Raw genomic sequence first — 72,089 nt, 5'->3', positions numbered from 1 at the left:
ATCAAAACTTTAGAAACACTAATATAGTGAAAGTCAAAACATGTTCAAGGGTTTAAATTTTTGCTAAAAAATTTTGGGTGTAGGTTGGTGATTTTGAAATCACCAGATGAGGGAGTTGATGGAGCGAGGTTCAGAATAAAATTTTGTTCTGACTCGCAAAGTTAAACTTCCATAATATCATAATCGTATTAATCAGTGTATGTTGAAAAGTACTAATCAACCTAGTTTTAAAATGCATTACACGACACAAGGGACTAATTTATGTGCTCTATGTTGCACTTGCAAGTGTGTTGAAAATAATAAACTAACCTTGTCTATTGTCTTTGTCAGTATTAAATGCGGCTGTTTAACTAATGGCATGTGCTTATTTTGTGTGCTTATGTTATGTCTTTTAGTCTTTATGTGGCATCAGCTCATGGAGGATTCTTTGCGGCCTATATGAAGAAGGTTGTTATAAAACGCAGCTTTGTGTGCACAGCTAGGTAACATAGATTAATGGGTTAATAATTAGTAAAGGGGGTGGGTAACAGAATGGGTCTCAATTCTCTAATTAATTAATGTCTTGTGTTTGTTTGAATACTAGTTACCAAGGGAGAGGCTTAAGGCCTAGCGTTTTAAAGATGGTGTTTAGAATCCTGTCCAGTGTGGAGCCCTGCACGTTCTTGAGAAGTGGAAACTTTTACCACATCGACAGTTGTCAAAGAAATATGATGAATAACTTTTGTGCAGGACGTGCTCTGAGAGTGACAAAATCAAGGACAGGATGCGGCAAGTCTGCCAAGCTAAGGAAGTAACGACTGTTACTTGAAGAATGTTGCATTTCTGAGGAACCCGAATGACATGTATTTTGTCGGACAATGAAGTCAAAGAAAAGGCTCGGTTTTAGGTTGAAAACGTGATGAGCTGACATGGTCTGAAATGTGTCAGCCAATAAGAACCCTGATGGCAAGAGAAAGAATACATTTTAGTGAGATTAGCTAGACAGAAAAGGTATAAAACTTGACCCCTTTGACAGGAGGGCGCTGCTCGCTTTCCGATTCCTGAAGGGTGTGTCGTGCCGTTGGACTCTTTTTGCGCACGTAAGGATAATAGGCCCAAATGATTTTTCCCTTACAGGTGGAGCAAAGAATAGTTAGGGAAATAGCTTGAGGGATTGGAAACAGTTATTTTGCCTTAAACATGCTTAATGATTTGCTTTAAAATGTCAGTCTAATTGATCATTCCTCATTAAATGCTGCTTATTTGCTAATAAAATAATGATTTATTGAATAAAATGCTTTTTCTTGAAGAATAAAATTAATAAATTAGATTTTGATTCGACAAGCTGGTCTTGTTTATTCATGGTCTAGTTATCATTAGCTGATCCATTTACCTTAGTGACTTAATTAAAATGATATTTGCATAAAAACCATGGTAAGAGATCATAAACTGCAGATGTATATAAATGTGTAAATAGTTTGTGAATAGGTTCTGATTAATTAGGTCACATGATTCAGTTGCCCAAAAATTGTCTCGTTGGTTTATGGGCCTTGTGAGTGATTTACGGTTAATGGTGTGTATCATGGTGTTGGGTAGCGTTGTTGAGACAGTTTTTCTATAGGGGCGCTGGATCACTGGCATCCATTCAAAATTAAAAGTTTTCTACGAGAAGTCAATGTGTATCATTTACGTCACATTAACACAGTCCTGATTGTGACTTTTATTCTACACATGCAGGGGAATATATCAGACGTAAATCCAGACTTCAGGGCATCAGTGGGTCGATGAAGTTGTCAGCCAACATGTAATGAGGGTACGTAAACTGACATATGTGAGGCATGCAGCTTCACGTACATGCAAGACATAGGAATATTGGAGGCAATCTTATTTCATAATCTTTACTGATTCCTAGAAGAACGTGCAAGTCAAATGCCAAACCGTACAATTACCTTCAATTTATGGGATTACTAAGAAACTGTCATCTGTATTGACACTTCAACTTCAGGGCAAAACCACCACCCACGCATATTCTTGTGAGGCAAGTGTTTCTCAAGCTACTAACAGTCCTGTTCAAGTTTCAGGGACACAGTGGTCATGGATGCCTCAGGCTTGCCCCCCTGCCGCCTCCCCCTTCCCCCACCAACCCCCTACACTGGCCCTCTCCTTGTCACTCCTTGGCTCAGGCTGCAAAAGGTTGTACCAGGGACAGAGGAAACACAACATTATCCTCTACAAATTAATTTTTTTAAATGTAAACACCCATTGCTCCAGGCTGCTCTTCTTGGGGACAGACCACAGTTGAAGCTGGCAACTGTTACAATGAGTCCCATCAGCTAAGGGTTTGCTAAGGTGTTGTCTAGCAACACACCTTCAAGGCCCCCCAGGCCCAAGACTCCTCCAGGAAGCAACACACTTCACCTGCACGATCAATGGACTGTATGAGAAGGGGCTGGGACTCCTGTCAGTAGCCTGTGCCTGTCTTCCTGTGATGTTGGACCGACCCCATCTGGTCCTTGGAGTTTGTGCAACCAATGATGTCAACAGCTTTATAGACAGTCACAATAAGCGCTTTCATTTTTTCTATTTATGATAGCTAAGTTTTGAACATGTTTTCAGTGAGTTTAGCTGTGTCATTTTATTGCCTTGTTTGTGAAACTTTGAGTGCTATTATATTGCAAGCAAAACTAAACATTTATGCCTTGGTAATAAGGTAAATTGAACCCTCCTCAACTGTTTATGTAATTTGAGGAAGCGTACTGGTTTCTAGTTTCTAGTCTTTTACTTTCACGTTGTTTCACGCTCTTGAATTATTTTCTTTGGAAGAGGTCTACACCTGTCCAGTTTAGAAAGCAGACTTCATGTTAGTCTGTTTATCGATCTGCACTTAGTTCTCTTCTGCCTTGAATGAGCAGTCCTTATGACATGTTGCCCATTATTTATCTTGTACTAGACTGTATTCGGTTCTGGCTGTTGACTAAATCACTGCTTAAATTATGCTGCCAATGATATTCGTATGTATTAGCCTTTTACATTATTTTGATTTGATTAACTGTTGCCTTTTTGCCTTCTGAAATGATTCTTTTTTTTTTATAAATCTTTTTATTATTATAACACAAGAGGAGAAATATACATATCGGGTGTCATAAACGAATACAACACAGCTGTGGACGGGCAAGTGAAGTGAAGAAATACCGTACAGTTAGAATCAGCAAAGAAATCAATACCAGCGGAAAGCAGAAGCAAAACAATTAGATAGCAATGACCGCAGGCACCCCCCCCACAGCACCCGCCCACCAGGAGTACAGGATATACGAGGCAGACATATGACACCCAGATACGTTTAGGCAAAAATCAGGAAAATACACCACATCTCTTGTGAAGAAGGGAAAAGGGAAATAGAATGGTCATAGAAAATAACAAAGGAAAAATAATAAACCCCCCACAACCCCCCACCCTACACCCCTGCAGATGGCTACGACCTAACCCCACTAGCAGCGTGCCTGTCGCCCCCTAAACTACGCCCCAAGGAAGGGAAAAAGTTGGAGGAGGAGAATGTTGCAAAACTATACGAGCTCCCGGACTCCCATCCCCCCGCCAAAAAGCAGACACCCACTACCGTAGTGTTAAGCAAATTTTAGCAAATCAAGAGACAGTCCGAAGGGGAGCCGCAAACAGAAAAAGGACCATCCCGCCCGACCCCCGGCACCACAGAGGCAGCAATCCCGTCCCGAGCATATCAGACTAATAATCAGACAATCAGATTCACATCTGGCCCTCGCTCCCACAGATACCACCCAGCAAAGACAAAAGAAACAGTGCAGCAAAGTCCAATCAAGTTCAGCCCAAACCCTCACGATCCATCACGATGACCCCGTCCAGTACAAAGAGGTCGCTGCGTTTCTCCACGCAGGCTCTGTCCATCCGAACCGCCATCACAACAAGATTAATAGAAAATAGTAGAGTGTCAAGATCAATTCGAAAGGAGGGAAAACAGGATAGACGGCCACAGAGTCCAAAAGTCAAAGCAAGGCCACTGCCCACCAGCGATAAATCAGCAAAGCGGTTTTGATCACTCACAAAAAGAGGCAAAAGTGTAGTCCGACAGACTTTGGAGAAGTCACAATGGCTTACGAAGACAGTCACATCCATCTCGGGCGGGGTCGATATAGGGCTAAATAAACGTCCAGTTCTTTCGGGCTCGATCGCCGCCATCTTAGGGTCACAGTAGATTTCCATGTCGGTATTCTGCACAGGGTCCTCGGAAACAATCAAGGCGGTCTCCGCGGAAGAAGTATCTCGGCTCTCCAGGAACAAAGGGCCGGAATCCGGTCCCAAGCCTATATGATCAACAGTTATGATCATCTCCTGGAAGGTGGCGGTGAATCGCGTGTGGAGCTCCAAAATGGCGGCCATTACAGTGCGTAGCGACGGTGCAGTTTCAGCCCGCTCCATCTTCCCTCAATGAGCGACCGGGCAGGTGTCCGAGCCTCGGAGGTCGACTCCTCCGGGGCACAGAGCAGAAGCAATGTAGAAACCACTGTTAACACGTCCAAAGCACGATAGCAGTACCGTCGCCGCCCACGAGGAACCGAGCCCAGAAAACCCTGGGAGCTCAACGGGGCCTCCGGGCAGCGGAACCCCGAACAAATAGTCGGTACAATAGGCCACCGTAGTTGCTGGGTAGAGCTGTCACCAAATCACCATCCATAACGGGAGATGAAAAACGCCACTTCGGGAGACCGGAACCGCCCACAGTCCGCGGCCGATGTTGTTCAACTCCAACCCGGCCGGGTTAGAACTCGAGGCCCCGGCTTCAAATCTGGGGTAGGCCAAGAATGGCACACGACATATCTTTGTCGTCCGAGCAGCTAGAAATTCCGGGATTGCACCTTTCGGGTCAGGCGCAGTTCACCTGCACGGGAGTCCGGCGGGAAATCAGGATGGGAGTCAGGATTCATGAGCCTCTGGCAGAGGTCGGCGAAGCCGGGATCTTATGCGGCCATCTTGGTTACCAGCGTAGCTCCTCCCTGAAATGATTCTTAACGTTTAAATAAACCAAAACTTCATGGTTTATTAGGTCTCGGCTACGCTGCGCACATGCGCTACATAGGTGGACCATTAGCCATCGCTCTGGTCATTTTCAAGCACACCTTGCGGGAGCAGGCAGGGGCGCACCACAAGCACGAGTGCAGTGCTTGAAAAGTAGCAGACTGCGCGTGCGCGCACGCTGCACTCCCGGGCTCTCTTTCTCTCTCTTGCTCTCTCTCTCCTCTCGCTTTCTCTCTCTCTTTTTCTCTCAGTCTGTCCCGCTTTCTCTTTCTCTCTTTCTCCCTCTCTCGCTCGCCCCCTCTCTCTCTTTCTCACTCTTTCCCTTTCTCTCACTCTCACTCTCCCTCCCGCCCCCTGCTGGCAATTGCTAAACAATTAGAGCTATCACTTCTTAGGCCCAGTTTCTTTCGCTTTGCATGTCCCTTTCTCACACAAATAAATTAACAAGTTTGCCTGAAAGCTCTGGCCTAGGGGAAAAAGGAGGAGATATGGAATAACACGTATTATATGTTTCTCTACTCCAGCAAAAAGACATGTAAGTGCTATGCAAAAATAAGGTTGAATACAGGTGAGTTTTTAGTGTGTGTCCATTTTAGCATCTACATTTTCCCAACTAAGCCAACCTTGATTTACTAGTAAACTTCTTAGCGACTGGCCCATAATAGCACAGTGCAGCAGTCCAGGCCTAACCAAGGTGTCTGAAAAAACATGGAGTAATCTCCCGACATCTGCAGACGCCACCTGACCCTGAATGCTCAGTGTGTGCTTGAAGAGGATTGGCTGAGAATTGTTGCCATTTCCGCAGACAGCGTTCTCCTTATCCGACCCCGGGACCTACGCACCTGAACTGTGGCCTGTGGGCTTCCGTAGCTGGTGTTATAGGGCAGGCTGGCATTAATACTAATCCCAAGCCTGCCAGGGAATTAAGCTGATTTGGTACAGTTTTGCAATAACATGGTGGTATGACGTAATCTGTACGTTACGCCATCTGAAAACAAATGTAAACTGCAATTATTTTTTTAACTGCACAAAAATGTCTCCAATATAAAACAGAATTTTTGCAACTTCATACTTTATTACGGTGTAACTTAGTTCAGCCCTAGCTTATCTGCCCGGGAAGGATGAAATACACAGGCAGTCCCCTGGAAACCACACCTCGACCTGCATGTTCTTAACCTGTATCTGCAACATTCAACCCATGTCACTATTTTACTGGGTTTGAAAAATAAAAACGTGGTTTCTGCCCACACTTTGTACCACAGTTTTGTAGCTTCGGGATTGAGGATTAGAGTCTCAGACAGGATTTGAGTCGGCCAACTGCAGACTTCTGCAACTGACTCAATCATAACGCATAGAGCTATATGGAAAGCCTAAGAGATTAAAAAAAAAAGAAATAATAATAATTTCTCAAATCTTAGTCCTTTAAAAACCCAGGCTGTAGATCTCTATAGGTTGCACTGCATGAATTATTCAGCCAGAATGCCTAAAAAATGTACTTATTCCCAGGCCGCCAAACTGCGCCCCCAACCCCCTCTCCTTTGGATCAGACCACCCTCCCTCAGCTAAAAAGTAAACAAGCACTGGCGTAGCGAAAAGGTCTCGCCTTTAGGACTTTATAAGTGTTTAGCCATGCAACAGTTGATGTTGCACCAATGATATTGTGCTGCATAATTAAATACTTATAAGGTCCCAAAGGCGAGACCTATTCAGTCCAAGCCACCAAAACTGCCTCTACATGCATCGGGCTGATGAAAATGCTTCGTAAGGTGCTCCCTCTGCTCCCATTCCAGGCTAGGAGGATCATGATCCAGGCCCTGATACTCTCCCGCCTGGATTATGGGAATGCTCTATACATAGGAGCCCCGGCAGCAGTGACTCACAGGCTCCAAGTTACACAAAACTGTGCCGCCCGACTTTTGTATAACATTCCCCGCTGGCAGTCAGCCAAGAAAGCTCTGAAGGAACTTCACTGGCTCCCAGTAGCGGCTAGAGTGCAGTTCAAGGCCATGTGCATTGTGTTTAAATCTTTTCATCGCACCGGCCCAGCAATTCTGCACCCCATAGTTTTGCCTTATGCCCCGTCCAGAGCTTTACGCTCTAGTTCTTTACAGCTTGCAACTACTTCTAAAATCAACAAAGCTCGCTGGGGCGGTCGCTCCTTTTCCCATACTGCGGCCAAGCTTTGGAACTCTCTCCCCCTCTCCCTTCGAGAGAACAATAACCGTATGTCTTTTAGAAAGGCTTTAAAAACGCACTTGTTCGCAAAAGCGTGTTGATCCACCCTGACCCCGCCACAAGAAATTAGTCTAAAGCGCTGCGAGGCCTCCGAGTAGTTACGCGCTATACAAGTGCAATTTTTCATTTCATTTAATTTCATTTCATTATTGGCTATGCTAATGCTTGTATTTTGAACCTTGTTGTGAGTGGATTATGCTATCTGGATTTTCCAATGTTTAATCTTATGTTTATTCTGTATGTTGATTCTAAAATTGTGTTTTGGGCTTTCATCTCATAAAGACTCACACATACCTCTGATTCATCAATTGACTCCTTTGATGTAAAAAGCTCCGACATCTGCAACCTTTCAGCAATAGTTTGACCATGAAAAAATTCGCTTTTTTCTACCCTTTCTAATTTGTGAACAGGGGAAGTCACTTGAGTGATCTGGCTTCGCTTCTGCATTGCTTTGATCTTGACTCAGATGACTGTCATGCCCATTCTTTTCCAACTGCCTACAGAGAATACAGAACTTTTGTGGGTCAACAAGTGTGATTCGCAATGCTAAGCCTTCAAATGACACTCCATGACTGATCTTTATCGGTTCGCACGGTTTAATTGAATTCTTTCTGCAGGACACCCGCCTAGCAATAGTGTAGTAGCAGGATGATCTGTACTCTGAAGGCCCTATGGCTTTGAAAAAGGTGCTGAATCCTGAGCTAAATTTTGGGTTAGCTAGGGATTTGCGCAGTAATCTGGCTGTAGATTTGGGTTGTTTGTTTCTTCCTTCAACAGTGAATTTAACTAGATCTGCCTGCCAAGTATGGCAGTCCAACAAGGAAATATGGAAATCAATCAATGACACCACCAGGCAGGGGGACAACTCCCTGTACATTGGGTCACTGATTGATTGTATTTCAAAAACAAATTCCTGCTTGTGGAGTTTGCTTTTGAAAAATAAACTATCTCATTATATCATACCAGGATAAAAACACATGAACATTGGTTGGCATTTCCCTGGATGTAATATGGAGCCACCGCGCAGGTGGCTGCACTGTACACTTAGCTATTCTTGCCAGGGAGCATGGGATTCCTAAATTGGGTGTGCCATCCTATGTCAGCAGAACAGAAACTACAGCTTTCACTGACCACGCAGATCTATAGGCTTTTTTCCTCCCAACTTAAAATGAGTCCCAAAATCTCTTATTAGAGACACAATGAAAAGAAAAGGCCAGACCTAATATACGGATAACATTGCCATACTTCTTCTACGTAGAGTAATGGACAACATTTTGCCAGACGTAATATTTATTATAGAGCCTGTGAGCCACATTGTTTATAAGTTGCCTAGGTTGCTCAATTTATTTTGAACAAATGTAGCCACCTCAGTGCCCTTATCTGTGGCCCCCTCACCCTTACACTTCTGCAGGCGGTACTGCCTTCCTGGGCAACTGATATTCTCATTTTGCCCAGTTTCTCTAGCTTTGGGCCTATGTTGCAGGCGATTCAATTTACCCCCGCCTGTTCCTTTCTTAAAAGAGATGATCACTTCAGTTTCACGCAGCCATATTTAGTCGTGGGAGCATGGGTAACTGCTGGCAAGGCATGGGCCATTGTGATGAGAGCTAAATGGCCCAATAATTTGGAACTTCCCCATTCCCACGCTGCGCTGCCTGACACAAGGCATTGCAGCGCTCAATAAATTCTCCACGAGATGTGGCAGTGAGAGTCAGATGAGCTCAACTAGAGTCCCCAGACGAGCTCACTTTGTCCTGGGGGATGAGTCAAGGGAATATGCAGCTGCACTTATGATTTTTAAGGTCCTACAATTCAAAGAGGGCTTAATTATTGCAGCCTGGGTTCGTGCTGAGGAGTTTTCAGTGGCTGCAGATGCCTCAAGGCTTAGGGCACCTATGGGAAACTGCACAAAACAACATTTAAGAGATGTTCAAAAAGTGCAATGTCTTGGTCCCTGCTAGACGGGTTTGGAGCATTTTGGTCCAGAGGACCTAGCCAAAACACCAGTAGTAGCAACATGGGCCAGCTCTGCCTCTTCCCCTCCGCTCTGCACCTGGCAGTGTTTTATTTTTTATTTTTTGCAAGAGCAGCTTAACTGTAAAAGCTTCAGACTTTCCTTCCTGCCCAGCCCTGGTTCATCCCCTCCCTTAGGGGATGTCAGCTGCACAGCAGTGCTCCACAGGTCCTTAGCAGCAGACTACATTCTGTGCCTGCACTCTTCAGCCAACCAGCCAGACTCTTGTAGAGTGACTGTGCAAACAGAGTCCACAGTGCCCACTGCAGCAAGCCCAGTCACAACAAGAGCCCATAGTACTCCATTTCAGAGAGCTTTACAGCAGGTCTGCTTTCCACTGTGGCCTCGAGGAAACAGGGAAATTTTGCCACCGGCCCTTGAGATAGAGCCCAAGGGAGTCCAGGAAAATGAGTCAGAAGTGCATGCAGGCCCAAGGATCCTGATAGTGATAGACAGCTTCACTGGTCATTCCTCCTTCCAAAGCTCCTTATCAGTTCATCATGCCTAGGAAAGAGTTTCAAAAAGGATGTGTAGAATTTGCAGCTGGTAGGACACCCACCCACAATAGAGTTGCCACATCATTCCTTCACCTGTAGTTGTCACTAACAGAAATAGCCTCCGGCCTGCACAGCATGCTGGGAAAGACCCAAACTGGCGATTCTTACAAAATCTAGAGCTCTCACTGCATATATTCACCTATGCAACTTCCCCATCCCCCAAAACTTCAAAGGGGCGTCCTGCAGGACATTAGAGATCCTCTGCCAATTGTTCATGCTAGGACCTTCCCCTGCCCTAATTAGCAGGGAGTTGATGCTAACATATTTTGAATTTCCCAACCCCACCCCTTCATCTAGTAAATAAAAAGTTGAATCTCCCAGGGAATGGGCCTTGTGATCACCCAGCTAGCTTAACTCCATCAAGTAAGGTAACTCAGAGTTCCCATTTGAATATTGGGAGAGTCAGGAAATTTTGCCTGATCGACAAAAGAATGAAGAAAATCATCTAGGTTATATCTGAAATTTCATATAAATTATAGACTCCGCACTTTGCATACAAGGAACTAGCTGTGGGACTGTACATTTTAAACAAACTTCACAATTATGAAAACTCCACAGATGCATACACTTTACCCAAAAGAAAAGGAGGGTTTTCTTTCCTTATCCAAATAAATTATAAAGGTTTAGACACACGTATGCCCAGACGTGGGTCCCAAGCTCACTGTGCCACTGGATTCAAGCTAACCTGGCTGATGAGGGGTGAAACCCTGAAACCGGTCCTAGGATGCTTGTTTACGGTCCAGGGACGACCTGGCTTGGCAGTTCAGGCTTGACTGTTCTCATGAGGAACATGCGCAAGACTGATTTGCATATCGCTGGGTCTAAACTGGGGTGGCACGGTGAGCAAAAAAACGTTGGATTTAACCCAGATCTCTTGACTGGGAGTGAATGTTTTGAATTTTTCTGCATTCCGCCCATCACTTGTGTGTCTTTTACACTCAACGTAGGTCACATATATTTTCAGCTTGGCCTCATCTTCAACACAAGTCTACTTCTCTCAGCCTACATGTGTTACCATAACTTTATATTGAAAGGTGGGCATTGGTGGTAGTAGCTCAGAGTTAATTTACATGAAGCTTTACCATGAGGGAGCATCCATTTAGAAGTCTGATGCCACAGGAGATGTCAAAAACCAAAGGTCCAACAATGAAAAAAACTGATGGCTTTCACAGGTACAGTGTGCAACATTAGAGGGAGAATCTGCTCACTAAAATCCATCTGAGAGGACGGGATGCAGTACTACTGTCCTGCACTGGCCCTTTTCTAGCACCATGAAGCTCTTCTCTGCTTCCATGCTTCAAAGTGAAGATAAGAGTCTGGAGAACAAGCAAGGATATACTTAGCACAATGCGTATCTCCAAAGCGGCCCTACCAGACACACAGCAGGCACAAGTGTATTGTTCATCAGACATCAATTCCTCTGGTGCTTTCCATTTGTTGAGTATGTGTCACCCCCTCCCCCCGCCAGCATGTAACACGTGTGATTATGCCTCTCAAAACTGTCAAAATTCCCAGTGCCAGGCTTTTGCACCTAAAATAGTTCAATGTATGTTTTGTCAGTGATTGATATTTTTATGACGTCTTCACAGCATTCACCAGTGTGCTTGGCTAAGTTCTTGCCTCCTTCCCTCTTCTGTTAGTACATTTTCATAATGGATAAAAGAAAGACTTCCTTATCCTGGTATACTTAGTTGGCGTACCAAACATAAGCCAAAAAAATGTGTGGGGCACTTCTATTTTTTGTTGGTTGTGTCCATCCATATTGGGTTGGATTCATATTTAATGTAATTTATTTTAGGTTTTATTGCATGTAGGTCTACCAACTAAGTGTCAATGAATTTCCAATGCACAATTGCTTTAGAGGCATAGGCCCACATTATAAGTATTGCGCAATCTAGTGCGGCGATACCAGGGGACTGGTATCTATCATTCCAACGAGGTATCCCTGCACCAAATTCCAGCAATTTTAAGGTTGTTGGGAATGAAAGGTCCCTGCATAGTAACAGACGTACACCCATGCCTTAAAAGCCCCAGCTCCATGGATATCTGGATCCTGGGCCTCATTTTTACCTGTTGACAAATACGGATCATGTGTGTGCGCCATGACTTAGGCCCGTCTCATGGTCATGTGGTCTTGTTAGACTGGGAGGGGCACACCAAGCATTACCCTCATAGTGTTAGTGGGCTACTACCCTTGCCAGGAGCTAGGTGGTATCAGTGCGGTGGTCATAGAGTATCTGTGTTGCATTTAGTATGAGCCACTGGTGTTAATAGGCCTTTGTACCTGTGTCACTGAAGTGATAAAGATCCACTACTGCCTAGTTAACTCACCCTTGTGCTATATCATCACTGTGTCTAGTGACGAGCAGTGTGTGACACTTGCATGTGAGTGCTGGGATGTAAATGTGTTTGTGCATGGTACATACACTGTGGTTACATTTTGGAAGCCCTAGGTCTAGAAAGGCTAGTGGAGGTGAGGGCTGCAACTCCCAGACAGGGTATTCTGATATTCCTGATGTTTAGGGTGGGAGCGCACACAATAGTGGAAAGGGATCAGAGCATCCTCTGTGCACATGAAAGGTTTCTTTGGTTACCAGAAGAGTCACAGGCCAGTGGGGACTGAACTTATTGTAAAGCAAGATGGTGGGTCTGATAAGACTGGAACTATAGGGCCATGGAATCAAGATAGAGGGGAAGACTTGCGGCTTTGAATCTTTGTGAGGCATATTTCAATTGAGGCTGACAGCCAGGTGCAATCCCCAGTTACTCCCTTGACCTGTGTTGTTGGTCAGTCAACATTGCAGACTTTCTCTTTGACAAAGGACAGGACAGGGCAGAGGTCACTTCAATTAAGTCGATATTCATATCAGGAATATCAAAGAACTAGGCTTTCAACAGGTGAGAAGATCACTAGGGCTCCTAGCTGCTGGAACCAGGACTAGGGACCAAGGCCAGCTAGTCGGCCTGCTAGGTGAGGAATCATCACCCAAGATGTTGAGACCACTTGCCCTGAGCCAGGCGCACCAGGAGGAGCAGAGCGCCTGGAGGGAATGAGGCTAGCAGAGATCCTGCCCACTCGATCCTGGTGAGTGAAGTGTGAGATGCCCAATCTGGTTGGAACTGTTGCAGGAGTGAGGGTTGCCTGCCTGTTCTTGTAAAGTCGTCAATCTCCATGTGCCAGGACGGGGGCACCGTGAAGTATTGTCCCACCAAGACTGTGGTGAAGAGCACTTAAAGATTGCCAAAGGTGCCGCAGACAGGATGTCCGACACCGCTGTGGGCCATCCGAAGACTGTTCAAGGCTGTCAGGCCAGCTAAGGACTTGCACAGACTTAGTACGTATGGTTGCTGAAGTTGACTCTTAAGGCCAAACTTAGACTTTGTCATATGGGGACTAGTGTAGGCAACATCTGAAAGTCTGTATTCAGCAAACAAGCTGTGCAGCTCAATGAAAATGGTCCAATTGGCCAAAATGTGGTCAATTGGTTCTTTCAGATCTACAGCAGTATCCTTTTTCTACAGGAGTATCCTTTAGAGTATTCACAAACATGCTCATTGTCTTCAAGCCCAGAATTTTTAGGTTCAGAGTTCGAGGACCTGATCATTTCTGGCAACACTTGTGAGATGTGGAATTTCATCCAGAGTTAACCCTGCCAGGTGGAATATCACACGTTGTAATGAGGGCCATAGATATTCTTTTAGACCCCGGCCAGCAGGCCAACAAGCCAATGGGCTGGAGGGGTTGGGCGTGCGTCAGGTGATGAAGTCCAGGAAGCCAGTATTTTAGTTTTTCAAATGTTTCACAAGGGACTTGATACAATTGAAACTGATGTGAGGTGCAGAAACAACAGTCCGCCGTCAAAGTATCCCTGTAATTTCCAATGGAATGGAGGACCCTGTTTTGGCTCACCCACCATGTTTAACGCTCTACCCTAGGTTGGTGAGGATGTTTGGCCAAATGTGCTTCTGCTGCCATAGCGGGAGCACTTTTAGTCAACGAGAACTAATAATAATTATAATATTAATATTAACAAACATAAGAATTATTATGATTGTTGTTATTACTATTTGTATTATTATTACTATTCTTATTATTACTATCATCATTATTACTAGTGGTAGTAATATATTATATTGTGTTATATATTATATTAATCTAGAATAATACCATTAATTATCATTATTATAATCAGTAATAATAATAATAATAAGGACAAGGACCTGTGTGCATCTAAACCACCCAACTATAAGCAAAATGGTGTGCTTAATTAATAACAGTACAATTAAGTCTCTCTTTCACAATGCTATGACTTATAAACAAGAAGTCTAAAAAGTCTTTAATACCCTACCTTATATTAAGAGAGAAATATGATGATGCATAAGGAACTGGAGTTCTCAATAGGTGATAAATCAGCTGTCAATATAGGAAGCATAGAATATTTATGTCTGTTAATTACTTTTCCAGTGACACAAGGAGCCCATTAGTAACTAAGGGAATCTTCAGCTGAGAGAATACAATTTTGATGCTTGCAGTAGTTATCTCACCAATAGGGGAGAAGTGTATATGAACATATATAATGATACTCATCTATTGTTATGCTTCAGTTTTCGGAATAGCAGGTTTAATACCAGAACATGGAGAGTAGTTTACTTAGAGATACAGCTTAGATATATTGTTTAACTGCTATGCATAGATACTCGACATTAGGGCCGGACTGGGAAACCACAGCAGCCCGTGCATTTTTGAAGGGCCAGCCCTGAGGGAGGGATAGGGGGAGGTGCAAGTGTCAAGCACTGCACCACTGCAAAACCGGCCCCCAGTAACAACAAAACAGCCCCCACTGCTGCAAAACCACCCCCACCCTTCCAGCCTCCCGGGAAAATGCACAATGCCCACTACGGCCAGTCCAGCCCTGCAGGACATCATGGCAGGTTAATAAGATATACCCTATTACTTTAAATTCCCATTTCGACCTGGGCACATCAGTGCCCAGAAGAAGTGACGAGCAAGAATGGTGTGGTCTCTGTTTTCACTCTTATAACTTACACCAGTTGTTCTTAACCTTTTGACTTCTGAGGACCCCCCACTTAACCATTACTGTAACCCGGGAACACTACCAAATCATTATTGGAAACTGGGAACCCCGACTGAGTCATTACTGGAAGCCAGGGACCCCGGCCTAAACATTTTGAGGGGCAAATTAAAGTGATGAGCCATCTGGGCTCACCGCACGAACAGTGACGTACTCACACACGCACTACCTTGTCCGGGCACGGGCGAGTTGATAATAAAGGGGGGATGAGCCATACAGGGCCTAGTCCCGAAGTGCATTCTTGAGGCATGTGTAATTCTGTTCGGCTCCACTTGAAGAGTGTAATAGAGGCCCTGCGGCCTATGTGAACGGCCGCTCTTTCTCGTCCCGAGTAATACAAGAACAAATTAGGACAAGCATTTGTAATGCATTAGGTCTCGCATTTGCAAGAGTTTAAGCTATTGGCATTGTAAATAACAATGTGAAAAAATAAAGGAGGACCCCGCACAGGCTTATAGGGGACTGGGGGGAAGAGAGTTCTTTTAAAGAAACATAAAGGCGTCCCCACTGGGAATGGACAGATATTGGGTGTCCAATTACAAGAGTAATCACTCGAGTGGAAACTATTTATCTACAACACAGCATGCCATCAATTGGGCGGGAAAGGTAAAGGTACAATGCTATATCCTAAATTTCTTGTGGGGGGTTCAGAATTATGCTAGATACCCCTGAACAAATTCACATTTCTTGTAATAGTATGACACAAAATTCAAAATTAAAATTCAAATTTTTAGGAAACTGAAGAGAAATTTTTTGTCAAAAAACATGCATAAATTCAAGAAAGAGAGATGTATTTTCCACACTATATGTTTTGTAAAAATCTGTTACACTTTATTCTATCCCAATAATTTCACATTGTTACAATAATATTAAAAACACATGATCAAACATTTTAAATTTAAAAAAAAAAAAAACAAAGAATCAAAACAGTCGACGCGGCGTTTCGGTATTTTTGATGGTGGACCTTCCTCAGGACTGATTCTAAATGAATTTAAAAACATAGAGTTACCATTCTTTTTTGGTACAGGTTAAACATACATCTCTCTTCTCTCTAAAACATATCATCCTATCTTTTCATCATATTTCATACTATACTTGTATCTTTTGTCATTTGTTCTATACTACTACAACAGGGTACTGTACACTCTATGACAGATTTTTCTAGTATTTTTTCAACATGATATTATTTGAAACAATTCATCATTCTACATCCACATTCCTACACCTGTTACAGAACTAATAGAGTTTACCTTCCCCTTGGACATCTTGTCCACTGCTGTTAACACTTTACTGACACATAGTGCAAGCATATGTGTAAGGTTCTTATACTATTATAAACCTTATTCATTGAAGATGTTATTCCTTCAATAAATGATCATATTTTCTTCCCATGTGCAAATTATGGGTTTCGGGATCATGGACCGCTCAAGACCTGTTAAGGTTATGATGTCACTGTATAGGATAAACATTATTTGATATAATTATTTGTTTATAATTCTCTAAGTTCATAAACTTATTGCCTTTGCATTCTGTGATCTAAAAGGTATACCTTGATAGTTGAAGAGATATACTCAATATTTCATTTGGTTGTTGAGTCTAAACTTCATTCTTCTACCCATCAAGTGTCTTTCTGTTGAGTGGGGCAGAAAAGAATATAGAAAAAACTCATTTTTGTAGCTATTAATTAGTTTATAGTTTAGTAGTTCACATCCTTAGTCTATTAGTGTACCTGGTTATATTGCAAGGTTTGCCGTATATTGGACCACCAGGAGGAGCCACCGTTTTGTGATTCCTGGTTGCCGTCTCTTTCCCCTTTATAATTTGGGTGTTGAGTATGGTATCAAAGAAATGGTCCGTTTTAAATTCGGTCCGTTTTCATGTTCTAAATGGGTGGAAAGCAAATGTACACGATTGGTATTTTTTCAGATGTTGTTCATTTTCATAGTGATTTAACTTCTCCCTTTTTTTTTTTTTTTATTACTACCCAAGAACGAGTTTCTAAGGGTTTGGCTATTTCCTCCCCCCCTTTTTTTTCCCCTTTCCCTTACTGTTATTGGGAAATGGCACCCGGCCAGCATTAGGCTCGGGGAACCGCTCTTCGTAGTATTGCGTGGCCTGGTTTGTCATCTCACTTACCCTGAATCTTGGAATCGGCCTCCCCACTCCTTCTCTCCTGGCAGTCAGTCCGTGTGTTACACAGTCGGTTTATCCCGAACTGAAAAGACACTGGCTTTCTGTTTCCTTGCGTTTTTAAGCAAGCCCCCATCTCGTTGGCTCATCGTGTTCTAGTCACTCATTGGTTGGAATGTAGCCAATCACCCTCCTGTTACTATGGTGATTGCACGCGTTTTGGTGCATTTCCGTGATGTTTTTCTATTCGCTCCTACGCTCTCATTTGACGTTTTTTATTGGTGCCTCACTCGTACGCGTTGTCATGGGGATTTTAGTTGCCATTTTGACCAATGGTTTACCACGCCGGAAAAATCACGGAACAAATTCCGGGGCCCCGTATTTGCCGTGGTTTGCAACTACATAATATCTGCCTATGTTCTGTAGTCTATACTTATTTAGATATTTGTTGGCAATAATCCCCCATCCACGGATATTGATGTGTTCGCTCATTCCCCCCAGTCCCGCCCCGGAATTTGTTCCGTGATTTTTCCGGCGTGGTAAACCATTGGTCAAAATGGCAACTAAAATCCCCATGACAACGCGTACGAGTGAGGCACCAATAAAAAACGTCAAATGAGAGCGTAGGAGCGAATAGAAAAACATCACGGAAATGCACCAAAACGCGTGCAATCACCATAGTAACAGGAGGGTGATTGGCTACATTCCAACCAATGAGTGACTAGAACACGATGAGCCAACGAGATGGGGGCTTGCTTAAAAACGCAAGGAAACAGAAAGCCAGTGTCTTTTCAGTTCGGGATAAACCGACTGTGTAACACACGGACTGACTGCCAGGAGAGAAGGAGCGGGGAGGCCGATTCCAAGATTCAGGGTAAGTGAGATGACAAACCAGGCCACGCAATACTACGAAGAGCGGTTCCCCGAGCCTAATGCTGGCCGGGTGCCATTTCCCAATAACAGTAAGGGAAAGGGGAAAAAAAAGGGGGGGAGGAAATAGCCAAACCCTTAGAAACTCGTTCTTGGGTAGTAATAAAAAAAAAGGGAGAAGTTAAATCACTATGAAAATGAACAACATCTGAAAAAATACCAATCGTGTACATTTGCTTTCCACCCATTTAGAACATGAAAACGGACCGAATTTAAAACGGACCATTTCTTTGATACCATACTCAACACCCAAATTATAAAGGGGAAAGAGACGGCAACCAGGAATCACAAAACGGTGGCTCCTCCTGGTGGTCCAATATACGGCAAACCTTGCAATATAACCAGGTACACTAATAGACTAAGGATGTGAACTACTAAACTATAAACTAATTAATAGCTACAAAAATGAGTTTTTTCTATATTCTTTTCTGCCCCACTCAACAGAAAGACACTTGATGGGTAGAAGAATGAAGTTTAGACTCAACAACCAAATGAAATATTGAGTATATCTCTTCAACTATCAAGGTATACCTTTTAGATCACAGAATGCAAAGGCAATAAGTTTATGAACTTAGAGAATTATAAACAAATAATTATATCAAATAATGTTTATCCTATACAGTGACATCATAACCTTAACAGGTCTTGAGCGGTCCATGATCCCGAAACCCATAATTTGCACATGGGAAGAAAATATGATCATTTATTGAAGGAATAACATCTTCAATGAATAAGGTTTATAATAGTATAAGAACCTTACACATATGCTTGCACTATGTGTCAGTAAAGTGTTAACAGCAGTGGACAAGATGTCCAAGGGGAAGGTAAACTCTATTAGTTCTGTAACAGGTGTAGGAATGTGGATGTAGAATGATGAATTGTTTCAAATAATATCATGTTGAAAAAATACTAGAAAAATCTGTCATAGAGTGTACAGTACCCTGTTGTAGTAGTATAGAACAAATGACAAAAGATACAAGTATAGTATGAAATATGATGAAAAGATAGGATGATATGTTTTAGAGAGAAGAGAGATGTATGTTTAACCTGTACCAAAAAAGAATGGTAACTCTATGTTTTTAAATTCATTTAGAATCAGTCCTGAGGAAGGTCCACCATCAAAAATACCGAAACGCCGCGTCGACTGTTTTGATTCTTTGTTTTTTTTAAAAAAAAAATTAAAATGTTTGATCATGTGTTTTTAATATTATTGTAACAATGTGAAATTATTGGGATAGAATAAAGTGTAACAGATTTTTACAAAACATATAGTGTGGAAAATACATCTCTCTTTCTTGAATTTATGCATGTTTTTTGACAAACATTTTCTCTTCAGTTTCCTAAAAATTTGAATTTGAATTTTGAATTTTGTGTCATACTATTACAAGAAATGTGAATTTGTTCAGGGGTATCTAGCATAATTCTGAACCCCCCACAAGAAATTTAGGATATAGCATTGTACCTTTACCTTTCCCGCCCAATTGATGGCATGCTGTGTTGTAGATAAATAGTTTCCACTCGAGTGATTACTCTTGTAATTGGACACCCAATATCTGTCCATTCCCAGTGGGGACGCCTTTATGTTTCTTTAAAAGAATTGTAAATAACAATGCCTTTTATTTATAATTTTTGATCATTAACACATAAATAAAAGGCATTGTCATTTACAATGCCTATAGCTCAAACTCATGTAAATGCGAGACCTATTTCATTTCAAAGAAGCGGCTGCCATTGTCCCGGGCTGCTTGAAAAGTGAAAGCGTGCATGGCGTGCTGAATGTTGCAGGAAAACATGTCGTGTGACAACAGAAGTAAAAGGGCAGTCCTCATGGAAGGTTTCAAATGAAGTCAAGGCGGTACTAAGGATGGACTAACATGCCTATTAACGAATCAGAAGTCAGCATTTACAAAGTACAATGACACAAGCCAATTAAAAATATGGGCGTAGAGTGGGCGGAGCTTCAAGTCCATACTTTACTACAGCATGCATCGCAGAGCAGCGCATGCGCAGTCCAGTCTGGACCTAAAAAGAACTGGGTTCAGGAAAGGAATCTCGTGTTTGGGGTCTGGCCACACTCAACAGAGACGAGGAACTGCAGGTCTTCAGATCTCTGTGCAGATGTCTGCATGCCTGCTTGTGAATGACTCATTTCAGTTTGTACTATTTGCGCCACTGACAAGCTTGTGCGGTTAAAAAGTAGATAACAACGGCTGGCTTCCTTTTCTGAGTTGTAAACATTCTGTGACCTCATTGATAATTACCTAGGAAATAGGGAAGCACGCATCTAGGCATCTAAGCATCAAAAACAAAAAATGGGGAAGCAGAAATAACTGTGTTCGACAACATGGAAGCAAAAAGTTATTTAAATTGTTGATTCATGTAGAACTGTCATAAATCCTCATAATATATGTGTGTGGTTTAAGCTGTTAAAATCTGAGTTTACATTTTTGTTCTGCTGACTTACTCTGATAGACGATCATGAGAAGAGTATTTACTTATTGTAGTAACAAAAGGATTTCAACAAGAAATGCTCTACATAGCAGCAGTTACACAGTACATAAGCAGTTATCAGATAAAGTGGGAACATATAAAAAAGATTATGGAATTGAGGGTGGTGGATGTTTAATTTAGACATAACAGCACAAACAATAAGTACGCAAACAGTTATCAGGTAGAGTAGTAACATTTAAAAAATATTATGTAATTGAGGTGGTGGATGTTTAACATAGACACAACAGCACAAACAAAATACCTGCATAAACATATATATAGTGAGAAAATGGGGATGGTATAGGTTGGAAACAATTTAGCTGTATGGTCCAGTACGAGAAGGGCCTGATTCTTGGAGTCTTTTATGCACTTGAAACTTGCAGTCTAGAAAAAACATTGGTGAGGGTAATCAGTTTATCCTTGCAAACCAGACTTTGCAAATACAGAAACTCCAACCAGTAACATTGGATGAGGGTACTATAGCAACCACCTACAAAAAAGTGAACTGGTCAAATGAAACACTACCTGAAGTCGCAGGTAAAGCCAAAGCAATACTGGAGTATAGTATAGTGCTACTACCTACCATATCCAAAGCTTGAAGTAAATTTGTGCTCGGAGTAACGAAACAGAATTCAAAATTAACAATGAGAAGGACAACAGTTCATACTCATTCACCAGCACAAAAAATCAAGATGCTAAAAAAAGAATTGAGAAGAGAAATAAGGAAGGTAAAAAAACAAGGTAACAATTCAGATGCTTGTTAAAAATACTGAAAAAGGAGTTCAAGAAACACAAAAAACAACGGATGGGTTTTGGGTAAAGTTGCTACATAACTGCAAGCAATCAAATGCCAAAGCATTTTGGAAAACAATAAATGGCCTAAATAAGACTCTTAACATAACAGTATCATCAAAACGTAACAAAAGAAGTTTGGGCTGCAGATTTAAAAAAACTTTTCTTGTCGAAGACCAATTGAGGGCAGATAAAAGAACAAAATTAATCAAATCAACAAACTATCATCACATCATGCCCTTGTACCCACTCTTGATGATACCTTGTGTACTAGAATCGAAAAAAGTTATATTATAAGTTAAACATATTTACTGACCAGAGAAAGCTATTTTTGGACGAAGAGAAACGATGCAAATGCCACATGAAGAATTATTATCGCTACGGTAGGACTCCAAAGATATACGTTTTAATAGTTACATCAGTCACCTAAAGGCGAAAGTGGGGTAGACGCATGAAGCCTCCGCAGTTCCTTCTTATCACGGACTTTGAGATGATCTGATAGATGCACTTGTACTGCTCCCTACTTGTCCTACAAGTACTAACACATTGATAGATTTGATGCTTCCAATTGATCAGCAACAGAAAGAATAATAGAATGAAAAAACATGCCTTGGCCATGAATAAACTAGTCCTTTCCTGGCGCCTCCTTCTGGCATAACTCTTGAAGATTTGATGAACTGGAAATGTATGCAAGCCTCTTTCATGAGAAGAGAGAGAAAACAACTGAAAACTGCATGTACTGTGGAAAACTCAGCCATTTTGTAAAATACTACCCTCAGTTGCAGGGTAACACACATGCTCAGTCTTAAACCACAGAGCAAGACCAAGCAGGAATGGAATTCAAGTGTGTGCAGAAAGTTATGCCCTTTTCCAGTTGAAGGCGACTTTGGTGACTCCAATAGGGCAATTAGCAAGCTGGCCCTGTTAAATTCAAGAGCAGAGACAGAGACTGCTTCCTGGAAATTAAATTTGATGAATCCCATCATGTTTTTATTTGAAGGAAGCAAAAATCTTAACCCATCAAAGCAATTGTTGATACTCCACTTACCTCAGGAGAGGTGTGCAATGAAACTGAAAACACTAGTGCATGTAGTTACTTTATACCCAAAATTGTTAGAAGAGCGGAAGAACATCTTAAAGCCCATTTTTATTGAATTGGGAGTAAGATCTTGTAGAAACGTAATTATTTTATGTTTAAGTGGAGCCACCACCCGTCTCATTTACCGATTTGTTAAGTTTATTTTTATAGCCGAAAAGAAACTTTGTAATATAGACAATTCAAGTGAAGACATTTCTGCTATGAAAATTATAAGCTGCAATGATTTTCTTGGGTTATGTATTATCCTGAAACAATGGTTGTTAGGGTTTGATGACCCAAGTGCGTTTTTTTATATCGGTCTTAAATGTTTTTTAGGGAGAGTGTGGGCATTTTGAAGCCTGGTTAAAGTCCATTACTATAAATGCACTTTATTGCAATTACCGTATCTTCCGCAATTTTATAATGGTGGGTTGTCTTTCATGAACCTTTTTATTCTAAAAATTTACTTGACAACTTTAGCTGCTAGCACAAGGCACTTTAATTTTTGCTGCTAAACGTTTATTAGCTTAATTGTATTTAATGGCCACATTTGTCCTAAATGTTATTCCTTTGTGCTTTTTATTTTTTTGTGTCTTTGTTTTACAGTACTGTATTTTGTGAATTATTGCTGTAGGCACAATGCACTTTCTTCTAGTAAACTGATTATTTGTAGTCAAACAAACTATGTCAGGGCTACTGTATCTGTATATTTTTAATCTGATTCTGTTTTGGATATGTACTTTTCTGATTGGAATGATTTTAAGTAATCAACAAATACATATTTCTACTACTGAAAGCGAAAACGTATTTATTAGGAGCATTCTGGGTGTGACAGCACAACCTGCAAGTCGACTAGAAAATGTCACCGGTTTACCTTACATCTGAATGTTGTAAAGAAAGATGTTTTCCTAAAGGTATAACTATTCAAACGCATCCTTTGTTGGGTGGCACACTTTCAAATTCTCCAGAGAAGAACTTAAATATTCCTGAAACTTACATTGAATTTGCCAATCTGTTTAATGAATAAGGTGAAGATAAGCTGCCACCTGATAGAGAATATGATTGCTCCATAGACCTGATACCAGATGCCACAATACCACATTGTCAAATGTATTCTTTAACAAGGAAAAAGGATGAAGACCTGAAATAATAAATTGATGAGAGCCTGGAGAAATATTTTATTCATCATTCTCTGTCCTCTGATGGAGAACCTATCTGTTGTGCTCCCAAAACAAATGGAGATGTAAGATTTTGTGTTGACTACAGAGAATTAAATGCCATCGCATTGAATAATTGGTATACATTACCTTTATTTCTGTATTTTTGGCCTGTCTGCTTAGGGAAATCTTTACTATATTAAATATCATGGAGGATCATGTAAACTTGTCTGAATTAGAGCAGGAGAAGATTGGAGAAGAATTTGAGTATCTAGTGATGTCTTTAAGCTTCTGCAATGCTTCTCCTTCTTTCCAACACCTGTTCAATGTGTAGACACCCTCACATTAATTTACTTGAATGATGTACTCATTTCCTCACGGACCTTGGAGGAACACAGACATGTGAGAGAAGTTTTGGTTAGACTTTGTGAACATTCCATATATGCTATATTTTAAAACTAAATCAATATACTTTTTAGGACTTATCTTGTCTGACCAGTGCATCAGAATGTACCATCAAAAGGTATTAGCCATTGCTGAGGAATGTATGACGGAACCACACATTCCTTTATAATGCATGCTGTTACAACAAGAAAGTCGTTTCCACACATTACTTTTACCACTTAAAGTCTTACCACGATATGCCTTTACCATGCATGCCTTTACCGTATAAACCCTTTTTATGTATATACAAAGGCATTATACTTACCTGTATAATACTTACATTTCTGTGGTCAGGGCATGCATGGTAAGGGCATATGCCTGGTAAACATTTTACAAGTAGCTACACTCCCTATTTTTGGGCATATATTTATATATTCCAAACCAAATTTCTTTCTTCAACCGTGATCGATCAAGCCAAAAGGTGAAACAAGTTGGTAGAGGAACCTTTCTGCGAATAAATTAATTAAGCATCCTGGGGAGTCCTGGTATTTTCTTGAATAAAGGAAAGTTGGTGTGAAATTCAGTGGATTACCGGAGTCCATTCAGGACATGCCCCAAACTTCCAGACCTTTGTGTGGTAAATATATATATGTGAACAAGGCTCCTGTGAGCCGAAACGTCATGAGACTACCCTGCACTAGGAAATAAAAAACGCAAGCACTTAACTGGTCCGTGTCCGTGTACTTCGTATCCTGGCTGGTGTGACTCCAGAACGTGAGAGAAGTGGCGGAGCATTTGATATATATATATATATATATATATATATATATATATATATATATATATATATATATTCCAGCTCCTGTCTTCAAAACAAAACACAGCACTCACGGGGTAGGTTCCACTCTTTAATAAGCGAGGACGCGTTTCGGCGTTCTGCCTTCTTCTGCTCGCTTTTAATCAAACATTAAACAGCTTCTGCATGTTTGTGCTTTAAAACTGATAGATGGATTCCCATTGGCGCAGCAGGTAAAAAGATTGAAGGGATAGGTCTAATCTGCACCAATCACATTCCCCTCCGATGTAATTGCGGGAAACCTCCTGTGAGGGGCTCTGGGAGATGGAGTGTCAGAAATCCAATAGTCGAAATGACCAGTGCGTGCTATGAGCGCTTAGGTGGACTTTGGAGCTGAGTATTGTACGTGCCTTGCACCGCCGCTAAAGTTATTGTGGTGTTAACGTCGACACTGTCGCCAGCCATACAGGCTGGGGGGACGCGGATATTTACCGACCCCTGCGCTGTACACCACGCTACTATGCGGCTGACGAGGGGCTCCCAGATGCCATCATCTTGGCAGCAGCAGGAGGTACTTTGAACTGATTGGGCGGCAGTTGACAGAGAATTGGAATGTTTGCTCTGGGAATGCTCATGTCGTGGTGCAGTCCGGAAGGGCGGCACTGGTCATTTCGACTATTGGATTTCTGACACCCCATCTCCCAGAGCCCCTCACAGGAGGTTTCCCGCAATAACATCGGAGGGGAATGTGATTGGTGCAAATTAGACCTATCCCTTCAATCTTTTTACCTGCTGCGTCCAATGGGAATCCATCTATCAGTTTTAAAGCACAAACATGCAGAAGCTGTTTAATGTTTGATTAAAAGCGAGCAGAAGAAGGCAGAACGCCAAAACGCGTCCTCGCTTATTAAAGAGTGGAACCTACCCCGTGAGTGCTGTGTTTTCTTTTGAAGACAGGAGCTTGAACTTGGATTAATGGACCCACCTCCATTTGAATTGCACCCGTCGCAAGTGTGCTATGAGCGCTTAGGTGGACTTTGGAGCTGAGTATTGTACGCGCCTTGCACCGCCGCTGAAGTTATTGTGGTGTTAACGTCGACACTGTCGCCAGCCATACAGGCTGGGGGGACCTGGATATTTACCGACCCCTGCGCTGTACACCACGCTACTATGCGGCTGACGAGGGGCTCCCAGATACCATCATCTTGGCAGCAGCAGGAGGTACTTTGAACTGATTGGGCGGCAGTTGACAGAGAATTGGAATGTTTGCTCTGGGAATGCTCATGTCGTGGTGCAGTCGGGAAGGGCGGCACTTGTCATTTCGACTATTGGATTTCTGACACTCCATCTCCCAGAGTCCCTCACAGGAGGTTTCCCGCAATAACATCGGAGGGGAATGTGATTGGTGCAAATTAGACCTATCCCTTCAATCTTTTTACCTGCTGCGTCCAATGGGAATCCATCTATCAGTTTTAAAGCACAAACATGCAGAAGCTGTTTAATGTTTGATTAAAAGCTAGCAGAAGAAGGCAGAAAGCCGAAACGCGTCCTCGCTTATTAAAGAGTGGAACCTACCCCGTGAGTGTAGTGTTTTCTTTTGAAGACAGGAGCTTGAACTTGAATTAATGGACCCACCTCCATTTGAATTGCACCCGTCGCAAGTGTGCTATGAGCGCTTAGGTGGACTTTGGAGCTGAGTATTGTACGCTCCTTGCACCGCCGCTGAAGTTATTGTGGTGTTAACATCGACACTGTCGCCAGCCATACAGGCTGGGGGGACGCGGAAATTTACCGACCCCTGCGCTGTACACCACGCTACTATGCGGCTGACGAGGGGCTCCCAGATACCATCATCTTGGCAGCAGCAGGAGGTACTTTGAGCTGATTGGGTGGCAGTTGACAGAGAATTGGAATGTTTGCTCTGGGAATGCTCATGTCGTGGTGCAGTCGGGAAGGGCGGCACTGGTCATTTCGACTATTGAATTTCTGACACTCCATCTCCCAGAGCCCCTCACAGGAGGTTTCCCGCAATGACATCGGAGGGGAATGTGATTTGTGCAGATTAGACCTATCCCTTCAATCTTTTTACCTGCTGTGTCCAATGGGAATCCATCTATCAATTTTAAAGCACAAACATGCAGAAGCTATTTAATGCTTGATTAAAAGCGAGCAGAAGAAGGCAGAATGCCGAAACGCGTCCTCGCTTATTAAAGAGTGGAACCTACCCCGTGAGGGCTGTGTTTTCTTTTGAAGACAGGAGCTTGAATTTGAATTAATGGACCCACCTCCATTTGAATTGCACCCGTCGCAAGTGTGCTATGAGCGCTTAGGTGGACTTTGGAGCTGAGTATTGTACGCGCCTTGCACCGCCGCTGAAGTTATTGTGGTGTTAACGTCGACACTGTCGCCAGCCATACAGGCTGGGGGGACGCGGATATTTACAGACCCCTGCGCTGTACACCACGCTACTATGCGGCTGACGAGGGGCTCCCAGATACCATCATCTTGGCAGGAGCAGGAGGTACTTTGAACTGATTGGGCGGCAGTTGACAGAGAATTGGAATGTTTGCTCTGGGAATGCTCATGTCGTGGTGCAGTCGGGAAAGGCGGCACTGGTCATTTCGACTATTGGATTTCTGACACTCCATCTCCCAGAGCCCCTCACAGGAGGTTTCCCGCAATGACATCGGAGGGGAATTTGATTGGTGCAGATTAGACCTATCCCTTCAATCTTTTTACCTGCTGCGTCCAATGGGAATCCATCTATCAGTTTTAAAGCACAAACATGCAGAAGCTGTTTAATGTTTGATTAAAAGCGAGTAGAAGAAGGCAGAACGCCGAAACGCGTCCTTGCTTATTCGCTTATTAAAGAGTGGAACCTACCCCGTGAGTGCTGTGTTTTCTTTTGAAGACAGGAGCTTGAATTTGAATTAATGGACCCACCTCCATTTGAATTGCACCCAGCGCAAGTGTGCTATGAGCGCTTAGGTGGACTTTGGAGCTGAGTATTGTACGCGCCTTGCACCGCCGCTGAAGTTATTGTGGTGTTAACGTCGACACTGTCGCCAGCCATACAGGCTGGGGGGACGCGGATATTTACAGACCCCTGCGCTGTACACCGCGCTACTATGCGGCTGACGAGGGGCTCCCAGATACCATCATCTTGGCAGCAGCAGGAGGTACTTTGAACTGATTGGGCGGCAGTTGACAGAGAATTGGAATGTTTGCTCTGGGAATGCTCATGTCGTGGTGCAGTCGGGAAGGGCGGCACTGGTCATTTCGACTATTGGATTTCTGACACTCCATCTCCCAGAGCCCCTCACAGGAGGTTTCCCGCAATGACATCGGAGGGGAATGTGATTGGTGCAGATTAGACCTATCCCCTCAATCTTTTTACCTGCTGCGTCCAATGGGAATCCATCTATCAGTTTTAAAGCACAAACATGCAGAAGCTGTTTAATGTTTGATTAAAAGCGAGTAGAAGAAGGCAGAACGCCGAAACGCGTCCTCGCTTATTAAAGAGTGGGACCTACCCCGTGAGTGCTGTGTTTTCTTTTGAAGACAGGAGCTTGAATTTGAATTAATGGACCCACCTCCATTTGAATTGCACCCAGCGCAAGTGTGCTATGAGCGCTTAGGTGGACTTTGGAGCTGAGTATTGTACGCGCCTTGCACCGCCGCTGAAGTTATTGTGGTGTTAACGTCGACACTGTCGCCAGCCATACAGGCTGGGGGGACGCGGATATTTACCGACCCCTGCGCTGTACACCACGCTACTATGCGGCTGACGAGGGGCTCCCAGATACCATCATCTTGGCAGCAGCAGGAGGTACTTTGAACTGATTGGGCGGCAGTTGACAGAGAATTGGAATGTTTGCTCTGGGAATGCTCATGTCGTGGTGCAGTCGGGAAGGGCGGCACTTGTCATTTCGACTATTGGATTTCTGACACTCCATCTCCCAGAGCCCCTCACAGGAGGTTTCCCGCAATGACATCGGAGGGGAATGTGATTGGTGCAGATTAGACCTATCCCTTCAATCTTTTTACCTGCTGCGTCCAATGGGAATCCATCTATCAGTTTTAAAGCACAAACATGCAGAAGCTGTTTAATGTTTGATTAAAAGCTAGCAGAAGAAGGCAGAAAGCCGAAACGCGTCCTCGCTTATTAAAGAGTGGAACCTACCCCGTGAGTGCTGTGTTTTCTTTTGAAGACAGGAGCTTGAACTTGAATTAATGGACCCACCTCCATTTGAATTGCACCCGTCGCAAGTGTGCTATGAGCACTTAGGTGGACTTTGGAGCTGAGTATTGTACGCTCCTTGCACCGCCGCTGAAGTTATGATGGTGTTAACATCGACACTGTCGCCAGCCATACAGGCTGGGGGGACGCGGAAATTTACCGACCCCTGCGCTGTACACCACGCTACTATGCGGCTGACGAGGGGCTCCCAGATACCATCATCTTGGCAGCAGCAGGAGGTACTTTGAGCTGATTGGGTGGCAGTTGACAGAGAATTGGAATGTTTGCTCTGGGAATGCTCATGTCGTGGTGCAGTCGGGAAGGGCGGCACTGGTCATTTCGACTATTACATTTCTGACACTCCATCTCCCAGAGCCCCTCACAGGAGGTTTCCCGCAATGACATCGGAGGGGAATGTGATTTGTGCAGATTAGACCTATCCCTTCAATCTTTTTACCTGCTGTGTCCAATGGGAATCCATCTATCAATTTTAAAGCACAAACATGCAGAAGCTATTTAATGCTTGATTAAAAGCGAGCAGAAGAAGGCAGAATGCCGAAACGCGTCCTCGCTTATTAAAGAGTGGAACCTACCCCGTGAGGGCTGTGTTTTCTTTTGAAGACAGGAGCTTGAATTTGAATTAATGGACCCACCTCCATTTGAATTGCACCCGTCGCAAGTGTGCTATGAGCGCTTAGGTGGACTTTGGAGCTGAGTATTGTACGCGCCTTGCACCGCCGCTGAAGTTATTGTGGTGTTAACGTCGACACTGTCGCCAGCCATACAGGCTGGGGGGACGCGGATATTTACAGACCCCTGCGCTGTACAGCACGCTACTATGCGGCTGACGAGGGGCTCCCAGATACCATCATCTTGGCAGGAGCAGGAGGTACTTTGAACTGATTAGGCGGCAGTTGACAGAGAATTGGAATGTTTGCTCTGGGAATGCTCATGTCGTGGTGCAGTCGGGAAGGGCGGCACTGGTCATTTCGACTATTGGATTTCTGACACTCCATCTCCCAGAGCCCCTCACAGGAGGTTTCCCGCAGTGACATCGGAGGGGAATGTGATTGGTGCAGATTAGACCTATCCCTTCAATCTTTTTACCTGCTGCGTCCAATGGGAATCCATCTATCAGTTTTAAAGCACAAACATGCAGAAGCTGTTTAATGTTTGATTAAAAGCGAGTAGAAGAAGGCAGAACGCCGAAACGCGTCCTCGCTTATTAAAGAGTGGAACCTACCCCATGAGTGCTGTGTTTTCTTTTGAAGACAGGAGCTTGAATTTGAATTAATGGACCCACCTCCATTTGAATTGCACCCAGCGCAAGTGTGCTATGAGCGCTTAGGTGGACTTTGGAGCTGAGTATTGTACGCGCCTTGCACCGCCGCTGAAGTTATTGTGGTGTTAACGTCGACACTGTCGCCAGCCATACAGGCTGGGGGGACGCGGATATTTACCGACCCCTGCGCTGTACACCACGCTACTATGCGGCTGACAAGGGGCTCCCAGATACCATCATCTTGGCAGCAGCAGGAGGTAGTTTGAACTGATTGGGCGGCAGTTGACAGAGAATTGGAATGTTTGCTCTGGGAATGCTCATGTCGTGGTGCAGTCGGGAAGGGCGGCACTGGTCATTTCGACTATTGGATTTCTGACACTCCATCTCCCAGAGCCCCTCACAGGAGGTTTCCCGCAATGACATCGGAGGGGAATGTGATTGGTGCAGATTAGACCTATCCCTTCAATCTTTTTACCTGCTGCGTCCAATGGGAATCCATCTATCAGTTTTAAAGCACAAACATGCAGAAGCTGTTTAATGTTTGATTAAAAGCGAGCAGAAGAAGGCAGAAAGCCGAAACGCGTCCTCGCTTATTAAAGAGTGGAACCTACCCCGTGAGTGCTGTGTTTTCTTTTGAAGACAGGAGCTTGAATTTGAATTAATGGACCCACCTCCATTTGAATTGCACCCGTCGCAAGTGTGCTATGAGCGCTTAGGTGGACTTTGGAGCTGAATATATATATATATACCCCTTAAGTGCTGCTGTGGGCCGTTGGACCTTCGTAGTGCTGCGCACGTCCTACGGCCGACGCGGCCCCGCCCGTTTTTGAGGAAAGTGCTGCACTGCCGCGAAATCGTGGCCGCGGCCAACGGGTTGATCTTGACAAGTCTTGCAGCATAACTCATTTGGACTCCTTGAGAGTCTTAATCATATGTGACATGCGAGAGTGAGCAGCCATCTGATCCTATTTAAGCTTAGTTTCAAAAACAGTGATGAAGGACTACAAAGTATAAGCATTTCAAACCGAATTTTAAAGTGGCCGTGGTTAAGTCACTCAGATATTAAACATTACTTCACGCATGAAATAGTGCACACTTTTAAAATTCAATCCAGTGGTCAATCCATTATAAATATATTATTTTGCATGTACAGATCTTATACAGATCTCATTTATTGATTTCACTCTACGTTTTTAGAAGAACTTGAAGACCACAACTACCACAATGCTTTGTGCTTTCTTTACTTGATGTCCCAATCCTTCAATGTCTTTCATTTAGTTACTCAATCACCTTTGAATATATGTACTAAAAGCCCACACTGCGCCTTCAAAGGATCAAATTCCATATATGGCAGAGTCATTTGGAATTACTGTTCTAACAAAAGTAATGTCACCCTTATTTCAAACCATGCCTCTGTTACCATTTTTTGACTTGCCTTCTTCAAGTTTTCATCTGCATGCCGTGCACGGGTCAACTGTCCCCACAAACCCAGGCTGTTTCAAAAGGGGATTTCCAAGCAGGGCAGGCCTCTCAACAGTGGCCCTGCCAAACGCACTTTGTCCACATCCAGATGTACAGCCAACGGGCATCCCTTTGAGATACTGATCCAAAAGCGTGTGGCGCTAAGGATGCCCAGTCCCTCAGGTCGGGGCCTGTCAAAACATTCTAAAACATGTACTCTTTAGTACCATGAAACAGGCTCACCATATAGATATATATTTATATATATATATATATATGTGCTATCCTGAACTGAAATAAATACTTGCACGAAATGGTCCGTGTCTGCGTCTCCTTACCTGGGGAAAAGCCTGAGTGATTGGAACAAAGACGTGGTATTTTGGATATATATATATATATATATATATATATATATATATATATATATGTATATACACGCAAAAAAAAACATATATATATGTTATAACCTACAGGCGGTTGTCAGTAGGTAGTTATAGTTAGAACCTAGTTTCCATAGGAAAAGCATTTCGGACTTGGCTATAACTTGGGTGTCGTTTGACCAATCTTCATAAAATTTTCCCAAAAAAGTGTCAAGGTAGGGTCTGTGTCATGGAAAGTTTGCGGGTGATCTGTGCAGTGGGGACTGTGAAATTGGGGCACGAAAGAAGGGTGCACTTGTAATGTTAATTCAAATAGGAATATTTAGCTGCAGCTACAGTCTGAACTGCTGGACAGACTTGAACCAAATTTGGCATGGAGGTAGATGTTGGCTCAAAGAAGTGTCTGCTGCTTATTTGGTGTAAATCCGTTCAGAAGTTGTTGAGAAATGTAAGATCAAAATGATAGATATATCTCTGGCCGTAAAGCCTTCGCGAACAAAGATGAGCTTGCGCAGGGAAACGCTTCACCGAGTTCCAAAACAAATAAGTGAAAATGAAGAAAAGGGGACATGGTCTTAGGGTAGCCCTGGGACCCCAACACAGCATAAAAGCATTTTTTTTAAAAGAATTGCAGCAAAATTGCGATATTCGTGTAAAAAAAAAAAGAAAACTTGGACTCCCGTGCTTGCTTTTAATTAACTCAGAGATGGGCCAGGTCTTCAGGGCATGTGGGGCATGTAATAACTATAGGATGCGGCACCATGTATCAAAGCCCTGGGGTCCTCACATCCCTGGGGCACTTTTCATTATTAATGTGGGTGGGCGCACTGGGCGGGTGGGCGCACTGCAGGCAGGGAAATAGCCACCTCCCTGGGGCTATTCCCAATTATGTTGGGGGGGCTGCCAGACTCCACCTGCCCTGAGGGCAGCCACCTCCTGGGGCTAATTTAAACAATATTGGGGGACTCATGGACCCCCGCCTGGGGACTACCACCTCCCTGGGGCTAAAATAAATTCCAAAGCATGGGGAGCTCCAGGCCCCACACGCAGCCCCCTGGGCCACAGCTCCCTGGGGCAAATTTGAATAAAGGAGCACGCCCCCCCCCTCCAGGAACCTTACCTGTCCCTGGGGACCGCCCCCCCCCACACCCCAGGGCCAGCTCCAGCAATATCACTGTGCGCCCACCCCCGGGACATTGCAGTATGTTATGGCATTGCGGGAGCTCCGCCACCACATAGCAAACAGTGTGCTATGCTAAGAGCAAGCGAGAGCATTTTGCTCTCACTTGCTCAAAGCGGAGCACACTTTGCTTTTCATACACAGCTCCCTGGGAGTAAAAAGCAATGCTGGCTCCCGCAGGAGGTGGTAGTCGGCCGGGACTGCGGGGGCCCTTCAGGCTCCCCTTGCGGTCCCCAACGAGGTGGCCATTCCCCAAGGGATGGGGTGTCCGGGGCTTAAAATGGTCAGGAAGGGAGAGCCACTCAGCCCCCTCCATTTAAGGATTCTTTTTTTTTTTAAGTGAAGGTCTTGCCCTGGGAGATGGGGACCAAAGCAGCTCCTTCCCTTTATAAAAAAAAGGGGCAGGTCCCGGGAGATGGGGTCCCTGGTCCCTGGGCCCAAAATGGTCCAGTGAAGGGGGGCCACGCCCAAAAAAAATCTACGACAAAAATGCTGGCAACTCACCGGAGGGCCCCCCTTTCTCCACTACTCTACAAACACAGCTAGTGGCACACTCCTGTTTGGGGGATGAAGTTCCCTTGACTGTTCTGAGGGCCCTTAGGGGTCAAGAAGGCATCCTAATACCCCCAGTAAGCCCACACAGTGGGATTGCTGAGAGATGGTCGGGGGCCATGCCCCCTTATCGCCACCACCCTGCAAACACCCCTCTTGGCGCACGGCTGGTGGGGGATGAGGTCCTGAGGGCCTCAGGACTAAAGTGAACTGCCTCCCCGAAGCAGTAAGGTGCCATTAGCTGCGTTTGCCAAGTGATGGAGAATGGAAGACCTCTCAGCAATGCAGCTGTGTGTGTCTTGCTGGAGGTAACAGGAGGGCTAGTTGGCACAAAGGTCTCTGAAGAGCCAAGGGAACTTCATCCCCGAACTAGTAGTGCGCCAGGAGGCGCATTTCCAGAGTGGTGAAGAAAGGGGGCGTGGGCATCGAAAACCTCTCAGCAAACCCACTGTGTGGGACACACTGGCGGTAACAGGAGGACGTATTGGCATCAAGGCCCCTCTGGAGCCAAGGGGGCTTCATCCTCCAATTAGTAGTGCACCAGGAGGTGCGTTTGCAGAGTGGTGGAGAAAGGGGGCCTGACCTCTGACAAGTTCTCAGCAATGCTGCTGTGTGGGACTTACTGGAGGTGACAGGAGGAGTAGTTAGCCCCCAAGGACATCGTTGGGTGCCAACTACTCCTCCTGTTACCTCTAGTATGTCCCATACAGCGGGATCGCTAAGAGGTCTTTGGAGGCCACACTCCCTTCCTCCACCACTCTGCAAACACAGCTCCTGGCGCGCTACTGGTTGGGACATGAAGTTCACTTTACTCCTGAGGGATCTTGTCACTGACCATGTCATGAGTGATGTAATATGTGAGGTCATAAGCAGTGCATTGTGGGGGCGCAAATGATAGTTAGCTCAGCTAGCTATAACTGCTGAATTTCTCTGGTTTTGTACAAGTGAAATACCAGCCTAACTATAACCTCCCTGTAACATTTGAGTTTTTCAGTCAATGAATATATATATATATATATATATATATATATCCAAAACTGTGCAGAACCCACATTGGAAATAAAGCCTCACGAAGGTAGGTGAAACGCCCTCTTTATTGGTAAAACAGCCTGCCAGCAGGAGTGTTCAACAGAGGCTGTAATGTTCAAAATGCACGCCAGACGCGTTTCAGGAGGTGATCCTTTCTTCAGTGGCGTTTTCAGCAAATGTCAGCTGCAGGCGCTTGATGAAGAGCACTAGGTATAACATCCTCAGCTCAGGTGGGCGTGGCCTCTCGCAGCCTTCTGGGTGATGCAGTCCTCTTCCAATATTCCACAGTGGGCGCGCCTGCACGCCAGCAAACAATGTTAGCCTTGATAAAATGAAGTCTCTGCGGCACCCCCTGCCTTGCTTTGTTGCCGTCAACCAGGGCTTGAGACTGGAGTCCTTCTGCATAACCCCAGCTCGTCCTTCGCTCCATAACTGGCTGCACCCAGAAGGACTCCAGTCTCAAGCCCTGGTTGACGGCAACAAAGCAAGGCAGGGGGTGCCGCAGAGACTTCATTTTATCAAGGCTAACATTGTTTGCTGGCGTGCAGGCGCGCCCACTGTGGAATATTGGAAGAGGACTGCATCACCCAGAAGGCTGCGAGAGGCCACGCCCACCTGAGCTGAGGATGTTATACCTAGTGCTCTTCATCAAGCGCCTGCAGCTGACATTTGCTGAAAACGCCACTGAAGAAAGGATCACCTCCTGAAACGCGTCTGGCGTGCATTTTGAACATTACAGCCTCTGTTGAACACTCCTGCTGGCAGGCTGTTTTACCAATAAAGAGGGCGTTTCACCTACCTTCGTGAGGCTTTATTTCCAATGTGGGTTCTGCACAGTTTTGGATATATATATATATATATATATATATATATATTCACTGAAAAAACCATAGGTTTCACACCAGTTATAGTTAGGTGGAAATTTTACTCGCATAAAACCATTGAAATTCCCACGTTATAGTTAGTTGGACTCACTATAACTTGCGCGTGCAATGCACTGCTGATGACGTCACATATTACATCACTCATGACATGGTCAGTGACATCACTCATGACATCACTGATGACATCTCAAATGACATCACTGATGACAACATCCTTGTGACAAAGTGGCAGACCTCCTATCAGCATAAAATAACCTTTGACACATACATTCAAAAATAGAAACTAATATTTTCTTAAAAAAGGAGAAACCAATACCAATTACAACAACTTATTAGGTAATTCCAACATCTACATACACATCCACTCATTCACCAACAGTTCTATATAGTCACTCATGCATGTACTTACTCATCATATGTACTCATACACCTATACATCCTGTTACACACTAATACTCATCCATATAGTTACTCACACACAAATTCACACATGCAAATAAACTATCAGAAAACAATTTACTTGATTATACTGCTATATACACACCACTACACATACTTCTACAGAAACGGAAACATATTTACTCTCTTAAACAATCAATTATAAAAACACATACTCACTAACCCACCCATACACACAATCATCCACCCATACAGTCTTGCACACATGCTGTCTTCAAAATACATACAAATAGTGAGTCACTCATTCATGCATCTGTGCTCTAAGTAATATCCCCCACCGAACCATACAGACACTGATACTGATACTCAAAAAAACAACTAATATAACCCATATACACACTCATGTAGCTACTCACCAACCCATGCAGCCACTTACACACAAAGTGAGACACAGATACAGATATTTACATATTTAAACATTACTCGCTAATATATGTATTCACTAAGATACATTTAATAAGTCAGTTAACCAATCAATTTTACACAAAAAAAATCCATTTAGACATTTATTTACCCATGTATTCTTCCATCAACCTTTAGATATACATATATAAAAAATATTTATTTTTCAGAAAGATACACATTCACTGGATGATGTCATCAGTGATGTCATTTGAGATGTCATCAGTGATGTCATGAGTGATGTCACTGACCATGTCATGAGTGATGTAATATGTGACGTCATCAGCAGTGCATTGCACACGCAAGTTATAGTGAGTCCAACTAACTATAACGTGGGAATTTCAATGGTTTTATGCGAGTAAAATTTCCACCTAACTATAACTGGTGTGAAACATATGGTTTTTTCAGTGAATTTAATAATTTTTAAATGCTAATTCCTAACTATAACTGGTGTGAAACCTATGGTTTTTTCAGTGAATATATTTATATATCATGTGTGATGATATATATATATATATATCATCACACATCACACATTTGATCAAATGCTTTCTTTTTGCCTTAATAACTTAAAATAAATGAAATTGTGGAAGTTCAAAGGGAGTGCGCCCATTTATCCTTTCTAATCGAAGGAAAAGTGTGATGATGTTGAACGGCGTGGTTCCGCCGTAGGTGCACGCACCCGCGAAGAGCGCTCAATGGCCGGGGACTAGCGAACCAACGTGTGGAGATATATATATATAGAGAGAATTTCTATGGCAAAGTGAAACCCCTCATTTTGTTCCTTTTCAAATTAAATGTATTAAGTGTTACCACTTTATTCCAATCAAGATGACTTCAGGTGTGCCATACTTTTGTCATAAGTAAGACTGTTAGCGTTCTAGTTGTTCTTTAGAACACTCTGGGACATTCTGTCATTGGGCTATAGTTGGGCTACATCTGGCTGATATTTGGGCTACATTTGGGCTCTTTTGTCTCTGGTGGCCATCTTGGGAGACTGCATATCAGAATTTTTTTAATGAAATATAAGAGGATTTGAGAAGTCACTCAAAATGTGCCCTAATTTTTCTTTCTTCAGCACTAATCATAATTTCTATGGCAAAATGAACACCCTCATTTTGTTCCTTTGCAAATTAAATGTTTTAAGTGTTAACACTTTATTCCAATCAAGATGACTTCAGGTGTGCCATACTTTTGTCATAAGTAAGACTGTTAGCGCTCTAGTTGTTGTTTAGAACACTCTGGGACATTCTGTCATTGGGCTATAGTTGGGCTACATCTGGCTGATATTTGGGCTACATTTGTTTTTTTTTGTCTCTGGTGGCCATCTTTGGGCTACATTGGGCTACATTGGGCTACATTTGGGCTCTAACATATATATAGCCCAATGTAGCCCAATATATATTTTTCAAAGTTAATTTTCGTAAAAACCACTGGAGCATATATCTTGAGACATAGCAAAGGCACATCGGGGTACCAGTCCCTACAATTTTGCCAAGTTTGGTGGAAATACATTCAGCCGTTCGGGCTAAAAGTGAGTCCAACCGCCCTATGGAAATTAACATGGGGAAAACACGTTTTGGGACCCCCCTTTTATCTCGGCCCCCGCTTGACGGATCCCCCCGAAACTTTCAGGGAAGGAGCGGAACGCAGCGAGGCAAAGTTAAGGAAAATTACAGGCAGATCCCTCATTCGGCGCCAAAGTTATTCCCAATAGAATGTTGCGGATTTCCTATGGAAAACGATCCTAACTATAACTACCTACTGGCGACCGCCAGTAGGTAATATATATATATATATATATATATATATATATATATATATATATATATATATATATATATATATATATGTATATATGTATATATATATATATTATATTGTCTATATATATACCCACCGAGCTGACCTATTCAGATTTGTCAGAAAATTAAAATTGCAAAAATTCCATCAAACCAAGGCAAGTACATCAATCATGCCACAATTACCGGAAACTGAGGAGGCAGTTGGCCTCCAAGCAGTCGACCTTAGGTTCCTCAAGGACCTGTACAATCTGGGACAGGAAGGTGGAAATTCTAATGAATGGGATCCAGGGGTGAATATTGTTGCACATGAGGACCTGGCAACACAGGATTTACTCACTCCGGGCTTTGAAGCATGTGCCAAACCAGACACAATGTTCAAGGAAAAGTCCACATTCATGCCGATGATGCCTCGTGATGCCATTGATCTATTTAACGAGCAAGTAGTGAATGAGATCAAACTGCTCTACAAGGAGACCAATACAAACAAAACACAAATTGATAATGAACAGCGTAAATATCAAATATCAATGAGAATAAAAATGTGGTAGTGACACAAGCAGATAAAGGGGGGAATGTGGTGCTTTGGTCACTTGAAGATTATTCAGAAGAGGCCACAAAACAGTTAAGTGATACAAACTGCTACCGGAAAAGTTCCATGCAAAAATTCACAGGTTCAGGACAATTTATTTAGCAAGTTGTTAGCATGGAAAAGTACATGCCTTCTAAATCTTCAAGAATTTAAGTACCTTAAAAAAGAGAACCCTACAATCCCCCTATTGTATTTTTTGCCAAAGGTCCATAAATCAATAACAAAGCCACCGGGAAGACCGATAATATCTGCTTGTGACGGCCTTTTGGAAAATATGTCAGTGTACATTGACTTGTTTTTGCAACTCCACATGAAATCTTTGAAATCATATGTGCAAGACACAAGCAACTTCATCTGTAAATTGGAGGAAATCAAATGGCATAAGGATTACTGTTTGATGGCTCTAGATGTCTTAGCCTTGTATACTTGCATTCGTAACCATGATGGAGTCAAAGCAGTGGAATACTTCTTAGCCAATCGACCCATACATTTTGCCAAGCATAATCAAATGTTAATAGATTTATTGGCATTCTGTTCAGAAAATAACATCTTTTTATACAAAAATCAGGTCTACCAGCAGATACAAGGTGTGGCAATGGGGGCCAGCTTCTCCCCTAGTTATGCCTGTCTCTTTATGGGATGGTGGGAGGAGCTGGTCCTCATGAAGAGACACATCCACACCTTTACTAACAACGTTATATGCTGGTTGCGATTTATTGACGACCTTTGTGTAGTGTGGAACGGGTGAATTGAAAGTGCACAGGAGTTTGTTTCAGAAATAAATGACAACAATGTAAACTTGAAATTTACATGTGACATTAGCCGTGACAGCATCAAATTTTTAGATACACGGGTATATGCATCTGATACAGGTCTGTCAACCACCCTGTTTAGAAAGCCCACAGCGGGCAATTCGTATTGCATGCGAAAAGTGCCCACCCCCCTCACTTGATTAATAGCATCCCCTACGGGGAGATGCTGAGAATTAAGAGAATATGCAGTGAGCAAAATGATATGAGGCAAAAGCAGGAGAAATGTAAGAACAGATTCTTGCAACGTTGGTATAGGAAACAAACCATAGAAGCTGCAATATCGAAAACTAGGGCTAAGACTAGACAGGAACTTTTGAAATACAAAGCTACATCTGACACAGTGACCACTATAAAAGAACCTGTAAGAATGATACTGGGATACAACAGACAGGAGGGACGGATTAGGGCCATAATTAGACGTAATTTGCCCATTCTCAAGGGGGACCCCGTTATTGGGAGAGCATTGCCCAGGAAACCATCTATAACTTTCAGGAAAAGTATGTCAATGGGTAATACACTCATTAAAAATAACCCTGAGGATATACAACCTGTTTCATGGTTGACGTCCAGACTAGGCTTTTACAAGTGCCCCAGTTGCAAGGCCTGTCAACATGGTGTGAATACTAAATATTATCAAACTGCATTTAGTTCAAAACAACATACCATTGCTAAATACTTGTCTTGCTAAACGGAATATGCGGTTTATGCATTAGTATGTAGTTGCAATCTTACATAAATTGGCAGCACGAAATTGCCTGTCCATAAGAGAATCCTGCAACACACCAGGGCCATTGTAAACAAAGATCCCAGCTATCCGGTCGTGAGACATTTTAAAGATCAGCATCAAAGTAGCCTCGAGCATTTTAAATATTATGTGTTAGATGGAGTACCTATCAATAAAAGAGGTGGTAACAGGGAGAAAAAGTTACGACGTTTAGAGACCAGATATATATTAGAATTGGACACTAAACATCCTAAGGTTTCCAACACCTGTGAAGATTTGCACACATACATAATATAATTGATTAGGGCATCTACTGTTTACATCCATGCTATCTATTGCACATATTTGGCCGTCTGATTTTTATCCAATATTTAGCCACGTATTTGTTTATTTATTTATTTTATCTATATAGTTGCGTGTTTGATGGTTGGGCATTGATCGGCGGGTTCACTATGTTGGTCCATTGATTTGTGAATATGTTATATTTGGATCTACAAATGTCTCACGGATGCCGGGATACAACTGTAATAAGAACTGAACAACCGACATCTGAGATACTAAATAAGTAATATGTCATAACCTGTATGTAGTCCACTATTTGATATCATGTGTAGTTAATAGGATGATTTTAGGTAATTTATTGGAATTTTAGGTTGGAATGATTTTATATCAATAATTTTTTATATGGTATATATCATTTAGTGGGAACCAATCTATTGACCTTTTCTTTATGATTACTGAGTTATTCTTTCCTATAATCTTCTTTGACCGTGTGGCAACCAGCACATAAGTCAATTATTAGAATGAGATCTTGTCTATATTTATATTATATTTCTCTAACCAATAGCTGTCTGCACTGACTATAATTATAATATATAAGATTTATCTTTGCACTTTTTTGCACTTTTTGCACATTAGATTGTTACATAGGGGTCTTGATTGTTTATAACAATGGGGGCATGTTTTCCTTTTTGCACTTAGTCACTTTATTATAGTATCAGCAAGAAATAGTTGGTGGAGCAGGGGTATTGTTTTCCTATGTGATGTATAGTAGGATAGACATATCTAACTATCCCCTAACAGGAAGTTTAATAACATTTCTAAACAAAGAAAGTAAACAATATGTGTATTATACAGAAATATAGGTGCTGTTTAGGAGGATATTTGTTATTAACTGTTTGACCCACCATGTAATAATTGATTTTACATGCATTTATGCTGTTATATATGAAGTTTTTTTAAAGAATTTATGCTGCTATTCAGTATTGTTTTTGAAAACATTCTAAGAGACTTTAAAGTATGGTCGTGAATTTTAAAGCTTTTATGCTGTCATTGGGTGCCATGTATATAGTATGTTTTCTATTTCTATGCAGAAATATGTATCACCTTGCACTTTAAAAAGGAGACACTGCCGCCCATGCGCTGTTGAGTGAACAAGGCCGGGTGTCTCCGGCCGAAACGCGTCATGGCGACAGGGTGGTAGCACAATAAAAAACACTTTATCAATTTGGGTCTGTACTTGCCTTCTTCGTGCGATAGGAGGATTGAGGCAAGCGTGCTGCAATATATATATATATATATATGTGACCAAGAGCCCGTGTGCTCGAAACGCGTCTTCTTTGTGCCCAATAAAGAAAACTTGTAAGCATACCCGGCTGGTGTGGCTTGTCATTCCTTCGCTTTGTGGGAAGTTCGAGTGAATATATATATATATATATATATATATATATATATATATATATATATATATATATCAAACTCATGCTCCACCACTGGTAGTGACAAGAAAAGGAGATACACTCTCATTGCAAATGTCCTTCAGTGTTATATTGTAACTCTCACCAGCAGTAGTAAACCCTATGTGTTTCGGTCCCTATTGGACCTGGGTCACGGGTGCAAAACGAGTCCTTCTTTCTTTTTTAGTGACCACTTATATATCTGCATTTGTCCATTCAATCGTTGCTCAAACCAATGCCCACAATTCATGTTTACATCACTCCAATGTGTAAACCTTTCCAATTTGTTTCTGTGAGTCAAGCCGTTTTTAAAATGGTCACTATTATTCAGTGCAATTATGAGGCCATTCAAGCAGCCAATGTTACTGAGTTGGAGAAGTTTTGGCGTTCACTAAAATATGAAACCAAGATGATAGATGCGGATTAATGGATTCATAAATATCCTAAGGAGCAAATTATGTTTGAAGGAATGTTCAATCAGGGGAATCTGTTTCTTCCCAATACAGAGTCTCAGACCAACGTTTTGTTTTTGTGCTACAACTCAACTAAAACTTTAGATCTATTTAAGAGACATTTTTGGTGGCCCTCAGTGAGATGAGACATTCAATAATATATTCAACAGTGTTCCATTTGTGCTCAGTAATAAATCGCATCAAAAGACCCCTGGATTGTTTCTCTGTGTGCCACATCAAACCTGGAGGAAGATTTCATTGAACTTTATAACTTATTTACTATCATCACAAAAGTACACTGGTTGTTGCAGAATTCTTTTCCAAGCTACCTGCTGCTTCACAGCTGGGTATGGTTTTTCTGAAAGAGCTTGTCCGATTCCGACTGATAGATGTTCCCAGCTAATTTCCAAATTTTAGAAAATGCTAATCCAGCATCTCGGCACAGTATTTTAATCCAACCAGCCATCATTACCAAACAGATGGCCAGACTGAGGGAATTAACCAGTCATATGAGCAATACATGTGCTACTATGCTATGAACCAATTAAAGCAGTGGATCTCTAATTTGCCCATGATTTAGCTGGCATATAATTTACTCATTACATTCTTCTGTTGGTCAATCCCCATCCTATTGTTATTTTGGCTTTCACCTGCAACTTTTTCCGAACATTCCACTACAAACCTCAATTCCCTCAATTATATCTCTACTAAAAGCAATCTCTACTACACATTCAGACTCGGCCCTTCTTTTATAGCAGGCTAAGGCAGATTACAAACGTTTTGCAGATCGCCACAGGCGATGGATATCCATATTCAAAGCAGGGGATTTAGTTTGGTGATCACCTTGTTTTTTGTCTTAGCCTGTTTTACATTCCGAAGTCATACCTCTATGTGTAGGCTCATTTATTATAGCCTGATTGCTAGGACAGGGAATGGTAGCCTTAGCAATCCCTGTTTTGCGAAAACAGAACTCCAAACCAGTAGCATCCCCTCCACTAGTTATTAAAGATGGGTCCCAACTGTTTGAGTTAGAGTGTAAGTGTATAGTAGACTGAAAGAAGGCAAAGAGTCAGTTGCAATAACTGATAGTGTGGAAGGGCGTTGACCTGCCAAACGTTCTTAGGAACCACCAATGTTTGTCCACACCCCTAGATTAATGACTGTTTTCCATCAGAAATTCCCAGAGCAACCAGAACCAGGAAGGAGGGATACTGAAAGGAATTAGAATGGTATCTGAGATTTGTGGATTACTAAAAGAACACCTGTGAGGTGCATCCCTTTAAGGATGTGGTGGAGCGGCCTCTGGGGTGCCATGAGTACCAAGCCAGCCTGAGTCAAGGGTAGAGGAATTCTGGGTCACCACAGTTAGCAACAGTATTAAAACATCCTAAAGACAATAGGAAGCTGCCTGGCAACTTTTGTGTTGTATTGGCTATTTGCCTGTAGTTTGTTTCGCTCACCAATCCCATCCCTCGCCTTTGGTATTTTCCTACTTTATGGTTCCTCAGTATTCTGACCTCTTTTGCCCACTCCTCTGACCTTCCTCTTGGATCCTGTTTTGGTTCTGGCATACCTCTGTGTTGTGTTTTCCCTATATGGTTTCTTGACCTCCTTGCTGTTATGCTGACCTTACTCCCTGCACTTATTTGGCTTTGTGGTATTGCTCTGTTTTCCTCTTTCCTTTTCCCTACTCATGCGAGCCCTGATCACTTTCCTGATGTTGGGGCTTACTAGCTTCATTTCCGCTCGGCTTAGGTTCGCCGTAGCCCGTTTTATGGAAGCCGGTGCGTATACTTGCTTGCTATATGTTTATTCTCAATATCATGTGCCTTTCATTAATATTAACACATTGCATGTAACTCATCTGATTAATAGATTGTTCTTACAACTGTAAACACCTATATAGAAACCAGAGACACAACACCAGAATGAGCTGTGCTAAAGAAGAACTGGGTGTACTGTTTGTCTACCTCTAACTCTCAACTCCATTCCCCAACCCCTCTGGCGTTTGACCCTGATCTGACACATCCTCCTTGGTACAGACAGGGACACCCTCTGGGGAGTGAGGCGGATTGTTGTCAGAACTCATCAGATAACATTGTCAAAGCCTGACACCATTCACAAACACTTGGTTCTAACCATGTACTCAGATCTCTGCTAGAGATTATTAGAGGCACTCACTGCATCCCTTCTCAGGTCACTTAGTGAACAGCGGTTCAGAAAGCCCTGATTCTTGGAAGGAATGTATATCTCAGGCAATTATCTCACTCCAGCACAAACAACATTTTATTTATGTAGTGTTCACAACCACATATTTTATTTTTAGTAGCTTTTCAAATAGTAGGTGTCATTATTAAAAAAGTGAATCGCTTTCTGTTTACTGGCCTCAGAAGGATAAAAGATTTCAACAGCCCTATCGGGATTCTAATATGGTGCAACCCCAACGTAAAATCTTAGTAAATCTGGACCTCAGTAGCCCATATAAATTATATATACCAAATAATTTAGGGGGGGTATATAATTGTATCTTATATTTAGACTATAGATTAATACATATAATGATTCGCCAGAAAATGCATTCTAGATTATGACAATAAGCGGCCAATATTGCATGTCCGTCTGTAAAAGAGGAAAAAGCTATTATATACCATGTTTTTCCATTTCAAATACATCCCTCATCCATTAGCCTCTCAAGTAAAAACAGCAGTCCAGCAATAGTCCTTTTTGAACAACAGCCAGATCTGAATATTGTCAACAATAATAATCCACATTTGTAAAGCGCACAATCACCCGTAGCAGCCAGATCTGAATATTGTCAACAATAATAATCCACGCTGGGGGCCGTCGGGAAGATTAAGCAAGCTATTGCCCAGAGTCACATGGTGCTGGGCTAACCTGCCGCCGGAGCCGGGGATCGAACCGTGATCCCCAAATTCCAGCGTCAGTTGCCCTGGCCGCGGCGCCACACCTCTTCCGAAGAACAAGAAACAACAGCCTCTAGAAGGTTGAACTGGATATGCCTAAGAGTTGCAACTAGCAAAGTGCCATTTTAGGAGGGGTCACTTGACGTGTCCATGCAACCACCTTTGGCCTACATTGCCCTGGTGGCCATGTTGAAAACCTCATCACACCCTACTTTCAAAATATGATCTCACGTATTTAAAATAACAAACCTTCCACCTTTATCGGAGGGCTTATTCGTAATACACATACCCTCTGTGGATTTTTTTGTTTTAAAACCCTAGTATTTATATAATTGCAAGGCCTAACTATAACATATCTTTAATTTTTGTTATTTTCAGTCAATTTTTGGAGTTTTGTTAAACATAAAATAAGGCATTATTAACATACGTAATTATAAAAGTCACTTTAAACTTTGTGTTTTCTGTGAATATTTGAGTTTTTGGGATTGTACTGTTAACATTTATATAGTGTTTACTACCCCTATGTAGGGCGCTGAAGCACTTGTCTACATGGGTAGCACTCTACACCATGTATTTTGTTTAGTTGGAAGAGTGGTGTCATTGTTTTGAATCTGTATGGGAAAGTGTTTCCATGTTGTGTGTGAGGACCACCATGGTCCTGTTATCGTATTGTGGGACACAGCGCTTAGCAGTGTGAGAGATAGGCATGCAGTTTATGGTTTTCAGTAAGCTGCAGCTTTGAGTAGCTCTGCACGTCCCTTTTTGGCATTTCTTACGTTCATAGTCCACTAAGTTAATTACTGTACTGGGTTGTCCATTCTGAGATATTTTGTTTAAAGTTTATTGTCCTGAGCAGGCATAGGTTAAAGGAAGAAGTGGTGGAGTGATCTGCTGGAATGGGCTTTGTTAATATCAATTCAAATGTAATTTTCACTGTGAAATGGCAAGAAGGAGCTGTAGTATGTTGCTAGTCGGGTCAGTTATTCTGTGCCTGTTCAGTTGGTGAAGGGTGGTTTGTATCTGTGGACTGGTATAGTACCGCGTGATGGATATGACCTTTAGCAGTGTTGTCGTATGTGAGTATAAGAGTGTCAAGCTGTGAAAGGGAAAGCTTAAGCAGCCTGTATGAACTACAATCAACTGTCTGACTGCCAAGTGTTATAGAATTCGTTTTAGTGTGACTGATATATTGTAATGTAATTACATTATATAGCACTTATTACCTCTGACAAGGCATTAGTGTGCATTTACGCTGCACACTACTCCAGGTCTCAGGGTTAGTGCATTTTCTTGGTAGGTATTGTTGATTATTGGATTAGTCTTCTGTTCTACAGGAACCATCCCATGCCTTTACTTCATTTTCAATGTGGTAGATTACATTAGAAGGAATTAGAGGTGATCTTTAGTGGGAGAGGGCGACATGGGAATTTTATGTATTGTTTGGCGGTATTATTAGATGAGCCATGGAGATTAGGTTTTGTTGGGGTGCACGGTATGATTTTGAAAGGAGAGGTTGTGATAATAAAACAGAAAGTGGAAAATTTGCAGAGATACAATAGTAATTTAGTGTAGGCTGTACTCAGAGAACGGAGACACGCAGAAGGTGGAAATTAAGTAGAAATTCACTTGAAAGAAAAAGGAGAGTGTTTGGTCATAGTCACCCAGATGGTAAACAACGTTTACCCCGAAACTATCTCCCCGCATGGAATCACAACGCAGTCATTACCACGACCGCGTTGTGATTCCGCATACCATTACTCCACAAGTCGGAACAACGACTTGTGGAGGTGGGGAGGTGTTCGATTTAAAATCCAACACCTTCCCTAGTGTCTGCACTGACTGGAGTTGGAATAGTAAATGATACTATTCCAACATCCAGCGCCTCCCCTCCGCAAGTCGTTGTTCCGACTTGCGGAGTAATGGTATGCGAAATCACAACGCGGTCATGGTAACGACCGCGTTGTGATTCCCTGCGGGAAGAAAGACTGCGGGGTAAAGAGACATATTCCACCCAGCCCCATCATTGAGCATAGTTTTTGACTGTGTGCAGGTGGGGATTGGATGCAGGGACTACTCATAACCCTCTGTGGGCAGCTAGTGCCCTGTTGACAACCACCCTACATTTTAAAATTAAAAAAAAATGTGTTTCAAGGCACCATGGTCTTCCAAGGTACATCAGCAGAGAACAAGCTTCACTTTGTATAGCTTGCACACTTCCCCAGGACCACACAGTTGTGCCATGGTGGGTCTGGTGGGAGTACTGTGGGACCTCATGGATGCATTACTGCCACTGCCTCCCTATACTATATTATTTACAAAAGACAGCGCAAGGAGACGAGTCTCTAAATCCTAAAATGGCAACCCCAACATTTCTGTTCATGTTGTGGTCAGCCAACCAGGTTGCTCGGTACCACAGGACCAGTACTAGTACCGCAGTACAGAGGGGCAGATGGAAAAAAGCCTACTGCCAATCGGAATGTTCTATTTTTTTAATTCACTTTACTACTGCAGTACTGTGGTACGCTTGAGGGGCCAACTGTCCAGACAGCACTATATTTTTAAGCTTAATTTCTCAAAAACGGCTTAACAGGTTTACAACAAAACGTCAAAAAAACACCATTTCTGAGTAAAGACCTAAGCTTATATGTTTGAAACATTTTTGCATTCACAAAAGGTGGGAACCACAAAATTCAGCCATTTGCAAATGTAAAATAGCCTTTCAGGATTAATGGAAGGCCTATTAGTCACAGCTATGGGTTATCGCAATTTTTTGCGATTACCTGAAATTGCAAACGCAAATAGGTATTCGCAATTTGTGATTCTGTGAGCACATGTAACAAGCATTTTCTAAATGCAAACTGTGCATTTAGGAAATGCTATAACCAGCAACTTGAAGACGATGGTAACCATATGCAAAATAAAATAATGCACAGAAATGCGGTTTTCAAAGTGCCATGTAGTGCAAACAGGCCCCTTGGGCATGTGTGTGCTTTACATGTCCAATTTTTTTTTTTTTTTGGGGGGGTGCTTCATGGGGTCTCTAGGCCGCCCGGCACCCTTGGCTTTGCGTACTGTCATTTGTGATTGCCAATTAGGTAATCACAAATTAGCTAATGGAAAACCATTTGCACCTATCGGCCTTTTGGCCCTTAGGAACGAATGGAGTAATATTACCTAATAGTGATTCGCTATTTACCGAATCGCTATTAGGTAATATTAAGGAATCGCTAAATCTTTGGCAATTCCTTACATACATAGCACTTTGCGATTACCAAAAAGTGATTCAGTAAAAATCGCTATTTGGTAATCGCAAAATGTTGTTTTGATTCATGTAACCCTTCGTTTTATGCAAATTTTCAGTTTTTCGGTAACGCTTCCTGAAATTCTGATGGAAGCATGCACAGGAAAAACGCATGTTTGTACCCTTCCTTTTTCACAGCACCCACCTAATGGGTCCCCCCGAACCTTTTCAGGTAAGCTGAGATTGAAGAACTTTTTGGGAAACGTTTGTGAAAATTCTTCAAACTATGCCAAAGTTATTAACAATATAAGAGATATTCTTCTTATAGAAACCCTGAGCCTACTATAACCACACAGTAGTGACTATATATATATATATATATATATATATATATATATATATATATATATATATATATATATATATATATATCAATCAATGCTCGAAGGTGTCCACCTTTGAGTAGCACGCGAACAGCAGCTTGGTTTATGTATAGGTGAGGACGGGGATCCACTCGTAGACGCCGCTCCGTACGGGATCTGCCCGACGCGTTTCGAAGCTCCATATGCTTCTCTTCAGGGGCTTTAACGGAAGCGGTGTGCGCAACCGCCGACCCACTTCCCCATTTTATATATAACACACCCACCGATGGGAGGCTCAAATGAGACTGTGTATTCTGGGAAGTGTGGTCCTGGAAGCACACAATCAAGTCCTGTATGGACTCCACAAGTGGGCCCGTCCTCGATTCCAAGTACAACTGCTGCTTCACTTTCGTGACCCCCAGGGTACCGGGGTGGTGCATACTCCGCGGCTGGACGGCCGCGTATAAATCGATGCTCGAAGGTGTCCACCTTTGAGTAGCACGTGAACAGCAGCTTGGTTTATGTATAGGTGAGGACGGGGATCCACTCGTAGACGCCGCTCCGTACGGGATCTGCCCGACGCGTTTCGAAGCTCCATATGCTTCTCTTCAGGGGCTTTAACGGAAGCGGTGTGCGCAACCGCCGACCCACTTCCCCATTTTATATATAACACACCCACCGATGGGAGGCTCAAATGAGACTGTGTATTCTGGGAAGTGTGGTCCGGGAAGCACACAATCAAGTCCTGTATGGACCACACTTCCCAGAATGCACAGTCTCATTTGAGCCTCCCATCGGTGGGTGTGTTATAAATAAAATGGGGAAGTGGGTCGGCGGTTGCGCACACCGCTTCCGTTAAAGCCCCTGAAGAGAAGCAAATGGAGCTTCGAAACGCGTCGGGCAGATCCCGTACGGAGCGGCGTCTACGAGTGGATCCCCGTCCTCACCTATACATAAACCAAGCTGCTGTTCGCGTGCTACTCAAAGGTGGACACCTTCGAGCATTGATTTATACGCGGCCGTCCAGCCGCGGAGTATGCACCACCCCGGTACCCTGGGGGTCACTAAAGTGAAGCAGCAGTCGTACTTGGAATCGAGGACGGGCCCACTTGTGGAGTCCATACAGGACTTGATTGTGTGCTTCCCGGACCACACTTCCCAGAATGCACAGTCTCATTTGAGCCTCCCATCGGTGGGTGTGTTATATATAAAATGGGGAAGTGGGTCGGCGGTTGCGCACACCGCTTCCGTTAAAGCCCCTGAAGAGAAGCAAATGGAGCTTCGAAACGCGTCGGGCAGATCCCGTACGGAGCGGCGTCTACGAGTGGATCCCCGTCCTCACCTATACATAAACCAAGCTGCTGTTCGCGTGCTACTCAAAGGTGGACACCTTCGAGCATTGATATATATATATATATATATATATATATATAATTATTATTTATTTATTTTTCAAAATGTGTTTGCTGCTTGCTGCACCGGAGGGAACAAATGACAAACACTTCCCTAAAGCTTTGCTTTCATCAATGGTCAGAGACCTATTGGAAAGTTTACAGATATTTATTTTAACGTCTCTTCTACTGTTTCCAATTTGTTGGTTTATTTGTCTTCATGTACTCTTGCGGTTTATACCAGACAACCAAATCAAGAGGTAGAGCATCTGAGGCACTAGAGTTGCAGGTGTGGGGGTTCGGAATTCCTGGTGGATCATGTCCTGTGTTGTCATCAGGTTTACTGAACATAATGTACCACGGTGAACATGAAAATAGTAAAAAAATACTGCAAGGAATCTACATCTTCCTACTTGGTTCCTGACGCTTTTCATTCCCCTTTGGCAGATTCTTCGGACAGCTGTTTATTTTCCAGATAGTTGGTAGGATTCCTAAGGGAATGAGTTATTTGTTGCTGCCATTTCACAGCGCTCCCTCAGCAGGTGTCAGATACGTGACACATTCAGGTTAATGTTGGTGTCATCACTACAGGAGTAAAAGCAAGCGAAATGTTCTGAAATAAGTCCCCAGAGAGGTAGGTGAAGCAGAGCCACACTGGAATCGAGGGAGACACCCTCAAGTGGATTCCCTCATACCTCATCAGAAGAACCCAGAGAATCTGTCTCCCTCCCTTCACCTAGGAACCCAAGAAGATCATCTGTGGAGTCCGCCAAGGATTGTTCCTCAGCCCCACCCTCTCCAACACGTACATGACCCCCTGGCCAAGACCGTCGTATCGCATGGACTCAACATAATCTCTTACACCAACGACACTTAGCTCATCCTCTCGCCGTCAGAAGACACCTCCATAACCAGACCCAACTTCCACAGATGCATGATGAACATTGCCAACTGAATAAATGACACCTGTCTCAAGCTCAACACTGAGAAAACAGAGGTCCTCCTCTCTGGAAACAACACCTCACCATTGAACGATGCATGGTGGCCAGCTAAATTCGGTCATCCCAGCCCCAACAGACCATACCCGCAATCTCGGCATCATCTTGGACAGCAAGCTATGTGTGAAGAAACAAGTAAACTCAGTCTCATTTACCTGCTTCCACACCCTATGCATGCTCCATACGATCTTCGGGTGGCTCCCAGTAAACACCAAAAGGAACTTCATGCAGGCCCCCATCACCAGCAGGCTGGACTACAGGAATATACTCTAAGTGGGAATCACTGCAGGGCTCCTGAAGAGACTACAGACAATACAAATCTCAGTGGCAAGACTCATCCTCGACCTTCCCAGATGGACCCACATCACACCACACCTCAAGAAACAACACTGGCTTCTGATCCAGAAGAGATGCCAGTTCAAGATGTTGACTCATGCACACAAAACCCTGCACAACGAAGGACTAGCATTCATAAACAACAAACGCTAAAACTTCTACCAACCAACCAGACACCTGTGACCTGCCTCCCTGTTCCTTGCAGACGCCCACTGGATCCGCCGAAGCAACAGTGGAGGATGGTCCTTCTCACACCTGGTGGCCAAAGCTTGGAAAAACCTTTCCCTGCAACTCAGGATCCCCTCACCGCTCCGGGAATTCAGGAAAGGACTCAAGACCTGGCTGTTCGAACGAACAGATCACCACAAAGCAATTAGTAACTTCAGCCCCTCAAGACCCTCATGGATGATTTGTTGCACTTTGTAAATTCCTAATTGATTAATTGATTGTAGGATGTATATGTCGAACAGGTAAAGTGAAAGATGGGAGCGTTGATGAATTTGTCAAGTGATGGTAACTGATTCTGAGATGAACTGTGTGAAACCAGATAGAAACAGAAGTGGTTTCCATGCCATGCTTGAATGCGAAGCTAGAATACCTGGTGGGTGGGCACTTCCTGAAGTTGTAAAGATGTAAGTGATGGAGCAAGAATTCGCACGTTACGCGGTTTGCTCGTACTCATGAACCTCGAATAATATGTAATAACGTAATTCAACCTGTTCGCCTTACTAATTTCCCTTTATTCTGACATTTTGGGTGTCCTAGTGATGATTGCATATGTGTTTACTAACTCAATAACGTTTGTATCTAAAATGGCCGCTGCTTGGCGGGTTTCTTTCTGCGCATGCGTTAGTCACACTCACGTGACGTGACGTACTTGCAGTTTTGGTGGGAATCTTTGCGCTTGCGCACTTGCTTTTAAAATGGCTGTCTCTGTCCTAACGTGGAAAAGCTTGCATTGATGTTTTTATGTTATTGTCTGTTTGCACTAATCACTCACGCTATAGATATTATAAAGTAAGGGGGATAGAGTAGCTATTCATGGTATACAGTGAATTCATTTATTTCTACGTTTTAATTTGTTTTCGCTTACTTTTCATGTACCGCGAAATTGGGGGTCTGAGGGATGCTGGAGCTATCTTGTAAATCTCTACTGCGCATGTCACCCTGGCAGAGAGAAGACAACCTTGAACAGTGGAACTCAGCCAGCTGGCAGCCACAGTCAAGAGGCTCCTGAGAAAATGACCTGCGACCCAGCAGGATAGAATCGTACTGTACTAAATTTGTTACAAATGTATTTCGTCCATTGTATTCTGTAGAATCTCTCATGGGAACCCCAAATTTGCTAGGCGGTCCCAGAAAATGTTAATTTAGGCTTGTAGAAGTTTGTTCTGATTGGTGTGCTGACCTATCCTACTTGGGGACCAATCGAAATTGGGAATTCTGACACTTGCAACATTTGGGGGGGTGGTACACTGACCCGAAAACAATATAACTAGCCTAGGTTTAGCTAGAGAAATTGTCCAACTTGTCCGAATAGCTGACCTGTCACTGACCCAACGCACTCAATAGGTGACTGAATACAGAGCGCTGCGGAGCACTCTGTCCGAAATATACCATAGACTCGAGAGGTTTTACTAAACCTTAAGTGCTGGCGGAGCACTTTGCTGGGGAGTTCGCTAACCCAATCGGGGTTCTGGCCGATAGCTGCAGAGAGGGTGGAGCGCAGGCGTTGCTTCCAAACTGCAGGTGCTGGTCGTGCCTTGGTGGTCCTGTCCTGATCCTAATCTGGTTTTCCTGTCCTGTCCTGGGGTGTCCATTCTGCACCTGCTGTCCCATTGATGACTGTCCTTCCTTGGGGTATTTCCTGTCCTTGACTGATCCGTGGCCAGGGTTGGTCTTCACACCATTCTAGGTAAATATATAGTGCTGGAACTCTATACTGCACTTTCTATTTTCTGTCTTTTGCTTTAATAAAGACATACTTTTGCGCATAAATTTCCATGCTTTTGCAAAGCTACTGAATGAAAGCTCACACGTTATTGCTGTTTTCTAGCATGTTCCTATGTTACCCTTCCTTTAAGCACAATTCTTCATACCGTTTATGAAATCTAGATGTGGTTTATAATTTTCCCTTTCTAAGTTGATTGAAGTAAGGTGTCTAGAACTATAGCGTGTTCCATTTTTACCCTTCCTATAGATGTATAGTATTTCAAAATTCTCACCCAAACTTTTGAAGTATTTCCCAGTAGTGAAATTCTAGTTTGTGCATAAATTTGCCCATTCATAGTTATCCATTCTTTAGTTCCATTCCTGAAAATCTGCTTAGCATATTTTATTCGTTCTTATCTTCCTTTAGACTCATAAATGATTGCCCTGATTTATTTTCTCTATGGTTATGTGCTTTTCGTTATCTTGACTATTGATTGCCTTTTGGTCGTAAACTGTATGCTTTCCGAATCTGAATTCTAGATAAATCTTTTAAAACTTCCCAGTAGTCTGTGGTCATTTAATGCAGAAGTATATAAAATTGGTATTTGTGTTACCTGCCTTTCTTTCACAGCTAGCTCTCTGATCCATTGTGGTCATAGGTACCCGTAACGGTGGATTGGTAAGTCGGGTACACTAGAAATAAATAGGAAAGGAATCAGGGTTACTGGTAGTAGAGTGTAAGGTCACCCGATTAATGTATATGATAAATTGAAATGTATATGGGCCCGGTACGTGTATGGTGAAATTATTGGCCGGGTGACCTGCGATCTCTATCAGTAATTTTCTGGTAGCAGAGCTATGGTTAGGGACTAGTTAAAGTTAGGTAGGACTAGTTAAAATAGGTAGGTCGGATGCTGCTAAAAATTTTATTGCTGCTAAAACAATACAATTATTGCTGCTAAAACGGTGAACATTTTTTGTGAATTGATCAATCACGTGAAATGTTTTGCTTTGAAAAATTATGAAATGTTTTAAATTGTTTTTCTTATTGTTATATTGACAAATGTACTAATCCATTTGTTAGTAATTGTTTAATGTTTGTCTGGAATCCCCGGGGAATTGAATAGCGAGTGGTGAAGAGAATCCACTGCGCTTTGAGGTCACTGGCTCAAGGAAAATTGGTGCAGGTTAGGCAGAACTGGAAGCACTAATTAGGGTTTTCTGAATATATGCTTGAATAAATGATAGCAACGAGTTCGCTGGCAAAACTTCTATTGTGATATAACCTAGTAAGGCAAATGATAAGAATTGAGGTGCACTCAACAATGTCAACCAAAGTTATCTATACTTAAATCCACGGGTGCTACTCTACATGTTGTGTTTGGCTAACACAAACTGTGACTATCCTAATTGGAGGGAAGCAGGGGGAACCTACTAGTAGAGTGCACTGTTCCTAGAAGGAAAAGAGACCCTTTTCCAATGTTACATCAAGAAATTCAGAGTAATCAATCTTCTATAATTGTGTTAACTTGCATGTTTAGTATTTTTATTTTTCTACATATATTTTTTACAGAAAAAACATCTCACAACTATAAGTCCTTTTATACATAAAAGTGACTTTGAAGCATATATAAATTAATACATTCTTTCACAGTAAATGAGTTGAAAACATATATGTTGTCTTTGTCAGCTGTAGAAACATGATTCATAGTCACTCATAGAACTGTTGATTCAATTTTCTGACGGCATGGTGCCCAATGCATTTCGGGACCTAAAGGTACCCTTCGTCAGGGGCCAATCCTATCAAATATATACAAACATCTGATCAGTGAAAAATTATGGTACAGAATGATGTTAGAACATATTTTCAATGAAAACCATTATAATCAGACACTAAAGGGGGAACAACGAAAAACATTTCATTCATCAGTACATGTCGTATTTCCAACATTGCTAAATCATACACAGAATGGAAATGGTCATACGTCACCGATCCTCATCAATATACGCTAACTAACAGTGCATTGTAATAAGTGCATAAACTGAAACAATGAAATAAATAACCTAAACATACGATTAAATGAATGCTGGTCAGACAAAAAGTAAATGCCTAAATACTAAACAGGTTACAGGTATTATCGCTGTCCTATTCACTATTCATCATAGTAGTACCATCACGTACCTCTGCAGTGTTGTATGGTTGGAGAAGAATTCCTATGCTCTGATGTATACACCTAAGCTGTCCTAGACGCATAGTGACTGTAAAGCTGGAAATGCAATATATATAGTACAATTGTAGTTGGGATGTTTATCTTAAAAACGATAAACCATATAATCGTGCATAGTGTCTATAATTCTTTACTTATCTGTTTCGTTTATCAATGGCAGATCAATAGATCAACATGTACAAAAAATATATGAAACATAACTGGGTGACTCTCCCTAAAGCATTTAGCCATAAAAGAAACAATAAAAATTAGAAAAATAGGGGAGGAGCCAAGATGGCGATCGGAACAGTCGCATAAACGCCTCGCTCCGAGATCCCTTCCTCCCCGCCGCCTATCCTGTCTTTCATCCTGATCGGGGTGTTCCGAATTTGGTTACCTGGGAAGAGCCTTCACTTACCGTCTTTTTCCGGGGCTCTGGCGTGCAGTGGTTTCCTCGTTCTGCCCTTGTAACCTTGCTGGCCTTCCCGGCCCTGACGCCGGGGCCTCGAGTGCTGTGTCTGCCCGGAGGTGTTCGGAGTGCCGGCGGCCCGGAACCGCTGAAGAGACCCGATGGTGGGAGCCTGAGAGCCGCGAGCCGGAAGCACCGGAGCGGGCCCACCCCCGATGGTGGGCCACCCCGCATGCCTGATTGTCTGCCGACCCGAAGAAGAGAAGCCGCGTTGTCCGGCACCCCTCGGGTGAGGAGCCCACTCCTGTTGATTGTCCCGCCTGGAATACGGTGCAGGGCTCCCCCGAGTGTGGTGGGGAGCACGCCCGTTCTTCTGGTGACTCTCCTTTCTCCGCCGAGCGCCATCCGCCGCGGATCGGCTGTGTGTCCTGGGGCCTCCGGCACTCCTGGTGGGCTTGGCGGCGGATGCGACAATGGCGGCGGGCGATATGCACAAGATGGCGGATGGCCCCTCGGAGTGTCTTCCTCCTGGAGACAGGGACGTTGCTGCATTTGCTCTCCCCAGACCTCGTTTGATTCGGGCGGCCCCTACACGGACTGCTGTCTTGTTCGCCCTGGGTGCTCTGCGGATCGACCTGTCCTTGCACTGCCGGGACCTGGAGTTGCGGATCGCCGCCATGGTTGTTCAGCCATTTTGTGACGCGGTGTCGTCTCCCCGAGTTGGTCTTGTTGAGACTTCTCCAGCTGCTGTGCTGGGCTATCCGGCTGGGTGTTCGATTCCATGGGATCAAGTGGACCCGGTGCCGATGCAGCAGTATTTCCTACATCCTGATTTCTTTGCTTTGTGCTGGACAGCCCGGACTTTGTGCTTGGCCACGTGGATCTTTGGGTTACTTTTGCATTCTGACTGCTGCCGAGTTTTCCTGGCTGCTTTTTGTTCGCCTAGACGGTGTTCTGTGAAGATCCCACTTGCTTTCCCTGTCTGGTATGGACCCACTGTATCATGCTGTTTCCTGGCCGTGGCGGGGTCTGGCTGCTCTGCTTTTCATAGAAGTGGCCAGGGGTGATCGTGCCTGGGTGCCTGCGGGACTTTTGTTTTGTTAACTGCCATCTCCGTGCCTCATCATTTGGACAGTTCCTGTCTTCATCCTTTATGTAGGCTTTTCTCAGTATCCCTTTTTTGACCTCGACTAGTGATCCGTTATTGCGGGTGGGGTGGTGTTCTGTATTTCGATCGCTGGCTCCCCTCCTCTCTTCTCTTCTCTCCTCTCCTTCTCTTCCCTCTTTTTCCTCCTTTTATCCCTTTCTCTTTTTTCCCTTCGTTATTATTCCCTTTCTCTTTCTTCTATATTTCGGGTGACTCTGGGCGACAGGCACGCTGTTTAGTGGGATAGGCCATAGCCATTACAGTGATGTAGGGTGGGGGGGGTGTTTGTTATTTTAGTTTGTTTTCTTCTATGGTCCCTTTTTTGCTTTTTTTCTAGGGGGTGGGCTATGTCCCTTTGTTCTTTCTCCTTCGTTTCGTAAGTGTCTGCACTTTCTCCTTTTTCGGGGCGGGAGGGCGGTCTATGCGGTGACCCATTTACTTGTTTGCTACGATTTGTCCTTTATTTTTGAACCTTTGATGGGCATTGGATGTATCTGGGCTTTGCTCTACTGTGGTTATTTGATTGCGTAGGGGGCTGCATCCCTCTCGTCCCCCCCCTCTTTTTCTGAGTATGTTGCATGACACACGGGTAGATATGGCTTCTGCCTCCTCTATACATCATAAAATGAAACCTTTCTTATCCTGGCGCTTACTGTGTAACGATTTCATTACTCGTCTATCCTGTATTCATCCTACCGTACACATTGATGTTGTTCTCTTTTGACTCTCCTGATTTTGCGGCCGGCCCTTGTGGTTGTAGGCCTGCGCTTGTACTTATACCTGTTTCTCAATAAAGGTTTAAAAAAAAAAAAAAAAAAAATTTGAAAAATAAACGCCAAAAAAACATATGCACAATATATACCACTATTGCATGGAAATATGAAGAGGATGGACTACATATGACTGTATATGTCGTCTGTACAATCAGGCTAAACATCATGTTTATAAAAAGCATCCCAAATCTAGCCTATCATTCACACCATTGGGGATACCTGTGCATATGAAATCTATCCAGTGAGTTTCGCGCTGCAATAATCTGGCTGAGTTATCTTGCCCTTCTTTCTTGGGTACTATTTCTAGAATCTGTGCACGTAGTTGTGATATGTTATGTTGGTTCTCTTCCCAATGGGTCGTTAGTGGGGAACTTTTCTGCTTGGTCCTAATGTTACTTTTGTGCTCCGTGAGTCTAATTTTTAGTTTGCGTTCTGTTTTTCCCACATACAGTTTGCCACAAGGGCATTTCAAGCAGTAAACTAAATTTGTGCTATTACAATCTGATGTATGCTTGAGGTTGATTTTTTTGCCAGTCATTGGGTGAGTAATGCTGTTGCCTATAACAATGTTATTACAATGTACGCAGTTTTTACATTTCATGGTGCCTTTATATTCAAGTAAGATCTGCGGACCTTGAGATGAACGCAATATATCCATTAAGTTGCGTCCCCTGGTGTAGGCAAATATAGGTTTCTCCTGGAATATCCCATTAAATTCACTCTCATTTTGGAGTTGTTCCCATCGTCTTAAAATGCTCTTTTTAATTTGACCGGTAGCTGTTGAATATTTCGACACAAATGTAAATGTGTTTTTGGTAGATTTAATTTTGGGGATCAACAGTGTTTGTCGGTCAATTATAGCAAGTCTGTCTATGCTTTGATTCAGGATTTCGGTGGGGTATCCTCGTTGTTCAAATTTCTTGCGTTGCATCTGTATCTGATTCTCAAATAATGACTGAGCTGCACAGATCCTCTTAATTCTCAGTAGATGAGAGTATGGCAGATTTGTGATAAGACTTCTAGGATGAAAGCTAGTGAACATCAGGGTATTATTCCTGTCAGTGGGTTTCGTGTAGATGTTAGTCATGAGTTTTTTGTTGATGTGATCATTGGTAACAAGGACATCCAAGTAATGTACAGATATCGAACTGATGGAATAGGTAAACTGAATTCTTGGATTCTTCGTGATAAGATAAAAAATAATACTACTATGATGAATAGTGAATAGGACAGCGATAATACCTGTAACCTGTTTAGTATTTAGGCATTTACTTTTTGTCTGACCAGCATTCATTTAATCGTATGTTTTGGTTATTTATTTCATTGTTTCAGTTTATGCACTTATTACAATGCACTGTTAGTTAGCGTATATTGATGAGGATCGGTGACGTATGACCATTTCCCTTCTGTGTATGATTTAGCAATGTTGGAAATACGACATGTACTGATGAATGAAATGTTTTTCGTTGTTCCCCCTTTAGTGTCTGATTATAATGGTTTTCATTGAAAATATGTTCTAACATCATTCTGTACCATAATTTTTCACTGATCAGATGTTTGTATATATTTTATAGGATTGGCCCCTGACGAAGGGTACCTTTAGGTCCCGAAATGCATTGGGCACCATGCCGTCAGAAAATTGAATCAACAGTTCTATGAGTGACTATGAATCATGTTTCTACAGCTGACAAAGAGAGATGTGTTAGCAACATATATGTTTTCAACTCATTTACTGTGAAAGAATTTATTAATTTATATATGCTTCAAAGTCACTTTTATGTATAAAAGGACTTATAGTTGTGAGATGTTTTTTCTGTAAAAAATATATGTAGAAAAATAAAAATACTAAACATGCAAGTTAACACAGTTATAGAAGATTGATTACTCTGAATTTCTTGATGTAACATTGGAAAAGGGTCTCTTTTCCTTCTAGGAACAGTGTACTCTACTAGTAGGTTCCCCCTGCTTCCCTCCAATTAGGATAACCTAGTAAGGGTCACACCGGAAGGAGTAGCGGGTTCGTCGGAGCTTGGGTGACAGCAAAGGGTTTCGCTGGTGAAACTTTGGACTTAGTATATATCCCGGAAAGAAGTGGATGAGTCAAAGAAGTAGCAGGTTCCCTAATGCTTGAGTGAAGGGTAGGCAGAAGAGATCTATCCGTAGTGTGTGAAAAGTAGACAGAAGAGGTTTACTTGCAGTAAAACGTATCTTTTCTTTCTAGACACTCGAGTACAGTGGCGAATGTGTTTTCGTTGTTAAATAACTAAAAGCACTTGCACTTTAAGAGAGAAATTAAGCTTCCGTTACCTTGTGAGGGAGGGAGTCAGTTGCGGAGCTGCTCTGACGTCACTCCGTGCCGCGCTGGTATTGGTCGAAACAGCGAGTGTGTAGCGGAGCTGGAATTGTAAAGGAGGGGTGAGTGCCGAAGCGTGAGAACCATCTCGCGAAAAGGCCGCGCACCCATTGGTCGAGAGTATTTGAAACCGTGCACTTCATTGGTCGCGCGAAAATAAAAGACGCACTTGGATTGAAAGTGATTTTGTAAACAAAGTCGCTTGTAGGAAGTTATATGTGGCATTCGTATAGACCTGCGACTAGACCTGATCCAAGACTGTTAGGGTTTGAAAACGATCAGTGGAAAGGTCATAAAACCGACATAATGTACGGAAATAAGAGAAAATTGTCCCTTGTAAATAAAGTGAAGAATTACTTCAAAAAGGACAAACCTATTAAAACCAGAGAAGGTGTTGTCATTCCGCCACCTAATACTCCCGCATCTTTCATGATGTTTGATAAAGGGTACCATTTGTGTGTATGGTTGGAAAATTGGGCGGAATACACAAAGGATGACGGAATTTTGGCTTTTCCTTTAGAGGGTACATTTAATGGTAGGATTTTATTTCATTTGAGAACGCGAATGAATGATTTACATCCCAGACCTAGATTAACGCAGTACAAAGCATTAGAGGAATGGGAGATTGAGGCTTTTGAGAGAGACAAGCCCCGCATGGATAAAGGGTTAACAAAATGGTATCCGAAACTGAAACAAGAGACCCGTGATAAAAAGATGAAACAGTGGAGGCAGAATATGATTGTGGAAGGATTGTTTCCAATGATGCCAATGGGTGGTCCTGCGGGAGAGAAAAGGACAGAAAAATGCAAGCATTGGGTGCCCCTTGGGGAGTCGGATGATGAGTTATTAGAGGACATGTTTATGAAAAGTCCGCCTCCTTATAATGAAGGACCCAGATCATCTAGTATAGGGGATACCTCCCAACGTCCCCCGTGTCACGAAGGGAGTGGATCTGGAAACCCAAGAGATAGCTGTCAAATACCTCCCTCTAACGAGAGCCTAGGACTTATAGGTGCTGGAGACACCTGTCTAAGACCACCATTTAGTGGAGAATCAAGATATTCAGGTGAAAGAGATTTTGGTTCAAGACCTCCTTATGAGGGAGGACCGAGAGCCTTAAACACAGGAAGCTGTTTCCCAAAGCCTAATTATGGTGAAGGACCTAGTATGACGCATCCAACTGCCCCAACATTAAGTCCGCAAATAGTACCTGAAATAAGCTTGGAAAGAATGGTGCAGGAAAAAGAGCGAGAGGCTCTAGCCAAACAGAGAACCAAAATAATTCAGAAACTCTCCTAGTTAAATACAAGCCCCGAAGCCTTGACTATTCCCGTAACTATTGGACCTGTTGTTCCTTTGTATGGGGATAGACAAGGGAGTCCACAAGCCCCAATTATTACCCCGACTGTAGTACAGCCCCGAAGAGAGCCCTTAATTGTAGATGATCAGACGAGTGAATGTGAATCTGAAGCTTCTTTAATGGATTTACCAATTAGGAACTGCGGGAGGAGTCTGCAGAAGAGACATAGGGCCAGATGTAGGTAGGACTTATTTACCGATTTATAATTACCGAATTTTACAGATTCGGTAATTAAAAATCGGTAAATAAGAATGGGGGACATGTAGGAACATCCAGATGTTCCTTTTACCGAATCGGTAAAAATCTGCATTTACCGATTCGGTAAATACCGACCGGTAATGGCCATTAATTCCTATGGGCTTTGCAGCCCATAGGAATGAATGGGCATTACCGATTCGGTATTTACCGAATCGGTAAATACAGATTTCCACAAGGGTGCAGGGGGTGTCACTTTGACACCCTCTGGCACCCCCAAAAGAGGCTCGGGTGCCATGTGGCAGGCATACCTGCCCTAAGGGCAGGTCTGCCTGTCATATGGCACAGGTGTGCATGCGCACATGTGCATGCACACCGAATTCGGTATTTTACCATCAAATATATTTGATGGTGGGGAGGAGCCAAGATGGCGATGCGGACGGACGTGTAGGCTCCCAGCTCCGTGACCCTCCGAGCCCCGCACGACTCTCCTGTCATTATCCTGCTTTTGCGCTTTAATTTGGCGTTTGGGAATGAGCGCTGACACTGATAGCGTGTTCCCGAGCCCCCTGCTGGCCCCATAACCGGAGATATTTGCGATGGCAGTCGGCGGCCCTGTGAGACTCTGGAGCCGGGGCATCTGCTCCTAAACATGGCCGGGTGCTGATGCAACAACAGCGGCCATCTGCACTGGGGCGGAGTCGGTCCACAGGAGCGCAGGGTCCAACGATCGGATTCTTATCACAGGCGTCCTGCTTGACAAGCGAAGTGGCCGTGGTGCACCCCCTAAGCGACGACCTGGTGGGAACTTAATATAAATGTGGAGCGCAGATGGTAACTAATCCGACGCTGTTTGAGACTCGGCCCGGTTTTCGCGGGCTACTCCCGAATTTTCGGCTGGCGCCGAACTGGAGAGCAGATGATCGCTGCAGGAGACCGTTGCTTGGGGTTCTGCCCTCCATGTCTCTGCGAACCGGAATGTGGTCGCATCGAGCTGCCCTCGCCTCTGACTACCTCCCAGTCCCCACTTACGATGGATGCACCGGAATGCTGCCTGGATGAGGTGGAGAATGTTATCCTGGCTCCCGGGGTGCAGCAAGAGGTGGAGTGGGTGCAATCAAGAGGCGCTGTGGTATGTGCAAACAGGGCTTTGTTACTCTGCGGTGACATACTTGCTGCTATTGATGACTTTCGATTTGCCTGGGAACACTGTTCCCGTGAGCTGGGGAGGAAGCTGGATGGTGTCCTGCTTGCACTGGGGCACTCACGGTCGGACGACTTCTTGGCGCATGAAGATCGACCCCGAACTGTCTTCGAGGCGAGTACCGAGACCACCCGTGTACGCGGAGGAGTGTGGGTGCTAATGGACAATGCGTTGAAATGTGGACAATTATCCGTGGCTTTTGACTATTCTGATGGTCCCATTTCACTACAGCTGTTGGCGGATCCGTACGTTGCTCCGCTACCGACGTCCTATGCTTTGTCGCAGCGACGGCTGGTGCCCGTGTCTGTTTCCTCCGTCTTTGTCCTCGCATCCCTGCTGTGGAATACAGGTCCTGGGACTGCCTTGGGGAAGATGGCCGTTTGGGCCGAAGACTCTGCTGGTGGCCAGCGACGTCCATCTTGTATGCTCGTGTTGCTCTCCGGCCTTGCTTGGCCTCTTTGTTTCCTTGTGTTGGCGGATGCTGGAATCGATCGGCGGCTGTGCCTTCGGGGACTCGTAAGGACAGGCCAAGGATGAGATGTATCCCGTAAAGTGTTGACAATTGGGCGGTTGGCAGGGATGGGGGGCGCGTATTATTCTGCTGTGCCTTCTAGTGCAAACTGTTGATGATTCTCCCCATTACTGATTGACTGATTGTTTACTGCTGTGGATTATGTCTCTTGGGGGGGAGTATATTTTGCGGGAAGGGGTGGCTGGGAGCCCGTAAGGAGGGCCCTCCCCCAGTCTTTATAAATCTACTCTTTTTCTCTCTCTTTCTGTGGGGCAATTCCTGGGCGATAGGCACGCTGTTAGTGGGGTAGGCCGTAGCCATTACAGTGGTGTGGGGTGGCGGGTGTGGGGGGGGTTTGTTATTTTAGTTTGTTTTGTTCTATGGTCCCTTTCTTCTTTCTTCTTCCCTCTCTTGGGCCCTTCCTAATTTAGTTGGGCGATGGGTCCCCTTCCTCTCTTTTCTACATTTCGGGTCTATACACCGGGATCCTTTATTTTCCTTCTTTGGGGTAATTCCGGGGCGATAGGCACGCTGTTAGTGGGATAGGCCATAGCCATTACGGTGATGTAGGGTGGCGGGTGTTGGGGGGGTTTTGTTATGTTAGTTTGTTTTGTTCTATGGTCCCTTTCTCTTTTTCCTTCTTAGTAGGGTTGGCTGTATCTTTTCCTTTCATCCTTCTCTCTGTCGGGCATCTGCACTTGCCTCTATTTAATGGTTTCGGAAGGCTTGGTTTTTCGGATGATGCTTTCGATATATTGCTTGCTATTGTTTGACCTTTCCTCCTGGCCTGCCGTCAGCGGGCGTAGTGTGTCTTATGCCGTATTGCTTATCACCGATTCCCGATTGCGTGGGGGGATATGCCCCTCCCGCCTCTTCTTGTTTATCGTGCAGTGTGATGCCTTCGATGATATAGCCACAGTTACTTCTTCAAAACTATAAAAATGAAACCTCTTTTATCCTGGTGCTTTGTGGAGCCTACAACCACGTATTATGATTCCACCGCGATAGCTCCTTGTGCCGTAAACATATGCAATGCTCCTGTTTATATTTCCTGAGTTTGCGGCCAGCCCCTGTGGTTGTAGGCCTGCGCTTGTACTGCTTTGATTGACTCAATAAAGGTTTTCCAAAAAAAAAAATATATATATATATATATTTGATGGTAAAATACAGATTCGGTAAGGGTTGTGGGACTCAGAAGAGTCCCACCTACATATCAAAATTATCGAATAGGTAAAAATACCGATTCGGTATTTTACAGATTCGGTAAATTTACCGATCGGTAAATTTACCGAATCTGTAAAATATGTGGCCCTACATACCATTTTGTTAATACCGGTCGGTAACGGCCGAAAATACCGATTTTCGGCCGTTACCGACCGACCTACATCCGGCCCATAATCCTTTCAATACGAGAGAGATTCAAATGGAATCGACTTCAGGGACAAAGAGTGTCACCTTAGTGACTCCTGAAGAGATTGAGAGATGAAGTCGAGAATTAGAGAGACAAACTCCTCAGACCAAACCATTAGACATTTATAAATTAAGAATTGAAATGGAAGAACTGACAGCTGGAAATGTGGGGTTAGACAGATTAAATACCTTTTCAGAGGAAGAACTGTTGTTTATCTGCAAGAGTCTTACCCGTAATACCAAAGTGCTCCATGAGAGATTAACAGACACTGCAGCTAGTATGGGAATAGATATTTCAAAATCAAAGCCATTACAAAAACCCTACTGAGCAGATTTCTCAGACAAGGATCTAGAGAATATGAATGTGTCAGGAAAAAAGGTCCAGATCAAAGAATTATTGACCGTATTGCAAAAATGGGGAGATGTAGACAAGTGGAAAGCCAGATGGGCAAAGAAAAAGGAAGAGGTTAGGTCCAAACAGACGACTTCTGAGTTTGCTTTAAGGGAAGCAGACAAGCCAGAACAGTTATACCCTATGCGAGAAGTGCCAAGTGGAAAGTACGTGCACGTTCCATGGTCCAGACAGGATATTGTGTCCTTTACTAATGACTTCCCAAAATTACGAGAAAAACCCGTGGAATGGTACAGACAAGTAGAAAGGTTTGTAAAAGTGCAGAAATGCCTGTGGAAAGACCTGGATGGGTTTTTCGACATAGTTGTTCCCGTAGATTTATGGACAGATTGTAAAATTGCCATTGGTTGGCCTAGTGAGGAATACCTGAGGGATCCTGTTTCAGGAGTCCCTTCTGATGAGGTAATGAAAAAATACCAGCAAGTAATGTTACACTTGAAGGGAAAGGTGCCTGCAAAAGAAACTGATTGGACCAGAATAGATAGAACTACACAGGAAAGAGATGAGACTGTGCATTCATTTTATGAAAGACTGTTACAGGTGTTTAAAACGTACAGCGGTATAGATAACATCGAGATGAAGGATATGACCCATTTCATTTACAGGTTTGTAAACGGTTTAAGACCTGAAATTTGTCAGTGGATCAAAGACAAGAAAATCTGTTGGCAGTCTAAGAAAATAGATGAAGTCTTGCGATACGCAAAGTATTGCGAGGACGAGATGGCAGACAAACGAAAGGCTCTGAAGGAAAAGGTTATGTGGGCACAAGTAAAACTAGCTGAACAACAAGAAAAGCAATTAGGTAAAATAAATAAGAATTCCCAAAATCAAAGTTCTGGGGGAGGAGGGAAGCCCAGAGTGAAAATGAGTCGAGAAGAAGCTAAAAAGAAATTTCCCTGTCACCAGTGCGGAGAAATTGGGCACTGGAGAGACGAGTGTCCATATTTACAGAATGGTAATCTCCAAAACACTGATTTAAATCCACAGACGCAGAATGAAAGACCAAGAAAGACCCAGCAACAGGTAAAGGCAAGTCAGTTGCCCCGTGCACCTAAACCGAATTATAAGGGAAAAACACCGCAGGGTGATGATATAGAAATCTGGGGCGGAAATGAGGATAGAAATGCAGCAACTTCGCAATTTCTGTTGAATGACACTTTTTTCTGTGACGACCAATACTGACGGGGCCTGAGGGGGAGGACGAGGAGTGCGTGCTTGGCGCCTCCTTGCCGGTAGACCAGTCTGGGCCATACATTGAAGGAAAGGTTGAAGGCAATGATGTTACCTTTCTGTTGGACACTGGTGCTACCCGTTCTACTGTGAGAACAGCAGACGTTCCAAACCTACCCCTCTCGGGAGAAGCAATCCAAGTAGTGGGTGTATCTAATCAATTGATTAGTACCCCAGTTACTGAGCCCATGGAGATTACAATAGGGAACTTCAAAGAAATGCATAGATTTGTAGTTTGTGACACCAGTCCAGTAAACTTACTGGGACGTAATTTGTTGTATAAAATGAACTGTACCATCTTTTGCACACCAAAAGGCGTCGAAATTCAAACCCCAGACGAGGATGGAATATACAAACTAATGTTGATAAAACCTGACTCAGAAATTAAACAGTTGACTATACAAGACTTACCTAAAGAACTCCAAAAGACAGTGAAACCAGAAGTATGGGACTTTACTGGAAAGGATGTAGGCCTGATGGCAAATGTAGACCCAATCAAAATAGCCATGAAGGAAAATGCAGTTTATCCCAATACCAAGCCTTACAAAATGAGTGCCGAAGTAAGAGCAGGAGTTGCCATTGAAATAAAAAGATTATTAGAAGCAAACATCATACAAGAAGTGATGAGTAGCCCATGTAATTCACCCATAATTGGAATCAAGAAACCTAGTGGCAAGTATAGGGTAGTACAGGACCTGAGAAAGGTAAACAAAATAGTTGTTCCCTGCTGTCCTATTGTTCCGAACCCGGCAGTGATTCTGTATCAGATCCCTTGGGATGCTGAATGGTTCACAGTGATTGACCTATGTCATGCATTCTTTTCGATCCCATTGCATCCAGACAGCAAATTTCTTTTCTCATTTGCCTTCGACAGTCACGGGTTCGTTTGGAATCGCGTCCCTCAGGGGTACACAGAAAGCCCCTCGATCTTTAATCAGATTCTGAAAAAGTGCCTTGAATCTTTAGTCTTACCTGGAAGATCAGTTTTGGTGCAATATATAGACGACCTCTTGGTGGCGTCTAAGAGTCAGAAAGACTGTGTTGTTGACACCATTGCCCTACTGAAACATCTAGGTGAAGGAGGACATAAAGTATCACCTGACAAACTTCAGTTCTGTACCAAATCAGTAAAATATCTGGGACACCAGATAGAGGAGGGCATCAGGAAAGTTACTTCAGAAAGAATCAGGATAATTCAAAACATGCAGTTGCCCAATACTCAGAAAGAAGTCAGAATGTTCCTTGGAGTTGTAGGTTACTGCAGGCAGTGGATTGTGGGATTTGCAGTCCTAGCCAAACCTTTGATCAAATTGACAAAGAAAGGAGCAAAGGACCCAGTGGAGTGGGATGAGGAGAGCCTGACAGCATTCACGAAATTACGAGAATGTCTGTGTACAGCCCCTGCTTTAGGCATGCCTGATTATTCTAAGGAATTTTCATTGTTTTGTGATACACGAGACAATTGTGCATTGTCGGTCCTACTGCAAGCCCATGGTCTGACTAGACGTCCAGTGGCATATTTTTCTGCTACTTTGGATCCAGTGGCTGCTGGATTACCCGGATGTCTGAAAGCAGTAGCTGCAACTTGCACGAGTCTAGAACAGAGTGAATCCATTGTTATGGGACATCGGGTAACTGTGTATGTTCCACATGCAGTTGTAGTTTTACTGACTAGAACTAAAACCCAGTATCTCACACCTAGTCGGCTGACTAAGTACGAGAGGATTCTCGTAGGTGCTGCAAATGTAGTCATTACTCGGTGTAACATCCTGAATCCAGCTACCCTGTTACCAGACTCAATAATTGCAGAAGCAAAGGGAGAGGTCGAGCATGATTGCATTGACCTAACAGAGTTCAGTACTAAACCACGCCCAGACATCAAGGAAGTACCCCTGCCCATAGAAGATAGCGAGCTGTTTGTGGATGGCTCATGTCTGAGACACGAACTTGTAGGCCTAAGTGCTGCTTATGCTGTAGTCACGGTAAAAGGCACTATAGAAGCATCCTGTTTATTTGGAGTGAAGTCTGCACAAGTAGCCGAATTGGTTGCATTGACAAGGGCCTGTAAAATTGGGAAGAACAAAAGAATAACAGTATATACTGACAGTCAATACTGTTTTGGGGTTGTGCATGACTTCGGCCAATTGTGGCTACAGAGAGAGTTCCTGACTTCTTCAGGTACTCCTATCAGAAATGGAAAAGTTGTACAAGAATTACTGGATGCAATCCAGTTACCAAAAGAATTGGCAGTGGTAAAATGTGCTGCTCACAAATCTGGCACTGATCATGTGACAGTGGGAAATAGATATGCTGATGAAGTGGCCCAACATTGTGCCAGACATCGAATGTCTGTAAACATTAAATTGGGGGGATATGGAAACAGCTGCCAACTTATGGTGTTTGAGGATGTGCCTACATGGGAAGAATTGAGAGACTGGCAGCATGCTGCGCCAGCAAAGGAAAAGGAAAAATGGAGAAAGCTTGGTTGTCGACAGAGAAGTGAGGATGGTATCATTATGGGCCCTGATGGTATGCCTGTGTTGCCTAGATGCCTGCTTGCTTCTATGGCCAGACTGATACATGGAGATACACATGTTGGTAGGGATGCCATGGTTTGTGTTTTTCAACAAACATGGTACAACCCGAAGTTCAGGAAAGTAGCAGAGTCACTCTGCCAGAGGTGTTTGACGTGTCAGCAGCATAACGCTGGGAAGAGAACGGTAGTCGAATTGGGAAAAATTGGAAAATCGGGAGGTCCCTTTGTAAGGGTACAGATAGACTTCATTACGCTGCCCCGTTGTCAGGGAATGAGATACGTCCTTGTCATTGTCTGCCTGTTTTCAAAATGGGTGGAAGCCTACCCAGCCAAAAATAATGACGCATTGACTGTAGCCAAGTTATTACTACGAGAATTGATACCTAGGTACGGGGTTCCAGTCACAATTGAATCAGATAGAGGTGGGCATTTCCAGAATGAAGTAATTGATCAGCTCTGTAAAGCATTCAAGATTACACAAAAACTGCACTGTGCATATCGTCCAGAGGCTTCTGGAGTGGTGGAACAAATAAATGGCACCATCAAATCGAGATTAGGAAAGATGTGTGAATTTACTAGCATGAACTGGATAGATGCTTTGCCTCTTGTTCTGATGGGAATTCGAAGTATTCCAGACCGAAAAACAGGCCTGAGCCCCCATGAAATCCTGATGGGAAGAGTGATGAGACAGGCATGGGTACCAGGATACAAACTGTTAAGCATTTCTGATGATTTGGTACTTGAATACTGCAAGCAACTAGGTGACCAAGTGCGTTCTATCTCTCGCCAGATTGGGGAGGACGCCGTCGCCAATCCAACAACTCCAGTCCATAAATTGGTTCCAGGCGACTGGGTTGTAATGAGGAAGCATACTCGTTCAGATTGCCTTGCACCGAAGTGGGGACAACAACGCCAAGTGATACTGGTGACCACGACAGCGGTGAAATGTGCCGGCGTTCCAAAGTGGATCCATGCCAGCCATACTAAAAAGGTGATCAGAGACGAGAAAACTGATGCTGAAGGTTGTCCAGCTGAGGGGTCTCCAGACGATGGTCCTGAAGTAGCTGATGACGAACAACCGAGCACCAGTCAAGATGAGTGGATACCCATAATCGACCTGACCGATGACCCAATCAGAACAAGAAGTCAAACCTACACAGACAGAGAGTGGAATAGTGAGGAAGAGACAGGAGTAGGAGAAGACAATCAGACCATCGAAATCCATGTCAAATCTGAAGGAGAAGAGGATCAGATAGGGACAGATCAAGTGATCGACACACCTCCACAAACTCCTGAGATTGAAAAGGGACAGACAGAAATTAGGGCGAAAGTTCAAGCGGAAGAAAATCAAAGGTTCGAAGTGCTTGAACAGGACCAGATAGACTTAGAAGAACGTGTTCAGGACACAGAAATAGAAACGCACAAAAGCCAAATCCAGTATACACCTGAACGAGGCCAGCTTAGTGACCAGGCAGAAGAAACTGTAGAAAGACCTGGGACTAGTCAGCCAGGAAGGGAAGAAGCAGAAGAAGAAGTGCCACAAACAAACGAAAATAAGAGAGAATTAGAAGAAAGCCAAACTACAGTGCCAGCTAAAAGACTCAAGAAAAAGAAACATATCGAACCAAGATATATTAAGAGACTGAGACTGAGACTAAAAACAGTAGAAGAAAAGCTTGAGGAAAGAAGAAAAAGTTCTCGGATAGCAGAGCAGGCTGGAGAAAGCTCCAAAAGAAGAAGTGACCGAATAAAAAGACTAAATGAAAAATATCAGGATCCTGAATGGACTTATTTGATATTGGAGGAATTTGAGGATCTTGATATAACTGACGAAAGTGACGAGGAACAGACAGCTGATCAGTCTGCTGAAGAAGACGAACCAACCTGAAATTGCCCAATGTAAGCGACCTGTGCAAAGTTACAAAGAGGGGTTGAAAAGTTTCTGTTAAGCAGAAATGTCTGATTCAAATGTGAATGGAAGTCCTAGACGTAGTTGTTGTAAAACATGCTGCCAAGTTTGTATATGTAGCGTAGCCATAGTACTGATCCTGTGGATAGGACTGACTGTAACCCTTCCTTCTCTGATAAGTAAAAACCCAAGTTTGTATCCGAATAATAATTTACCTGACGACACTGTAGAAACACACACTAAGATTACACCACGAAGAGTAGACACATTGGACAAACCTCTGAGCCTGAAACGGAGACAGTTAAATTTAGAAGCACCAGATGAGGAAGCATTACACTTCAACAAAATTAAGAACAAGACTCATTTAAACGTTTTCGCAAACCTGTTGTTGCATTATGTAGAAACTATGGAAATAGACGACTGCTATGTCTGCATGAAGCTACCTACTTCTGTAGTTGAAGGCGTGACTTATCATCACTTGCCCTTGACTTATGGAATTTCCTGTAGTATACTGACTAGCTTATTTTACAAAAGAGGACCTTTACAGTATTACTATTCAAATTATGATGTGACATTTT

The sequence above is a fragment of the Lissotriton helveticus genome, chromosome 6 (genome assembly GCF_964261635.1).
Source record: "Lissotriton helveticus chromosome 6, aLisHel1.1, whole genome shotgun sequence".
NCBI classification, from domain to species: domain Eukaryota; kingdom Metazoa; phylum Chordata; class Amphibia; order Caudata; family Salamandridae; genus Lissotriton; species Lissotriton helveticus.
The sequence above is the reverse complement of the archived record's forward strand: the minus strand, read 5'-3'. Positions refer to the sequence as shown.